Source organism: Narcine bancroftii, chromosome 6, assembly GCF_036971445.1.
Source record: "Narcine bancroftii isolate sNarBan1 chromosome 6, sNarBan1.hap1, whole genome shotgun sequence".
Classification (NCBI taxonomy): Eukaryota; Metazoa; Chordata; class Chondrichthyes; order Torpediniformes; family Narcinidae; genus Narcine; species Narcine bancroftii.
In genome coordinates this window covers 192,940,418-193,012,506 of record NC_091474.1, presented here as the reverse complement: position 1 = coordinate 193,012,506, position 72,089 = coordinate 192,940,418, and the positions used below count along the sequence as shown (strand labels likewise).

At 40.4% G+C, this 72,089-nt stretch overlaps 1 long non-coding RNA gene across 1 annotated transcript; it reads right to left on the bottom strand.

The window, feature by feature from the left end:
- Positions 1 to 49,525: 49,525 nt before the first annotated feature.
- LOC138737701 (uncharacterized) lies at positions 49,526 to 63,972 on the bottom strand. The gene is made up of 3 exons (XR_011341161.1): positions 63,642 to 63,972; positions 52,392 to 52,460; positions 49,526 to 50,031 (listed from the first exon to the last, which is right to left on the bottom strand). It is a non-coding gene; the product is annotated as an uncharacterized lncRNA (long non-coding RNA).
- Positions 63,973 to 72,089: the final 8,117 nt, after the last annotated feature.

Below are 72,089 nucleotides of genomic sequence, written 5' to 3'. Positions count from 1 at the left end.
GGCGCCAAGATGCACGGTTGGAGGTGATATCAGCCCAGTGGCGGTGGTCAATGTGGCAGGCACCAAGAGATTTCTTTAGGCAGTCTTTGTACCTCTTCTTTGGTGCACCTCTGTCTCGGTGGCCAGTGGAGAGCTCGCCATAGAACACGATCTTGGGAAGGTGATGGTCCTCCATTCTGCAGATGTGACCCACCCAGCGCAGTTGGGTCTTCAGCAGCATGGATTCGATGCTTGCGGACTCTGCCAGCTTGAGTTCTTCGATGTCGGTGATGAAGTCATTCCAATGAATGTTGAGGATGGAGCGGAAACAGCACTGATGGAAGTGTTCTAGGAGCCGTAGGTGATGCCAGTAGAGGACCCATGATTCAGAGCCGAACAGGAGCATGGGTATGACAATGGCACTGTAAACGCTGATCTTTGTGTGTTTCTTCAGGTGGTTGTTTTTCCAGACTCCTTTGTGTAGTCTTCCAAAGGCGCTATTTGCCTTGGCGAGTCTGTTGTTTACCTCTTTGTCGATGCTTGCATCAGATGAAATGGTGCAGCCGAGGTAGGTAAACTGGTTGACCGTTTTCAGTTCAGTGTGCCCGATGGAGATGTGGGGGGCCTGGTGGTCATGGTGGGGAGCTGGCTGATGGAGGACCTCAGTTTTCTTAAGGCTGACTTCCAGGCCAAACATTTTGTCAGTTTCTGCAAAGCAGGACATCATGCACTGGAGAGCTGGCTCTGAATGGGCAACTAAAGAGGCATCGTCTGCAAAGAGTAGTTCACGGACAAGTTCCTCTTGTGTCTTGGTGTGAGCTTGCAGGCGCCTCAAATTGAAGAGACTGTCATCCGTGCGGTACCAGATGTAAACACCGTCTTCATTGTTGAGGACTTTATTGGCTTGCTTCAGCATCATGCTGAAGAAGATAGTAAAGAGGGTTGGTGCGAGGACGCAGCCTTGCTTCACGCTGTTGTCAATGGAGAAGTGTTCGGAGAGCTCATTGCTGTATCTGACCCGACCTTGTTGGTTTTCGTGCAGTTGGATAACCATGTTGATGTTGAATTGTATTTCCAGTCCAAAGGAATGCCTAACACTGATTAATTTGGAGAATCAACACTATTTGCCTTTGTTTCAGTTTTCTCATGCGTCTGGAGATTAATAGCAGAAATGAAAGTCAGAATTATTCTTACCAGTACATCAGACAAAAGGTTTTGAAGTTCTTTATGGTCAGAAATATAAAGAGGGAGGGTTAAATCAGGCTCATGAGTATGGTTGGGAATGAAGAAAGGGCCACGTCCATTGGAGTGTTCAGTATGTTTTCCTATCGGACCCTGCAGTACTTCTAATCAACCTAGCGTGATTCATCAGGTCAAATGGAGCAAGATGTCATGATCTTTTCTGCTGTGGGATGAGAAACATCCCAGTTAAAGCAGTGAAGGATTCCCTGCGACTCTTACTTCTTTGTCCAGAAAGATGAACACTGAGAAATCCTGGTAGTCATGGCATGTTCAGATCAGAAGGAAATTTCACATTGTGCTTTCAAGTCATGACCATCAAAAAAAAGTCATACAACACCATTTTTTGAGACAGACCATTTTATAAGCAATGCCACCATTGCATTACATTGGATGATATCTAGAAGTCATCTCCCTGGATCAACCAATGGAGTTGTCAATGCGATATGGGTTAGTGACCAACTTTTTTTCAACTAAGTGATGGAAGGCATCATTAACAGTGAAATCAAGTGACACTTCTGCAACAGCCTGCCTCATGATTGTCAGTGTGGGTTTTGCAAGTATGACTCAGCTCCAAAGTTGGGCCAAGTATAGAACTGAATTCCAGAGATGAGCTTAGAATGATTCCTCTCAAGATCGGTAGAACCTTTGACTCCGAGATGTTGACCATCACAACATTCAGCCTCTCACAGGCAATTATATCCCAGATATACAACATGGTTAGTGTAGTACAGTGCAATCACAGCGCCAGAGACAAGGCTTAGAATCCGACACTATCTGTGAAGAGTTTTTAATGTTCTCCCGGAGTCTATGTGGGTTTTTCTGTGTCCTCTGCATTCCCTCCAATCTTCCAAAATATAGGAGGTTGTAGGTTAATTGGTTGTAATTTGGTAGTATGGGTCTCAATGCCCAGAATCAGCTTCTACTGTGGTGGAAATAAAATTTTAAAGTCTAAAATTCAGATCTCCTTACATTGGAGAGTTCATTTTAAGTCCTTCATAGAGTGCCCTCCATAATGTTTGGGATGAAGACACTTTTTTTTTTCCTTTATTTGCCTCTGTGCTCCACAGTTTTAAAATTGCAATCAAACAATTCATGTGTGATTAAATTCCAGATTTTATTCAAGGTAATTTGTAAACATTTCAGTGTGATAATATAGAAATTACAGCACTTTTTATACATAATTCCCCTACTTTGGGATGTTTGGATTCACAGGTGTTTGTGAGTACTCAGGAATGTTTAAATGCTTCCTTGGTGCAGGCATAAGAGAGCTAGGCTTGCTTCTAATCTATTGATCATCTTTGGAGTCTATAGTTGCCATTTTTGAACACGAGGACCAGAGTTGTGCCGATGAAAGTCAAAGAATAAAACAGTAAGAGACATTGCCAAAACCTTAGGATTACCAAAATAAACAGTTTGGAACATAATTAAGAAAGCAAACTGCTGAGCTCAGTAATCAAAAAGAGGCTTGTCGACCAAGGAAGACCTCCACTCCTTATGACAGAAGAATTCTCATCGCAATGAAGAAAAATCCCTAAATGCCTGTTGATAACTGCCCACAGTAGACTTCATGAAATATAGAGGCTTCACTGCAAGATGCAAACCACTAGTTAGCCACAGAAACAGGATGGCCAGTTTAGTGTTTGCCAGGAAGTATTTAAAAGAGCCTGCAGAATTCTGCAGAAAGTTCTTAGATGAGACCGATATTAACCCATATCAGAATGATGGCAAGAGAAAATGTGAAGGTGTAAAGGAACTGACCAAGATCCAAAGCATACCACCTCATCTGTGGTGGTATGGTGGTGGAGGTGCTATGGCCTGAGCATTTATGGCTGCCACAAGTACTGGTGCATTGATAATGGAATGACTGATGGCAGTAGCAAAATGAATCCTGACTTGTATAGAAACATCTTAACTGCTCAAGTTTAAGCAAATGCCTCCAAGCTCATTGGACAGTGCTTTATCCTACAGCAAGACAACTATCCCAAACACTCTGCTAAAGCAATAAAGGATGTTTTGAAAGGTAAACTCTGGAAAGTTCTTGAGTGGCCAAGTCAATCACCCAATCTAAATCCAAATCAGCATGCCTTCCATATGCTGAAAAGAAAATTTAAAGGAAGTAGCCCCTGAAACAAGCAGAAGAGGCTTGGCGGAGCATCACCAGAGAATATGCTCAGTATGTCTATGAAACACAAACTTCAAGCAGTCATTGGATGTAAGGGATATGCAACACACACACACACACAGACACACACACACAGACACACACAAACACACACACACACACAAACACACACACACACAAACACACACACACACAAACACACACACACACACACAAACACACACACACACACACACACACACACACACACACACACACACACACACACACACACACACACACACACACACACACACACACACACACAGATAGACAGAGAGAGAGAGAGAGAATTGCTCTGTCCCAAGCTCTGAAATGAGGTGTATAAAAAGTGCTGTGATTTCTATATGCTGAAACCAAAATGTACACAATAAAATTTTCCTTGAATAAAATCTGGAATGTGCACCCTAATCACATGTAAATTGATTGATTACAAATTTAAAACTGGAACATAGGGCAAATAGTGTTTTTGTCCCAGACATTATGGAGAGCACTGTATGTGATGTCATTGTCCTGGAAAATGCACCTGATTTTCTTCTAAACTGATAAGATCTGGCATGGTGTTGGGAATTCACAGCCTGGAGATTGGAAGAATAAATTAATGAAGTTACTTAATTTGTACTTCAAATTAATTATTTATTTGCAGAACTTTTAATAGTTGTGAATGTCCTTAAGTATCAGAGCTATTTAACATCTTAAATAAATCTAGATTTGAAAGGAGGCCAGACTCCACCCAAAGGTTTGCTCCCATCATAAGGAGTGTGCTCTTGGACAGACACTTGGTAGCATTTTCTCCACTGAAGCTCACTGCATCCACCAGCCAATGCCTAACATGGAGAGTTGCTTGGTAATAATATTGTGGCTATCACCATTGGGGCCTTGGGCAGAGTCCACACAGGTGGATGAAGCTCATTTGAGTTACTCTATGATCAAGCCATTCAATTTTATCATAGACCTTAATACAGTGCTGCTCAGTTCATTATGTTTGCCGACCTATGTAAGCCTATTCCATCATCAATTTCACATTTCCCAGCCTCACAGTCCAAAACCCTCCATGTTTATCACATCCACATTCCTCTCTAAGAGACACATATATTTATATCATACTAACCTCTACCACTACTCCAGTAGTGCATTCCAGACACCCCATCACTTTCTGTGTAAAAGACACAGATGTCTCCCCTAAACATTCCTTCACTCACCTTAAATAGCTGTATTGGCCATTGCCGTCCAAGGAGAAATCATATGGTGATGCAACTTTCCCCTTTGTGTTACAGTAAACATGGCATTTTGGACACCGGTTGTAGCATGAAAAAAAGCTCTCATAACAGGAAGGAGAACATATGCTTTTATTAGCTTATAACGGAGGGTAGGGTCCTACAGTGATCCTCAGCAGGGCTCAGGGTTTAGGTAGGAAACAAGAGATATATATGGGTAGATGGGGGAAGAGCCAGCCAACCGTATAGCACATCACCAGTGAATCTTAGTTCACTGCATTCATCCCTTCCTGCAGAATTTAGGGTCTGTGGATGAAGACAGAAAACATTGATTCAAAAAATAAATTCAAAAAATATACGGTTATTTACAAATTTAAGCGATCTGGGGGTCTGGAGATCCTGGTGGAGCGCCTAAGCATGGGAGGCCTGGTCCCTTTGTGAGGGAGAAGTGGAGGATGGGGTCTCCGGCTCTACAGTAGAGGGGGATGCACTTTCCTCCTGAACCCTATCTCCTGAGGCTCAGTCTGGGGGTGGTGGGAATGAGCTTTGCAGCTTTTAGGGCACTTGAGGCAATGGACCCTCTATTCCGGTGGGTGCCAGGTCCATGATGGAGACAATGTCCTCCCTGCCATCCTGGTAATCCACATAGGTGTATGTGGGATTGGCGTGGCGTAGTTTCACCCTTTCCACCAGGGGGTTGGTCTTGCTTCTCCTCACGTGCTTCCTGAGAAGGACTTGACCAGGAGTGGTGAGCCAGACTGGGAGTGTAGTTCAACATGGCTAGTCAGGTCCTTCTTACCCAACTCAAGCAGTCACTGCCTCATGTACCTCGAGCAGAGCCCCACGACTAGTGTCCCAGATCTGTTCTTTCTCATGAACATGACCCATAGCAATTTCATACCTGCACTTCTTGGCAAGCATCCACAGATCCAGCAGGTAATCATCGATGGACTCTCCTGGCTGTTGGCAACGTAGAGCGAGTTGGTGCCTCGCTAGAACCTTGTTTGCGACTTCGGATTCGGAGCCTTCAAAGCCTCAATGGCAGCATCATATGTAGTACAGCCACTGATGACTGCATACCCTTTCGTTCCTACCCTGGAAACTAGTGTGGACCATCTGAGTTCATTGGTGTGTAAGGTGTCTCTGATCGTGTTCCGGTAGGCCTGGAAGCAGTCTAGCCAGTATGAGAACTCTTCAGCTGTGTTGGGGGACAGAGGATTTACCAGCAGCAAACCTGGCTTGAGCAGCACCTCCATCTTCTAGGAAACAAGCTAATAAAATTGTAGCATGAATAAAAGCTCTCACAAGTGGAAGGAGAACATGACCTTTCATTAGCTTATAACGGAGGGTAGGGTCTTATAGTGGTCTTCAGAGGGGCTCAGGGTTTAGGCAGGAAACGAGGGTTATATATGGGTAGATGGGGGCAGAGCTGGGAGGTGGAGCCAGCCATCAGTATAACACACCACCAGAGTATCCCAGTTCACTGCAGCAGTACATTATCATTAAATATAAATAAGGGCATGAGGCAATGTGTGCAATCACTGAGGTTACACAACGTATGAAGTCTGTATCTACATATTAGCATAATTGATTGGATTGTCAAAAGCAAAAGAAAAATTTAAAGGGACAAGCTCCTGAAACAAGTAGGAGCTGAAGTCGAGGCCTGGCAGAGCATGACCAGAGATGCTCAGCACCTGGTGATGTTTTTTTAAATATGTATGGATCCCATAGGCCAACAAAGAAGTATGCAGAAAGAAATCCTGCTTTGCCTTCTCAAACAGATCGGTAATGACATTAAAATAAAAAGAGCTTGTGGTTCACCACAGCTTAAATAGACCTGAGATTTTGAGACCTAGTTATGGGGTGACAGGAGTTGTACCTTATACTTTATCTCTGATCAATGCATCTTTGGATCATTTAGTTTAACCAGCTCAGAGCAGGTTAATCATCTGCTTTTAAAATTCATGAAAAGGGAATTGGATTGTGTAATGCCATAGTGTTGTGTGCTAAGCAATTTAATTTCAATAAAAAATAAAATTTCACAATTCCTGTTCTGAGTCCTTTGGGCATCAGAATGTGAAAAGATGAAGATCCTGGACATGCTCTGTGATGTCACACAAATGGATAAAGTTTCTGTGATCTTCATCCACACATGTGGGTCATGGACCATGTGGGCCACTCGTACCAGAAATCTTATGAATACTATCACCTCACCTCAAAACAAATACTTGTCCCTCACTTAACTGTTCTACCAACCTGATGGCACAACCTCCATATCTTTTCAATTCTTCCAGTCACTGGATATTATGCCACTATTAATTTTAGAATGTTCCCAATCCCCATGTATTACCTCAGAGAAACACGATGGGCTGCAGATTGTAGTAAAAACACAAATACTGGAGGAACTTAGCTGGTTTATTCAGCATCTAGGATATTTTTTGACAAAAATATACTGCAGACAATTCTGGCCTGAGCCCTCCTCCTAGGTAAAAATCAGAAAAGACAAAAGTAGGATATAACAAAGTCTCAGAATTCAAATAATGGGGGAGGAATCCAAAGCAACAAAAGGTGGTAATTGGATGTGATAAGGGTCTAGGTGGAATTTCTCATGTCTGTGTGAAATGAGACAGGCAATAGAGAGACAATAGGGGGGGGGTGGGGGTGGTGAAGAGGAGGTGGAGGAGGGAATTTAAAAAATTTAAAGCCAGAGAAGTCCATATTAATGCCATCCAGTGGGAGTGTGGCTAGTCGGAAGATGAGGTGTTGTTCCTTCAATTTATGGGTGATCTCGGTCCAGAAATACATGACATCATGGATCAAAAAGACGGCAAGAAAGTGGGATGGAGAATTGATACGGGTGACCACTGGGAGATCCAATTTATTGTGGCAGAGCAGAGGTGCTCAAAGCGATCTCCCATTTGGTGTCTAGTTTCTCCGATGTAGAGGAGACCACAGCGGGAACACTGGATACAGCAGATGATTCTGCAGATTCACAAGTGAAATGTTGTTTCACTTGGAAGGACTGTTTTTGGCCCTGAATGGTGCTGTGGGAGGAGGTGAGAGTGCAAATGGAGCATCTCCTGTGGGCACAGGGAAGGTCACTAGGGGACGATTGGTGGAGAGGGAGGAGTGGACAAGGGGGTCACGGAGGGAGTGGTCCCTGCGGAAGGTGGAGAGGGGAAGAGAGGGAAATGTGTCTAGTAGTGGGGTCACATAGTAGGTGGCGGAAATAGCTGAGGAGGATGTGGCGGCTGGTGGGGTGGTTGGTGAGGACAAGAAGAATCCTGTTGATGCTGCATGTGAGTAGAGGGGGCCAGGGGAGATGTGTGGGTAATGGAGGATATGTGGGTGAGCACAGAGTTGATGGTAGTAGAGGGAAAATTATACTGTTTGAAGAAGGAAGACATCTTTGATGATCTGGCGTGGAAGTCCTTGTTCTGGGTGCAGATGGGATGATGGAGACAGAGGAATTGAGATAATGGAATTCTTACAGGGTATAGTGTGAAAAGAGGTGTAGTTGAGGTAGCTGTACGAGTTGATGGGTTTAATAGAAGATATCTAATGAGTGATTCTCTCCTGAGATGGACCTAGAGATTGAGGGAAGGGAGAATGCTGGTAGAGATGGACCAAGTGAATTTGAGGTCAGGGTGCAAGTTGGCGGCAAAGTGAATGAAGTCATCAAGCTTATCATGGATACATGAGGCAACACCAAAGTAGTCATCGATGTAGTGGAGGAAGAGTTGAAGGACCTTGCCTGTGTGGATTTGTAGCATTGATTGCTCCATGTAGCCAACAAAAAGGCAGGCATATTGGAGAAAGTGCTATGAGTCGAAGGAGAAATTATTGAGAATGAGTACAAGTTCTACCAGCCAAAGAAGTATGGTGGTGGAGGAGGGGGACTGATTAGTCCTATTGTCCAGAAAGGAACAAATGGCTTTGAGTCCTTCAGTATGGGGAATGGAGATGTATAGAGATTAGGTATCCATGGTAAATATGAGGCAACCTTGTGCCCAACTCTAAAACTTATTCAGAGTGTACTATTTTAGATGTGGAGTTTGCTAAATTTTTGCAGTGAAACATTTTCATCGTCCTTAAGTTGTTAAGTAAAGTAAATTATGGAGTCAGTTATTTGCAAAAATTCCTTTGAGCTTTCAGTCACTTGTGCAATAATTAAACAAGTGACAATCCAGAACAAAAATTTTCTTCCTGGTTCCATTGTGCACAATGTTTGTCTGCAATGATGTACTTGGAGAAATGTAGCTAATATTTTTGAAATTGCACATCTGCTTTTCCATCAGAGATTCTCGGAGCAAAGAATAACAATGTATTGGCATCTGAATATTGCAGGGAATACCTCGAGTAACAAGCAGAGAGAAGGATAAGCATTAGAGAACTATTAGAACCATCAATACATGAATTAGCTCATTGGTAAAAACTGAAATCCATACATTGATCTTTATAATTTAATTTTTCTCTTTAAAAACTTTACCTAGTCAGTCATACTAATTGCACTGCATAGTACAGTATAGCAGTTATACACTTCACTAGCAATCAAAAATTTAGATCCATTGAAGATAACAGAACTCAGTTTCAAAGACTGAGCAGATCATGTGGAAGCTACGCCATAAAGGTCCACCAGTCCACTTTGAAAGTTGTTGGAAATTGAGGCGGTTCAGCATTACATTCATAGCTGATGTTTTCAAGTCAAGTTTATTATCATCTGATTTCACAAGTACAACCCGATGGAACAGCATTCTCCAGTCTTTGGTGCAAAACATGCAGGCACACAAGCAGACATAACACACATACAGACAAACATTTTGTATGTAGGACAAGTATTCATACTACAAATAAAATAAATAAATATTGTTTCATAAGAGTTTCAAATGGTTAGTGTGAGCAAATCCTTTCATCGTTCAGCTTTCTCACTGCCTGTGGGAAGAAGCCGTTTTCTCAGCCTGGAGGTGCTGGCTCTGATACTCCTGTATCTCTTCCCCTATGGAAGCAGCTGAAAGATGCTCTGGGCAGGGTGGAAAGGTTGCTCAGCCGCTTTATGCACCTTCTTCAGACAACAATCCTCTGAGATCACATCAATAGGGTGAAATGAGACTCCAGCAATAATCTCTACCACTCTTGTGGTCCTGTGGATTGACCGATCCATTACCCTGCAGCAACAGTGTTATTACTCTGTGCTCCCCTGAAACTCAACTGCACCCCAGTTGCAACACTCCCCTGAAACACAATGTGGTCATGATAGGATTCATTATAACATTCTGTAACATCTAAAAAAGACGAAATAAATGTATATTCAGCTATTATTAGGGATAACATCCAATGATTTTGTCCATCCATCACTATCAGGTCACAAATGTGCCAGATTATCAGAGTTTTATTCCACACAGTCTGTTATGCACAACAGACCTGAAGGGTGAACTTCTAAGCAAGGCACCTTCAAAGAACATTTCATAAAATGGTGTAAGGATTATTTTTAGTAAAGTAAAACCCTTGGGATTAAAGTGACGGTGACTGTATGAAAAAAAAAAATGAGGATGGAAAGATCAATCTAGTTGTAATTATTTCTCACACTGCAGAATTTTCTCCCCAATGGGTGAATGTAAATACACCCAAAATTATTTTAATATTTCTCTGAATTTCCACAAAATTGAATGAATCACCATTTTCAAATTTTGCAATGAACCAGTGCATCTGGGAAAGTTTAAAAATAACTATTTTCTTTATTTTTTTTTCCACAGATATTAAAGTATTAGATTAATGGCTAGATAAACAGCTGAAAGATTTATGGGATAAGCATTTTAATCAACCCAATTTTAAATTTCTGAATGTGAGATGTAAGTAAATGCATGAAACAACATTTTAGTTATTGTAGGATGTATTAATAAGCTCCTGAACAAATAAGAAAAAAAAATCACATTTAGTGTCAGTGAGAATGTGCCTTTGTCAAGAGGACAAGTTTCATGTTTAAAGCTCTTCACGGGCCTGCAAACAAGTATAATTAGCTCCAATCCCTGATGGTGATTAATTCATCCTGAGTGAGTGGTAAATTTTGTCTGCTGTTTCCAACATGATTTTGAAACAGAAGTTGATGGTGCATTGAGTAGAGGCTTCACACACAATGCATCTGTTTATTGCAATTTAAAAATAATTCTAACAGAAGGAACAATGAAAGTGTGTGTTTTATCAGTCCTGAGCATCCAAGTTAATATTAATAGCCTCATATTAATATCAAACATCTTATGCATATTTAAATGTCTTTGTTAAAGACTTGTACTTCAAATCTTTGTCTTTCTCAGGTACTATGCCTCCCTCCGGGATTTTACTGACCTGGTAAGTGAGTGCAACAAGCTCTAATAGTTTATTTTCTACAAATGTTTTCTTTATAAATTTTTCTGTATCCTATTTATGCATCAGTAGGAAATATTCATAAATTTATAGAACATCAATGAGACAAATGCTATATTATTTGCAGAATGAATCCTTGCACATTAACAGTAATATATAGTAAAAAGAATGGAATCCAATTTCAGAGGGCCGAGGCATATGTCATTCCTTATGACATAAACAAGACCATTTCGGTCAATCTTGTTTATGCTTGTTTCGGTATATGCTTGTTTACAGAGTAATCCTATTTCCCCACTAATTTTCCCTGTAACCTATACTCCCAACAATCCCTTCCACTTTATCCAGATTCTACCACCCACTTGTACACTAGGGACAATTTACAGTGGCTAATTAACCTAGCAACTAATCAAGTAGATTGTTTAGTTCTAAAATGCAACACTGCTACTGATCAGAGTTCAGCTTCTCAGAAAATGACTTATTTGATAAAGATATTTATTATAGCACATTGAAACCCAAAGGATGAAATTAATGTCTGCCTGAATACAAAATTTACTAAGGAAACAAAAACAAATGTATTGGTTTTTTTTCCCCAATTGCATCAAGGGTATGGTTCTCTCCCCAAAGGCTGTTGATGAGACTACTGTTTTGTGTACCTTTAAATATAAAGAAAGCAAAATTTCAAAGTTTACAGAAGACACTCAACTTGGGAAAGTAGGAAAGAGTGAGAATAATAACAGATACTGGGAGGACTCATGCTGAGAAGAGTATCAGGTTCAGTGGGTTCACAGAGGGAGGAGTCTGGACTCAAATGTTACAATTACACGTAACATTTATTAACACAGGAAACAAACAGAGTAGAACACTAATGGTACACAATCACTATTTGTCATAAGTTATGATGTAAACATTCACCTTGGACTTTGGTTGAACAATGGTAAACCTATACTCAATCCACTCACACACTACAAACAGAGACATTTACACAGATACCCAGTTCCCTGTACCAACAGTTGCAACTTTCTGCGAATACTGACCTATTGCAGTACTAACGGCTCAGCTTTAATGTAGTGCACACCTTACCCGTGACACTTCCAGTGATGTCCACAGTGGTGACCAGGCATGATGTCCAGGATTTGGACCACGAGCAGAGAAAAAGGAAGTGCTGCAAGTTGGTTTTATATACAGTGCTAATCTGTGCTTCTAGCCAAAAATGAGTAGGTGATTTAAGTTAGCCAATGGCAAACTGTGCATTAATGGATGGCCGGAGCCCAACCTTGATTGACAATGTGACTTCTGAATAATTTTCAGTTGGGTGAGGATACGTGACTAGCTACAATACACACATTCCTGACAGGCAAAAAATCCATGTTATCTCCAAACAAAACAGGGACATGGATATCCTGATGAACTGGATAATCAAGTAGCAGAGAGAATATAGCAAATAATTGGTAATTGCATATTTTGTTAGTACATGAAATTAGCCAGCATAACACAATCCAGATTTAAAATTTCATCAATAAAGCAAAACATCAAGGTGCTTCATATAGACATCCTGAAACAAATTTGACCAAACTACATTCACAGATGTTAGGTGAGATAACCAAGGCTTTCTTTGTCATTGGAAAATAAAAGCGGGGGAGACTAATATGCAAGGAAGAATTTTACTCCTGCCATCCTCAAATGAGGTATGGTATCCATTTCTTGATTCTTAAATTAGAGAGGATGTCAAAATTTTGGAGGGGTCCCAGAAGAGATCTACAAAGAATTTAGTTTTGTGGACCAACTTGGAAAATAAGAGAAGCTCTCCTCATTGCAGGAAAGGTTAAGAGGAAAATAAATAGTGTTTACGATTACAATGATGTTTGCTGGAGTACATGAAGAAAAAGTGTTTGGTTGGGCTGAGACAATACATAATTATTGAATAAAGCTTCAAGATTCTTTCACATGGAATCAAACAAATGTAATATTGTAATGTTACATGAAATCGCATTTAGTCTGCCATAAGCAGAAATTGCCTGACGTCCCTTACAATCAGAAAAGACAAAACACTCCTGTGACCTCTACAGCCACACAGGCTTCAGTCCAAACCATCGGAAACCCAAGTTCCAGATCCTAACTTCTGACACAATCAGGAAGACTTCACCGCTCAAGCCCCTCCCGCTCTCGGCATCCTGGTTCCGATACTTGGTATCCCTTCAGCCAGTCTCGAACCATTCTCTGGGAGTCCGCAGTCTGTTTCGAGTCCTTTGACCAAAAGTCTCTAGCAGCCTGCATATGCTCCCCGCCTCCTCACCAACAGCCTGCTGCCTGTGTGTCCCTTTGCCACAGGGCCCCTCATCAGTCCACTGCCATGGTCCCCAGTATCTCCTTTATCTAGCCTGCTTGTCAATTCTTCAAAAATTCAATTGGTCTGTCAAGCAACATTTTCCCTCGCCTCCTCACCAACAGCCTGCTGCCTGTGTGTCCCTTTGCCACAGGGCCCCTCATTAGTCCCACTGCCATGGTCCCCAGTATCTCCTTTATCTAGCCTGCTTGTCAATTCTTCAAAGAATTCAATTGGTCTGTCAAGCAAGATTTTCCCTTCAGGAAACCATGCAGGCTTTGTCAAAAGCATATTCAAAATAACATTAAAAAAAAAAGATTTGGATACACATTTGAAATTTATACATTATGGAGCTTTACCAAGAGAACAAAGCAGAGCACCAGGAAAATAGTCGTAATCACAAAGAAAACTTACAAATTCTGCCCAAAGGGGAAATTGACATTTCACATAAATTAGAAAACAGTAGAGTTATTTGGCAGGCCGATCAACATCTATGATGAGAGCAACAGAGGTAGTTGATGTATTTTATCCCCAGATTTTCTCAACTCTGGTATTAGGACCTCAACTTAAAATGGTCACCATTTCTTTTCCTATCAATCCTATTTGATCTGCTAGCATTTTCTGTTTTCATTCCAGATTTCCAATACTATATTTTTAATTACATACCTGTCTATGGATTAATTAAACTGCAATTCTTAGGAATTACCCCAAATTAATTGTGATCAGTAAAACACAGTATAAACGTGTCTTTGTTTAATATATTTTTATTAAAAATATTTATTAAGTATACATTTCTCTTGTTACAGAGTCCAGAGGACCCCAAAACCAGCAGCTATAGATATGCACCACAACTCAGGGTTACTTAAACAAAAGTAGTTTTTAAATTATATTTGAACAAGAAAACAGAATTGAACTTTAACTTATTACTTAACCTATCTTGTTGACAAAACTTGCCCACTTCAGGGTTCTCCGGATGATCCTCTTTCTTTCAGGTCACCTTTCAGCCCGCCAGTCTTCTCCTTTGACCAGGCAGCCTTTGAACGTTTGCCAGCTTGTCCTTCTTGAACTGATTTCTGTCTCCTCTCTCTCTGTTTCACACCCTCCCTCTCTGAGGGCAAAGCAGTTCTCCTCTGCCTGCAAAGATCACATGCTCTCCCAGGCAAGCTGTATGTCGATACTTTGTTGCTTCCTGCCAAAAGCATTCTGTTTTAAAATGTGTGCGCGCAAGCTGCTCTAACAATTCCTCCCAAACCACCTCTAAATACTCTGTCACACTCTATTAATCATCATTATTTTATGGGTTTTAAAACTGTCATAATATAATTGTTTTTGAAGCCATTTCATTGATTTTAAACTGCAGCAGTTTCTATAAACAGCTGTTGCATGGAAACACAGTGGAGGGGCGGTGGCTTATGATTGTAACTTTGTACATTGTTGATTCTATTCCTCAATAGACTGATCAAGTACGCTCCTCTTCAGTAATAACAATCATCCCAGTTGTCCCAATCGACTTTATCTTGCTTGGTCTGAACAAGAGTGCTAATATGGCCATTTGTAATAGTCCTCTCCTGACGTTCAATTTCACAATATCTGAAGTAGCTGGACATTACAAAAGAGTGGAGCATTAAGGATAACTTGAACATGGTAGGACTGAAGAGTTAGAACTTTGGGCTCAGAGAAAAAGTTCAGAACTGGAGATGGTCAGTGGCATATTGAATCACATCAGGAATTTACAACTTTCTCAGCCCAGCTCCATTACATCTATCCCAAGATATTCCTTGGAAACATTGCACAGGGAAATCACTGTGTTCAGGAAAGAAAGGATGAACCACCCAATAAAATAATTTAGTTTCAAGAATGTCATGGTGGTATTCGTACTTCATGCTGGGAAGACTCCGTTTAAAACCACATACCAGCAAAAACTGTGTGATTAGATTTCTAAGCCAAGACCTCCCAGCAGCAGACTCCAGCCTGCAATAAATGTCATAGGCAGGGCTTTCCTCAGCCACCTCCTTCCAGTTGCTGAAAACTGCATCCCGCATCACACTGTGGATTCTGTCCATCTCAAGGTACCATGGACATGACTATCACCGTGCACCCACCCCGATGCAGGGGACTGCACCAGCAATGAAGCATGACCCCATTTGACCTCATGAATATCATTGATTCCTTCAATCCGAAGAATATTCTTGATAAAGTAGAAGGATAAATGGTTACTGTAGGTAAATGGCAATTTAGAATTAAAGTTGCAATGTGATTTGATCGTATTAAATAGGAGATGTAGGCTCAAGGAGTCTAGCATTGCTTCTAATTTGTAGATTTGGAAGATAAATCATTACTTCAATGATTTTCTCGCTCAATGCGGAAAAACACAGATGAAATGCTGAGGTTGTTCAAGGTGGATGCCAAACACTCCTGAGCAGACTGAAGTACAGGAAGAAAATGTAATCTAACTATAGTATCACATTGGATAGATTCATCATCATCCAAATACTCAGAACAATGACAAATTATGCATCAGGTCATAACTTTTAAAAGTTGCTCCAGCATAAATATTTTTGTAATCATGATAAATCGTTAAAAGGACTGCGAGCCACATTTGTCTTTCTTCCTGCCAATACTACCTTAGCCTAGGTATTGATTGTTTTTCAGGGACCATGCAATCCCATTTCAACTTTACCCAGAGTAAATGACAGCAGAGACCATTACTGGGTGAAAATGCACAAGATGCAAATCTGAACTAGACTCCGTTTCAGTGCTAATCCTGTTCTTGAACCTGGTATTTTCTTGGCATTAGAAGCGAGCCAAACTATATGCTGTTCTCTCAACATACTGCTCTTCCCACACTGACATTTATTGAGCAGAAAATGCAACACTGCAATTGTCATAGAACAGTTATCAGAGAATTGGGAAACCATGGTCATGCTTGTGTTTTTTTTGCCATTGAAAAGACAGACCTGACTTTCTACTTTTAGTAGTGATGCAAAGTAATGAAAATCTCGAGAACGTGCCAAAGTAATATGGAATATTCACTCCAGTATTTATTTGTCAAGTGATCATGAGGTGGAAGCCATTCTGGTGATACTGTTACCAGTGCTCCATAACTAGAGGATACATTATGATGATGGCAGTCCCCTCACTGTGAGATGGAAGCCAGAGTGCACGAGAAAAAAAAAACACAGGCTATCCAAGAACATCATCCTTCCAGAGAGTTTTTTTTAAAAATCAGTCTAAATGAAGCTCTCTGATAAGCAATGCATTCACAGTCTCAGATTTCAAGCTGGTCAGCACGAGCATAAACGACTTTCTGCAGAAAGGCCTTCAGCTATTATATCAGGACTTAAATGCTCTTCCCATTGACATCCAATGAGCCCCAATTTTTTGCCACAGTTTTTTCTCCAAGTTTTATTCTGTGGTCAAGTTCGTCAAACTATTAACTGGCAATACAATTATATGTCCTGATTGACAGATAAAATTAAATAATTATCAGTAAAATTACAAATTCAGCCAAAAGCAAATATATATATATATTCCCATAGATTATTATATCATAAACAATATTATTTACTTTGAAAGTTTTAATTCCTGTAATCTTGATTTATTATAAATATATATTTATAAAATTATTTTGCATGATTTCTTTAATGATCTACCTATAAAGAGATCATGGGAAAATCAGGCCAATGTTAGAATAATGTATAGGTGCATAGTTTATTTTAAGTGCAGAAAATCTTATAGTAATCAAGTGTAGTTTTTAGATCTTTGTTTTATTGAGTTTGTAAAGTAATAAGTGGATCTTTATATTCTTAAAGGTTTTTATTTAACTATTAATGATATTATTTTGAATGCTCACTGTCTTGATGAATTTAACATGTCAGCGTATATTTTTTTTTTCTGATGATAGTGTGAAGGGAACACAAATTCATTATACCTGCACTTGTATTGTGTTTCTGTGCAGCAAACCAATTTTCACTTTGGTTATATTCTTTTATATAAATTTTCATTGTCTGGGAAAATTATTAATTTTTTTTATAATATGGAGGTTTCATGATATTCAGCAGAAGCATATGGAGTTGAAATGCATTTTTTGAGCTTGTAGCTGTGTTGAATAGGAACTTCAGTGCTGGGAGGTTTATGGGGTGGTGGGTGTTTGGGTTTAAGAGCAGAGTTTGTCAGGTTGTTTTGGCTTCATGGTTTATAGAAGCTGTGTACTGTTTGGATTCAAGATGACTACTTGCAGAATGGTGACAAACTGTGCTGGTTTGTTTTCATAACATTAATTCAGGATTAATCTAACCAGATTTATCTCTTGGAACATTAAAGGGTTAAATTGTCCATTAAACACAGAAGAGTGTTTGCTCATGTCAGGTATCTAAAGGTGGATTTTTTTTTTCTTCAAGAGAATCATATCAGAAATTGTGATAATGCCAGACTTTTTTTTTCTAAAATGGAAAGATAATGTTTTCATTCTTGTTATGATACCAAAGTCAGGGGAGTTTCTATTTTAATTAACCAGATGATCCTTTTGTAAATCATAACACTCAATCAGATAAATATGGTGAATCTATTATATAGTTTACATGAAAGAATAAACTGGTAGTTTTTGCTAATGTATATGCCCAAGATCGTGTTCTATGGCGAGCTCTCCACTGGCCACCGAGGCAGAGGTGCACCAAAGAAGAGGTACAAGGACTGGTTAAAGAAATCTCTTGGTGCCTGCCACATTGACCACTGCCAGTGGGCTGATATTGCCTCCAACCGTGCATCTTGGCGCCTCACAGTTCGGTGGGCAGCAACTTCCTTTGAAGAAGACCGCAGAGCCCACCTCACTGACAAAAGACAAAAGGAGGAAAAACCTAACACCCAACCCCCCAATTTTCCCTTGCAACCGCTGCAACCGTGCCTGCCTGTCCCACATCAGACTTGCCAGTCACCAACGAGCCTGCAGCAGACGTGGACTTTTACCCCCTCCATAAATCTTCGTCCGCGAAGCCAAGCCAAAGAAGAAATATGCCCCTAACACAGATCATCTGGAATTTTTTTCAAAGATTTTTTCAGCCCGACCAGATTTAAGACTTTACTCACTGGTATTTGGGGGAAATTTTAACTGTTGGCAAAATATTGTTCTGGATCCATTCATCCCTGAAACCTGCCACTTTGAGTAAACCTGCTGCTGTAATTCATTCATTTTTAACAAATGTTGGTATTTCAGATGCTTGGCTTTTTTTCATCCTAACAGTAGAGTACTCATTTTTCTCTAGTGCACACGGTTCTTACCCTCAGATTGATTATTTTCTTAAAAAAATAGGTAATTAATTGATTGCATCCACCAAATCTTGTGAATATCAAGGAATAGTGATATTTGACCATGCTCCGATTATTTTGTCTTTGAATTTTCCTGACTCTCTTTTCTATAAAGAGGTAACTGGCAGTTTAATTCTATTGTACTTTCAAATAATAACTTTTTGAAATTTATTGATGACCAAATTTCATTTTTCTTTAATACAAATTCTTCTTTAACACTTTCCAACTTGATTGTCTGGGACACTATGAAAGACCATCTTAGAGGACAAATGATCTCTTATATAGCTAATATAAAGATTAATAAGGAAATATTAGATTTAATCTGATTAAACAGATTTACTTACAGTATGCACAAGTTTAAAAACTGAATTATATAAAGAGAGTTGAACTTGAGAGTAAATTTGATCTTTCTACTTATCCCATTGAACTGCAACTTCTGAGTAATTTTATATTCATGGTAAAAAAATAATCCTTTTGGCCAACCAATTGAAAGAAATGGCTGCTAAGAGGTAAATTACTAAAATTCAGATCGATGAAGATATGAACATTACAGATCATTCTGAAACTAATGATACCTTATGAGAATTTTACTCAAGACTGTATACTTCTGAATCTAATAATAATAATTAATCATAGTCTGAGAATATGAGCACGATTTAGAAGGTTTTTTTTTTAAATTTGAGTTTCTTTTTCTTCCCAACCCTATTATATCCAATCACTTTCTTTACAAAACACTGCCTTCACAGATCGGGTATTAAATGTTTTAAGATATTTAATTGGCAACAATTTTGCATTTTTCAAGCAATTGATGGTAAAATTTAATTTACCCAAAAAATTTTTGAAGATATTTACAAATTAGACACTTTGTTCAATCTTAGATTCTTGTTTTTCAGATGACTGTTCTTGGTACCCTTTTGACCTATAATCTACCCATAAAGGCTTAATATCTCTTAAGATAATTTGGCTGATCTAAGAGTACCCCCCCCCCCCCTTCCCCAGTTTAAAATCAAGAATGCTTTGTAGCAGGATTTGAAACTTTAATTTTCCATTGAGGTTTTGGACTCCATTTTTAATTTGATTAAAATTACTTCCTCTTGTGCACAGCATTGTTTGCTGCAATTCAAAGTGGCATACAGAGCACATATGTCTAATGTTAAATGGTCTCATTTCTATTCAGACATAAATTCTCTATGTGAGAGATGTAAAACAGGTGATGCTTCTTTAGTTCATGTGTTCTGGACCTGCTCGGTCTTAGAAGAATTTGAGAAAGATATTATTTTTTCCCACCCCCCAAAGGCTATGGGTAATTCTGAAGTTAAAATTGGAACCTTGTCCTGAATTCCTCTTTTTGGATTACCTCAAGATGTTGATGTATTGCTGACTTCAGTTCAAGGTCAAATTTTATCTTTTATGTCATTGTTAGCCAGATGTGCAATTTTGATTACATGGAAAGATAATACTCCACCTACGCATGCACAATGGCTAAGAGATATTGTTTAAGTCTAGAAAGAAAAAATATGCTATCAAGGATTCAAATGTTAAGTTCAAAAAAAATTAGACTATTATCATTATCTTAATATTTGAGATTGTTCTGTAATGTTGATCCTGTGTTGTCCCTCTCCAAGTTGGTGTCAATTGATTCATACATGTCAACTTTTAACCTTGCTTAGAGGATGGGGTTTTGACATTTTTGTTTTTGGGTTTTCATTTTGTTGTTAAATCATATTTATTGTTATGAATGTGCTCTGGATTTCCTTATTAGGTTGTAAAATGTTTTATTTTTAACATTTTTTTCCTGAATCTTGTAGCACATTGTCGAATTGTACCGTTCAATTGTTTATTATAAAACATCAACAAAAATATTTTTAAAGGAAAAAATAAAGTACATGCAAATATTGGCATGAAATTATGTTTTAATTTCATTGTGAAGAAAAATGAAACTGATAATGTACGTGAACTGAGAAAATAGGTGCAATCTAAACTAAGTTGCTGAATGCTGAAATAAACAAAAGCACAAATTGCTGGAAACCCTTAGCAGGTCAACGAATGAGAATTAGAGTTAATGTTTAAGTTCAAAAACACTTCATGAGAACAAGTAAAAACAAGTGTTCTTTTGGCAAATGGTGGAGATATTTGTTGCATGTATTCTCTTAACATATGTAGTTGATGGAATTTACAGATGGGATGAAAGCAAAACTTTGAAGCTTTCAAATGAATGTAAGTATTAGAAGTTAAATACTTGCACCTGGAATTTCATGGCTTGTCTGTCATCCTAAACATTTGGTACAGCAGTGGTCATATGCTTTAATGTCAGTCTCATGAATGTCAAGAAGAACTTGCTATCTCTCTCTCATACAGTTTAGCACTGCCCACCAGAGATGAATTCCAGGCAGCATACTTTTGATTCAAACTTTAATTTTGATAGATACTTATAACCTGTTTCTTCCCCTAACATGCTGGATGGCCTGCTGAGTATTTGCAGAATTTTTAAATTCTATTTTAATTTCTATAATCTGCTATATTTTTGATTTTGCAGGTTTTTAAATTTGCATTTTCAGAACATTGTTCATATTACTGAATTGCCCCACAGTGCTTCACTAAATACTAGGCAGGGATTGTTTTGTAATTTAAAAGATCAGCCACATGACACATAGCTAAATCCCACAAAGTATAAAAAGATATAAAATGAAGAAAAATTGATTGCAAAACCAGTTGTACAAAGAAGAATGTTGATCAAGATACCAAAATTCCCTATTCTGCTTCAGTCCAGGAGATTTGAAATTTGAAATGTTTTGAAATGTTTTGCTTCCAACCAGATAGAAAATGGTAGCCTCACTTTACTACTTCAAAAGCATAACCCTTCCATCAACAAAGCCTTTGCATAGTACTGCAATGATATGCTAAGTACCTGAACTAAGGCTTGAATCTGCAGCTTTTTAATTCTGAGCCAAAGGCACTACCACTGAGAGATAATAAGGAATGCAAGGGAGATATTTAATGAACAAGTACAGCAGCGTGCATTATGGTACCAATTTGCATTTTCACTATTCCCAGTACAAGTTGACATTTAACACTAAATAAAGGCTTCTCATGTACAATGACAACTTGTTTTTGTTTAAAAAACAGAATTAGGTGATGCTTGTTTATTTAACAAGTTGAATGTAAAATTGCACTATACTTTCCCAACTTTCTGAAGCCTACCTCCTACACAATGTCAGGCAAACAAACATTTGCCTCAAAGCCAAAGTTAACTTAAAGATGTATGATATTTATTTAACACTGCCATGAAATATTGTCTTAACTGATTTTTGTTATTTCTCCCCACTTTCCTCAACACCGATATTTTCCAGACGAGACTTCCCTGCTGTTTCCAATTACTCTGTAGAGTCTAATGCACTTCCTTACCTTCGAGCAATAAAGGTTTCTGAGGGTTTGATTACCTGTGAATTACTTTCATTATGCAGAGGCAAATGCTTTAAGACATGAAATTCCTTATTGCTATAACTCCTATCAATTCCTCATTTTTGTAGTTGATGACGTTTCTAAACCATCACTACAGCAATTTCAAAACAATGAAAATCCATACTGATTTCTATTTGTTCAGGAAAGATCAGAAACATAATGGTTTTGTTCCGTTTGGCAAAGAATAGTCATTAAAATATTAACCATATGACCATAAGAGCAGAAATAGTCTATTCAGTTCATTGAATTGACCTGTGGTCAGGGACGAGGGGTGACTGCAAGTGAGGCAGGTAGAGGGATCCAAGAGACAGTGCTGGAGGAGCCTCAGCCCTTGAACTTGAGACGTCTGAGATTCTTACTCCTAGTGTGAATAACAGTGGGGGAATGATGAGCAACCTAACTGTGGCATTGTTGTTCAGGGGGCCATTCAAGAGGGAGAAGAGAAGAAAAATGTTAGTAGCATTCGGGATAGAAAAGTTAGGGAAATAAACAAAGTTCTTTGTTGCAGGGATGGAGCATTCCACAGGCCATTTTGCCTGCCTGGTGCGTGGGCTCGGGACATCTTATCTGACCTGCAGAGGAATTTGCAGTGCGAGGGGAAAGATCCAGTTGCCATTGTCCATGTGGGTACCAATGATGTAGGTAGAAACATGAAAGAGGTTCTCCTAAGGGAATTTGAGGAGCTAGGTGCCAAATTACAAAGCAGAACTAAAAGGTAGTACTCTCTGGATTGCTAGCTGAGCCATGTGCAAATTGGCACAGTCCAGGAGATTTGAAATTTAAATGTGTGGCTTAAGGATTGGTGTGGGAGATGTGGGTTCCAATTCATAGGAAATTGGCACCAGCATTGGAAGTGCTTGTGCAGGATTCATAAAATGGTTGTTTTGCAGGTGCAACAGGCTATGGAGAAGAAAAATGGAATGTTGGTCTTCAGGGCTAGAGAGATTGAATTTAGGAGCAGGGAGGTTATGCTGCAACTGTACAAAATACTGGTGAGTCCACATCTGGAGTTCTGCATGCAGTTCTGGTCTCCCTAACTTGAGGAAGAATGTACTGGCTTTGGAGGCAGTCCAGGGGAGGTTCACCAGATTGATTTCAAAGATGAGGGGCTTAGCCTCTGAATAGAGATAGAATCATCTGGGGCTATACTCACTTGATTTTAGAAGAATGAAAGGGGATCTCATAGAAACAAAAATAATGAAAGGCATAGATAAGAGAGGTAGGCAAGTTGTTCCCATTGGTGGAGGAGACTAGAAATAGGGGACATAACTTCAAGGGTAATAGATTTAGGATAGAGATGGGCAAGAACTGCTTTTCCCAGAGGGTGGTGAATGTATGAAATTTGCTGCCCATGGAACCAGTGGAGGCGACCTCAATGAATATATTTAAGATAACAAATTAGAGGAATTAAGGGATATGGGGGGGGGGGGGAGGAGGGGGGAAATAAAACAGGTACAGGGTAGGTGGAGATGTAACCATCATCAGATCAACCATGAACACATAAATAGCAGAACAGGTTAAATGAGCCAGATGGCCTTCTCTTGCTTCTATTTCTCATTTTTTTATATACTTATTTAATCATATGATATATTTTCCAACACAGCCTGGCTTTCTCCCATAACCTTTGATGTCCTGGTTAATTAAAAACATCAATCACTGTCTTAAATACACCCAATGACCTGGTCTCCACAACCATCTATAGTAATAAATTCCACAGATTTAACATGCTCTAGCTAAAGAAATTCCTATATGCATCTCTGCTCTAAGCAGAGTCCTTCAGTTATGAAGTTGTCCTGGTCTCTCCCACCATAGGGAGCAATCTTTCTACATCTACTCTGTCCATGCCTTTCAACATGTGAAATGTTTCAATGAGATTCCCCCCTCATTCTCCTAAATTCCAATCAATACAGGCCAAGTGTTGCCAAAGCCCTCATACAATAATCCTTTCATTCCTGGAATTATCCTTGTGAACCTCCTCTGAACCTTCTTCAGTGTCAGCACACTGATTCTAAATGAGGAGTCAAAACTGCTCACAGTACTCCAAGTGAGGTCTCAGTAGTGCCTTAGAAAGTGTCAACAGCACATCCCTGCTCTTGTATTCTTTTCCTCTTGACAGGAATGCCAGGGTTGCATTTGCCTTCTTTCATCAACATGCAAGTTTACCTTCAGGATATCCTGCATGAGGACTCCCAGGCCTCTGGGTATTTTCCATGTTTTCCCCATTTTGAAAATAGTCTGCCCATTTATTTTTTCTTCCAAAGTCAATGTCTGTACACTTTCCAACATTATACTTAATTTGCCACTTCTCTGCTAATTCTCCCAATTTGTCTAAGACATTCTGCAGCCTGTTAACCTAAACATTTCCTGCTCCTCCACTTACCTTTGTATCATCTGCAAACATGGCCACAAAGCCATTCATTATACAATCCAAATCATTAATATACAACATAAAAAGAAACAGCCCCTACACTGACTCTTGTGGAACACCACTAGCACTGGAAGCCAACCAGAAGATGCCTGTATTCCAACTCTCTACTTGCTGCCAATCACATTGCTTTACCCACACAAGAAAAAGCTGCAGATCCAGTAAATCTGAATTAAAAACAATAAATACACAAAAAACTCAGCAGGTCATGGGGCATCTATGGAGAGAGAAATGGAGTTTACTTCTAGATTAATGATATTTCATCAAGTCAAGTTTATTATCATCTGATTGCACAGGTACAACCTGACGAACAAGGGTTTTCTGGTCCTCTGTGAATCTTGCAGATACATACCAGACATAACACATGCAGACAAACCATACAAATGCAGGACAAGAATTCATGAATATGAGAGTGTGAGCAGTTCCTTTGTTCATCCAGCATTCTCACTGCCTGTGGGAAGAAACGGTTTCTCAGCCTGGTGGTACTGGCTGTGATACTCCTGTATCTCTTTTCCAAAAGGAACAGCTAAAAGTTGCCGTGTGTGGGGTGGAAGGAGTCCTCAATGATTTTGCATGTCCTCTTGAGACAATGATCCCAGGAGATCATGATGATGGGGCTGAGGGAGACTCAAGTGATCCTCTCTGACTCACTTATGCTCCTGTGGATTCTTCAGAATTGACCATCAACCTGTAAATGTCAACTTTTTTTTCCTCTGCATGGATATGGAAATATATGCAGCAAGTTGAACAATAATTTACTGCTTTTATTTCTGAAAATAATATTGGCTTGACCAATAAATTATTGGAGTTTGACCTCAAAACAAACATTTGTTACCTTTGCAAAACTCTGATTGCCTGGAATTCTACATTGTATTGAATGATTAAAAACATTCTACTAGGATATGCTGAGAGTATTAATGTATTATGGAAACTAACCCTGGCACTTACAGAGGGAAACATGTGAGCGTGAAGATACATAATATATTGATGCAACAGAGGTAAAACTCTAAAATAACAATGCATTGTATTACCAGTGGTGCAGCGCTAATTTTTTAGGTGCCAAAGCTCACCAAAAATGGTGAAAAAGAGGTGCTGGAGTGACCCCATGAGGTGCCTGGAGTGGTACTCTGACAGTACTCCACCCCTGTGTGTTACAAGCATATAACATAGTATTATATTACCCAATACTTGGATAACAGCTGTGGACAACACTTGCATAAAGATGCAGTTAGCATCCAATTTGTTTTGATGCTCATTTAATAACTTTGATGTAATTTGGCATGTCCTTAATGGAATGACATTTACTGTTGAAAATGTTATTTGTCTTTTTTGTCTAATCCTGATTACTCTGCAAGACCAACAATGATAGCCTTTCAAGAATTAATTTATCCCAAAAAATTGACAAATTATATGGAGGAAGGTTTTAAGATGTGTGGAATGATTGACTATTTCACTACTGGATTGCTGGGATCGCCCTGATGATGGTAGAAGCAGTGATTGGATTATTTTTTTTCTTTTTTCTTTGGCTTGGCTTCGCGGACGAAGATTTATGGAGGGGGTAAAAAAGTCCACGTCAGCTGCAGGCTCGTTTGTGGCTGACAAGTCCGATGCGGGACAGGCCCCTATCTATGCTTTCAAACCACAAACTATCTATTATTTTATATCTTTACCTTGTTTAGAACTATGAGCAATCTTTCAACTCTGGAAGCTAGTACAAAGTTTTTCTCACAGCTGTAACTATTAGCAAAAATTGGGAACATCTAATTTGGAAAGCTAGCTTGATGCGATGTGCTTTCCTTTGATTAAGATGTAATGATTTAAGGACATTGTTTTTTGTATCAATCTCACCCACACGTCACAAAGCATTTTGACAAATATTGTACATTATGCTGTGTACACATTTCTCTTCAACCAAAACTAATTGCCTCATGATTTGCTTCTACCAATGCTTTTGTCATTGTTCTGTGAGCTTAATTATAATAAAGATTGCATTTTGGAAAATGAACTGTAACACATGCAACCTGTGAAGGGCCAGATTCTGCCATTGCAAGGCATCTGACAAGAATTTTAAATTTGTTGCACTTGCGTCTGCATATTTAGGTTCTTAAGTGTTTAGCTAGATAGATTGTTGAGCATGTGAGCCAATAGCATCTCAATGAGAGAAATTATTCATTCCAGGACTCAAGAGAACAATTCAAGCCACAGTGGTAAAATTAAATGCAGGCCTCTTTGAAAAATGTTATCATAAGGGAAGACATTTTGCAAAATTCTGCAGTGCTCATTCTGAGTGCTAATCCCTCACTTTAATTCATCTTCTCACTTCTAACTCTGTCTTTGGCTTCCTGCACTGTTACATTAAAAAAATTAGCAAGCTCAAGGAGCAGCATTTTGTTGTCACTAAATCTAGCCTCCATCCTAATGTAGACATTTATCTTATTCCTTCCACATCTCCTACTCCTTCTGCAACTTAAGACATGGTTGCATTCTCACTTTTCCACTTCTGATGAAGGATTATTGATTTGAAAGATTCACTTGGTTTCTTTCACCACAGACACTGCTTGATCTCTGAGTGCTTCCAGCATTTTTTTTTAAGGAACATGGTTTACCAATTAGACTGAAATAGTGTGCTGTTATTGCAGGAACTGAGAAGGAAGTGTAAATTCAACATCAATTCAAGTTCAAAGTAAAGTAGAATAAAGATGGAACCTAGAAGAAAATAAGAGGAAATTAAAACCTTAATTTTGCTTTTGCAGTTACAATTTTTTTTTATAAAAAAAGCATGTTTTTTTAAAAATTTGGAGCATAAAATTCTTGTCTGGAATAATTATTTTGATGCCAGAAATTGTAGATGATGGACCCAGATCTGAAACATTGGTTACCCTTTAATTCCTATGAATGCTACATGGCCTGCTTGGTTTCTCAGCAAATTTGTGTATTGCACTTCACCCTAGAAATGTTGTCTACCAGCAATTAACCGCAAACTAGACATATTATTAGATGGATTAGTTCAAAAAGTTGGTTCATCACTACATTCTTATTAGATGTTTAGAGATGAGCAATAAATATTTAGTTTGCCAAATACAAATATATCTCAGTTGCACTTTTGGTTTCAGCCAGGTTTTCAAGCCCGGCAAAGTATCAAAACAATAACAGATCAAAAGACAACCTTGCAAATCAACAACAATGATAATTCCTTTCCAGACAGATTGAACATCTACGTATAGTTCGACATAAAAAACAGGCCGATGTCAAAGAAAGCTCTATTTCTCTGTGAAGAACAGGTCTATTGGATTGCTGTGGTCAAGGTGATGAGAATCCTATCCAGGGTAAACCCACACAAGGTAGCAGGACCAGACAACATACCCAGCCAGCTACAGGTACACAATCCTTTATTCGGACATCTAAAATCCAGAAAGCTCCAAAATCCAGCAAGTGGGGACTGGCGGTCAGGGAAGGTGGCCAAACAATTCGGGTGGGCTTTCCGAAATCCAGAAAAATCCAAAATTCGGAACACACTGTCCCCCCAAGGGTTCCAGACAAAGGATCGTGTACCTGTACTGAAAGGCTGTGTAGACCACTGATGGAAGTATTTACAGAGATCTTGGACACATTCTTGCAGCAATTCATTGTCCTCAAGGGTTTCAAGGAAGCAGCCATCATCCCAGTACCCAAGAGGGTGACAGTAATGTACCTCAACAACTACCACCCAGTGGCACTGACCTCCATCATTATAAAATGCTTTGAGCATCTGATGATTGAACTCTGCCAGAGATACTGAACCCATTTCAACTCACCTACAGATGGAACCATTCCACTAACAATGCTATAGCCTTGTCGCTCCACTCTGATCAACCTAGAGAATGAAGTCTCATCCATCATTGACTTCAGCTCAGTGTTTAATACAATAGGACCCCAAGAGACTGTCCTCAATAGGACTCAACATTCCTCTCTGTAATTAGAATGTGGGCTTCACAACAGAAAGATCACAGTCTGTCTTGGTTGTCAGCAGCAGGATGTGCACCATCCTGCTCATTACTGGCACACCCCATGCTATAGTCTCAGCCCGCTCTTTTCACATTATGGACTCACAACTGCATCGCCATTTTCAGCTCCAACAGAGTCAAGTTTGCAGATGACACAACAGTGGTTGGCCTCATCAGCACCAACAATGATGAGCCATACGACGGAGAAGAGGTGGAAAACTTCATGAAATGCTAGAAGAATAACAACCTGATTTTCAACATGGAAAAGTAAAAGATGATGACTATGGGCTTCAGGAGGACCAAGGATGACCATCCTCCTCTACACATTAATAGCTCATGTAGCATTCTACAGGAACTCTATCAAGAGTGTGCTGGCTGGATGCAATCATAGTGTGGTATGGTTGTTCCAGAGCATTGGAGCTCCACAGGACCATAATAGTGGCAGGGAGGAGCACTGGGGTTTCCCTACCTCACCCATGAGATGATTTACCAGATTATTGTTTAAAGAAGGCTTGCAAAATCTGTGTGGATACCTACCATCCTGCACACAGCACCTTCCAGCTACTGTTGTTGAGAAAGAGATACAGCAGTATTAGAGCCAGAACCACAAGCCTGAGGAACAACTTCTTCCCTTTGGCAGTGAAGCTGTTGAATGAATTGCTAACAACTCCCCATGACTCTGCTATTTATTAATAATATTTATTTTAATGTTTGTATATATGTTCAGTGTACATGCATCATTTGTCTGTATGTGTATTTGCAATGCTGTGCATCATGAACCAGAGAATGCTGTTTCGTCTGGTTGTATTGGTACAATCGGATGATAAATAAACAAATTTCAACTTGAACTTGAAGGCCTTCATTTTCTTTATCAAGATTGTTATATCAAAGATATCACCATAAAACAAAATGGTTGCCTCCCCTTCTCAAAAAGTGGTCTTATTGGAACATTATATCTATTTCAAGTTCAATTTTCACAGAAGACCAACCCAGTCATTTATAAAATGAAGATCTTCCAAAATGCCCCAATATCATGGTAGTTCTTTATTAATGAATGGCTTGTTAAGATAACATATTCTAGCTAACTGCATCAGTATAGTATGGCTGCTGCAAAGAAATGGATTGGTCAATCCACAGGATGTGATAGTACAGATCTATCACCAATGTACATAGTGTATATAGTTACTGTATCTAGACTGTGCTTACAGCGATTGGCTGAGAGCTAAGCCACACCTATTGTTTGGGCCTTAAAGGGTTGTGTCCCTAGCCAGGTCGGATCATTCCGGACTGGTCGGCCACCTGTGAAGAGCTCCGGTCTTTTGCTAATAAAAGCCTTGGTTTGGATCAACAAGTCTTTGGTTCTTTCGACGAGCTCTACACAGGACCACAAGTGTGACAGAGTGGATCACTGGACCCTCTCCCGCTCCCTCTCCCGCTCCCTCTCCCGCTCCCTCTCCCGCTCCCTCTCCCGCTCCCTCTCCCGCTCCCTCTCCCGCTCCCGCTCCCGCTCCCGCTCCCGCTCCCGCTCCCGCTCCCGCTCCCGCTCCCGCTCCCGCTCCCGCTCCCGCTCCCGCTCCCGCTCCCTCTCCCGCTCCCTCTCCCGCTCCCTCTCCCGCTCCCTCTCCCGCTCCCTCTCCCGCTCCCTCTCCCGCTCCCTCTCCCGCTCCCTCTCCCGCTCCCTCTCCCGCTCCCTCTCCCGCTCCCTCTCCCGCTCCCTCTCCCGCTCCCTCTCCCGCTCCCTCTCCCGCTCCCTCTCCCGCTCCCTCTCCCGCTCCCTCTCCCGCTCCCTCTCCCGCTCCCTCTCCCGCTCCCTCTCCCGCTCCCTCTCCCGCTCCCTCTCCCGCTCCCTCTCCCGCTCCCTCTCCCGCTCCCTCTCCCGCTCCCTCTCCCGCTCCCTCTCCCGCTCCCTCTCCCGCTCCCTCTCCCGCTCCCTCTCCCGCTCCCTCTCCCGCTCCCTCTCCCGCTCCCTCTCCCGCTCCCTCTCCCGCTCCCTCTCCCGCTCCCTCTCCCGCTCCCTCTCCCGCTCCCTCTCCCGCTCCCTCTCCCGCTCCCTCTCCCGCTCCCTCTCCCGCTCCCTCTCCCGCTCCCTCTCCCGCTCCCTCTCCCGCTCCCTCTCCCGCTCCCTCTCCCGCTCCCTCTCCCGCTCCCTCTCCCGCTCCCTCTCCCGCTCCCTCTCCCGCTCCCTCTCCCGCTCCCTCTCCCGCTCCCTCTCCTTCTCCCCCCCACCGCCCCCAACTGACTGCCACCCCTCAAAAAAAAAAATCAATGTGATCTATATGGGTCATTGTCTGAAGAGGGCACAAAATCCTGGTGGACCCCTTCCACCCTACATATAGCAGATTTCAGCTGCTCCCATCAGGGAAGAGACAAGGGATATCCAAGCCAAAACCACCAGTCGGAGGAACAACTTATTCCCAAGGGAAGTATGCTGAACAACCAAAGGAACTGCTCACACCAATCCTCAGAATCTCACATTTATGAAACAATATTTATTTATATACGTCCTGCATGTGTATCGTTTGTCTGTATGTGCATTATGTCAGGTTGTATACCTTCACAGTTTGCACTGAGAACTGGACAACACTGTTTCATTGTCATCTGATTGTACAAACATAATCCAATGAATTTGAACTGACTTTTTAGGACATCTGCCTTCAGATAAAGTGAAATTATCTTCTGATGTTGCTGAATATGTAGGTTCATAATTGCCAAGGAAAAGGCCTGATTCAACAAAGAAATTAACAGGTGTCTCCTAATAAACCAGAAAATAAATAATGAACTTAAAGTGAGACATGTAGAAGGAAGTCAGAAACATTTCAAAATGCCTGCTAAAAATTTAAAATCTGAAAGAATAAATCTCATTACCTTTAATTTTCAAACAAGTAATTATCAACAAAAATTGTTAAAAGTGCACCAAGTTCACATCCACTGCCAAGTATAGCTATCTCATGAAGTGCAATATTTTTTCCATAGCAGAAATATTAGCAATTTCTTTTTAAACTAAGCTACAATTTGCTTTTCTGTGCTCCCATTTAATTGTGCACCTGCCCCTTAGCTGAAGATGCCACGCCACGTGCATGTAAAGAATAGAGAAGGTCACTTTAATTTTACATTCTAAGCCAGGGGTGTCAAACTCAAATTCACGGAGGGCCAAAATTAAAAACTTGGACTAAGTTGAGGGCCGAACTAAATATTTATTGAAAATTTTCAACAACATCTGCATGTTTTCTCTTCTTTCAACATATGTAATGTTAAACTTTTTCTTATTAAAATAAATGTTTAATAATAGTTTTGGATAAACTCTTTCCAGAAGCATTAACAAATGAGAAATAAAATATTCAATAAATAATATTTCTCTATAGAGGATTTGTCAAATGTTGCTAGTGTGCTGTCGAATAGTAAAATCTGAGGGCTATTGAGAATGTGGGAGAATAACATGATTCCTGAAACAATCAAATAGGTGACTGATTGTGGGCATGAACTCTAGCAGGGTTATTTGTCATGCCCCTTTTCCATTGGTACAGATATCCTTTGATTTACACACTTTTCAAGTTTTCTGCCTAATGAGCTTGTATCCAGGTGCAGGACCATTTTTAACCAGGAATATATTTATCACTGTGACATGAAACTATTGGAAGATCGTTTTATCCTGAGATTAAAGTTCATAATACTTACTCAGGCCTGTGTGCGGGAGGGCGGGGGTTTGCGGGCGATCGGGTTGGACAACGACAGTGCGGGGGCATCGGCTCTCGTTGCAGGGCGGCATCTTGGCGGATCATCGGCCCTGTCACCGTGAGTCGCGGATCGGCCTGCAGCAGGGAGGGGGTGTGGGCAATGGCCCTGGCGAGGTCAGGCCCGAGGACTCCAGTTCCAGGCACTGGGAAGCGGCCTTGGCTTCCCCTGACACCGGCCAGGCCCCAAAACCAGAGTCCATGGTGAGACCCTGCAACGTAAACAGAGGAGGTGGGGGCGATTAGCAGGCTGACGCCAATGCATTCTGGGATTTGTTGTATTACTGTGCATGCGCTATACTGGCACGGCGGCCAGCGGGCCACCTCTAATACATTTTTGAAATGATCTTGCGGGCCAAATATAATTATATCGGGGGCCAAATTTGGCCCGTGGACCAGAGTTTTACATGTGTGCCCTATGCCATCGGAACTCTGTAATTAGTAAGGGATTGCTTAAGGTGGGATGTGAGTGGGAAGGAAAGGGTGAGAATCACTGCTCTAGACCCAATTGTTACTGAAATATTTTGCTTGAGAAAAATTGTCATTGGCCCATTTCCTTTAGCGTTCTGAAACCGTGCACATGACGAGTCAATGAGGGATGATTAAAGCAGTGGTCTTCAAACTTTTTCTTCCCACCCACAGACCACCTTAAGCAATCCCTTACTAATCACAGAGCACAGGGACGCGAGTGGAAAGAAAAAGGCTGAGAACTGTTGTATTGTGGTAACTCCACATCGGATTAGGTTAATTGTTAGGCAATTGGACAGAAAAGGACCCCCACCCCAAGAAAGGCTTAAATCACAGGAACAAAATAAGCTTCCGTCTCACTGCTCCCAATCTTACACACGGTCCTGATGTGGAATGTGGGGTCACAGCTCCACGTTCACCCGAGTTCAGGTGCTGTCTGTGTGGAGTTTGTACACTCTCCCCTTGTCTTGGACCAACAGGTCGGTCGCCTGACGAAGGCACCCGAACCCCCCGTTGAAACGCCGGCGTCCGGGACAGTGGAGGAATTGGCTGAGAAGAGCGCGTTGCTCCCACCCCCCTCCTATGGTTGGAGAGGGATTAAACTGCAATCTCACGGCGCCGGGCTCATCTCCAACAAAAGGAGCGGGAGGCAGGGTCCGCCACGCACGGAGCGAGGGGGAAGGGATCGCCAACGAGACATTCGGTCCAGCGTTGCCGCTGAAGCGCAGACCCAGCGAGGATGGTCCCCACTCCAGCCGCGTCTGTGTGTCCGGGAGTCGGGCGGGCTGAGTGCGGCACTCCAATCCCCGGGATTCGGGACTCTGAGATCCCTCCACACCTCCGGCGTCTTCATTTTCACCTTCAGTGTGCATGCGCTATACTGGCGCGGCGGCCAGTCGGCCAACTCTAATATATATTTAATATGATCTTGCGGGCCAAATATAATTATATCACGGGTCAAATTTGGCCCGCGGGCCAGAGTTTGACATGTGTGTTCTAAGCCATTTAAGATTATTTGTCAAAGACTATAGTAAAAAAGGTTCTCTTCAAGCAGATGAACTGGTTATCTCTAACATTCATACACCAGTGTGAACAGCACAATTATGATACATGGGAGCAAAATAAAAATGAGGATTAATTAACACCAAGCAGTGCAGCATTATGGAGTTCATTCAGGAGCCAGATAGCTGCAGAAACAAGACTTTTTAAAGATGATTGGTACATAAATTCCACACTCTTTAGTCATTTCCCCAATGGGAGGAGGGGGAAATGAGTGTATCTGAAGTGTGATGGATCTTTTGATGTCTTCCTTTTCTAGGCAGCAGATGTAAATGGAGTTCATAGAAGGGAAGGAAGTTTACATTATGTTCTGAGGTGCATTCATTACCTTCTGTAGATTCTGATCTTGAGTCAATGAGCACCTGTACAATACTGTGATGCAGACAGCAAGTACACGTTCAATGGTACATCTGTAGAAGTTGTTGGGGGGGTGGAAACAAGGGATACATACCATACTTTTTTCATCTTCCAAGAAAGAAGAGATGTGCTTTCTTAACTGTTGTATCAATGCATTTATCCCAAGTTAGGCCTTTGGAGGTATTTGTTCCCAAAAACCTGGGGCCAGGTATTATTTTAAATTCATTACCATATTGTGCACAGGGGTGCTATCACTGCCCACTCTTCTGAAGAGAGGTTGTTGGTATCATGCTACTAGTTTCAAACCCTTTCCTATATTCCATCTTTGTTATTTGATACTAAGCCCACTACTGTGGTGTCATCAGCAAACTTGAAGGTGGCACTAGAACAATATTTAGCTGTACACTCATGGGTATATAGCAAATATATTGAGGGAATTGAGTACACATCATTGAGGAGTGTGTGATAATGAAGTTGTTACTGATCTTCAATAATTGCAGTCTGTTAGACAGAAAGGCAAGGACTCAGTTGGAAAGGAGGGCACAGAGGCCTAGATCCTGAAGTTTGGGAATGAGTTTGCTAAGAAAAATTGGTCTGAAGGCAGGACTATAAATCTATGAACAGTAGTCTCACCTAGGTACACAAAGTGTTGGAGGAACTCAGCAGGCCAGGCAGCATCTATAGAAAAAAAAGAACCATTATTTCAGGCTAGAGCACTTCATTGGGAAATCTAATCCAATGTATTCCTTCAGCACTTGTGGATTGTTCCAGTTGTCCAGCATCTGCAGATTTTTTGTTCATCTCTGTCTAACATTGGTGACCTTTGCGCCCCAGTATTCCAGGGCTGAGTGAAGAGCTGGCATTTTTGGTCAGTAGACAAATTGCCCGATGGAGATGTGGGGGGGGGGGCTGGTAGTCATGGTGCAAAGCTGGCTGATGAAGGACTTCAGTTTTCTTCAGGCTGACTTCCAGGCCAAACATTTTGGCAGTTTTCGCAAAACAGGACGTCAAGCACTGAAGAGCTGGCTCTGAATGGGCAACTAAAGCGGCAGCATCTGCAAAGAGTAGTTCATGGACAAGTTGCTCTTGTGTCTTGGTGTGAGCTTGCAGGCGCCTCAGATTGAAGAGACTGCCATCCGTGCGGTACCGGTACCGGATGTAAACAGCGTCTTCATTGTTGAGGTCTTTCATGGCTTGGTTCAGCATCATGCTGAAGAAGATTGAAAAGAGGTTTGGTGCGAGAACGCAGCCTTGCTTCAGGCCATTGTTAATGGAGAAGGGTTCAGAAACCTCATTGCTGTATCTGACCCGACCTTGTTGGTTTTTGTGCAGTTGGATAACCATGTTTAGGAACTTTGGGGGGCATCCGAGGCGCTCTAGTATTTGCACTGCACCATTTCATCAGATGCAAGGATCTACAACAAGATAGACAACAGACTCGCCAAGGCAAATAGCGCCTTTGGAAGACTACACAAAAGAGTCTGGAAAAACAACCAACTGAAAAACCTCACAAAGATGAGCGTATACAGAGCCGTTGTCATACCCACACTCCTGTTCAGCTCCAAATCATGGGTCCTCTACAGGCATCACCTACGGCTCCTAGAACGCATCCACCAGCGTTGTCTCCGCTCCATCCTCAACATTCATTGGAGCGACTTCATCCCTAACATCGAAGTACTCGAGATGGCAGAGGCCGACAGCATTGAATCCACGCTGTTAAAGATCCAACTGCGCTGGGTAGGTCACGTCTCCAGAATGGAGGACTATCGCCTTCCCAAGATCGTGTTATATGGCAAGCTCTCTACTGGCCATCGTGTCAGAAGTGCACCAAAGAAGAGGTACAAGGACTGCCTAAAGAAATCTCTTGGTGCCTGCCACATTGACCACTGCCAGTGGGCTGATATCGCCTCAAACCGTGCATCTTGGCACCTCACAGTTCAGCGGGAAGCAACCTCCTTTGAAGAAGACCGCAGAGCCCACCTCACTGACAAAAGACAAAGGAGGAAAAACCCAACACCCAACCCCAACCAACCAATTTTCCCCTGCAACCGTGTCTGCCTGTCCCGCATCGGACTTGTCAGCCACAAACGAGCCTGCAGCTGACGTGGACTTTTACCCCTCCATAAATCTTCATCCGTGAAGCCAAGCCAAAGAGAGAAGAGACAAATTGCAGTGGATCAAATTGCTTTCACCAAATTTTTTTTTGTACAAGTTACTTGCATTCATTTTCTAACTGCCATTTTAAGAGTTAATTAGAGCAACTGTGGTCTGTTCGCAATATGCGAAGTAATTTTCTAAATCCCCACTGAGAATACTTCACTATATCATCCCTGACCAGGGAGCGCGTAAGGCTGATTAAACTAATTGGTTTTAAGTTGTAGTGAAAGTGATTGTGTAAAAAGGAACAAATGGGGGATATTGAAAATTAGTAGGTTTTAGACAAAATGCAGGCAATTTAGCAAAGGTGATCACCATAGAAATGAATAGGGATCTAACTTGAATAAAGGAATCAAGAAACATTTAATGGAAACAAGTTGGGAAAGAATGAAAATGACAAATAAAATCCACAGAAAAACAAATTCTGGTCCTTACCTGGAGATCAGCCTTGCCCTAGAGCTCAGCAAATGTCAGATCAAACTAATAAATGCTGCATAGGTCTCAAAGCCAGATTGATTGAATGTACTTAATTTGCAAGTCACAGATGTATACAAACAATTACATGAGGAATATGTTTGTTAGTGATCCAATTAATCATTAGTAATTACTTTTTAATAGGTCTTCAATTAAAAGATAAATACTAATTGAAGTCCAAAATATATTCTTTTCCAAAGATTAATCATTCATCCCAGTTGAAGAGAACTTAGCAGTCGATCAGGTATCAACCAGAGAATCCAATCTGTTGCAAAAATGTTTAGGACCTGCAGTAAAATATTGATTTTTGTACCTCCACAATGAATGCAGTCACTGGAACACTTTCCTTATATTTGTGGTAATACGACCACCAGCCTCCTGCAGGGGGGAGACCTGCAGGAAGACCACCTTAGTGGCTGACTCCATCTGGCCGGCTGTCAATCAACTGGCCTGAATGAAGGCTTGAGCCCTCCTAATCCAGTCACATGGGGAACCATCAAGGCACAAACTGGTGTTCAGAATAAAGCCTGTTGTGCAGTCTTTTCGGAGTTTGTCCTTGCTGCTATCTCAGCACACCACAATATTCTCATTCACAAACCCAAGTGTTATCAGACTGGGAATGCAAGATAAATTAACATTGAAAATATTCTGGAGAATGTGTTTGGGAAACTTTAACTGAAGAAAAATTAAACAGTGATTGGTGTCTCTTATCATTGCAATGTCCATAGATTTTATATCAGTGACCATTTATGTTGCCTAGCTTCAAGTTCTTAGGAATAAATATCTCCAATGACCTGACCTGTGACAATCAGAAGGAAAGAATTGCAGTGCTGCCAGAGATGCTATAATATCAGGGCTGCTACTAATGCTGACCTGTGGAGAGCAGAGACAGTGCTCTGGCAGGATCCAATTGCCCAGTCTGACTGCCATCAGCTCTGTACAGGCTTTAAACTGCCTGTAAGTGGACATTTATTTACAAATTCTAAGATCATGGTGTCTGCGCCCAAGATGGCGGCGCCCATGATCAGCAGTAGCCTCAAGCTGAGGCAGATTCCAGGGAAGCAGTGAAGTGGTGCAGGGCACCAGAAAATTGAGAAAACATCTCTCTCTCCTTTTCCCCAACCCCTCTCAGTTTGAGATAGAGAAGCAGAGGAGATGACCTATGGGACGGTGACCACTGTGGCGGACCAGTGAGAGGTTCTGCAGCTGAAGAACACAGGCAGCAGGCTGTTGGTGATATGCCGCTAGTGACTGTGGTGGAGGGATTCACACCAGGCAGTGGACAGCTGGTAACTGGATCAAGACTGGCTAAAGGGGTACCAGGTATCAGAAATGGGCTGTGAGATGGTGCCAATGGTGCTAAAGGGTTCTTGATCGTCTCAGTCATTTAGATCTGGTTTGGACTGGACTCGATGCCTGTGAGAACTGCAGCAGGGCTGGTTGTGAATCCACGGACACTCAATGAGAGAAAGGCAATTCTTTTGCTTCTCTTTCTCCATTTGTAAGAGGCTCTTCAGGTAGTTTCTGCCAATAGCAAATTCCATGCAATTTTCCATAGTTTTTAATTACATAACTAAAGGAATCTTGAATCTTTTAGCTAAATCACTGGAAATGATGAATCAGAACACAGAAAGGATATGAAGAAATTGGTTGGGTGGTGTCAAAACAGCAATTTCAATGTCACCAATAACAAGGAGTTCATTGTTTTTCTTCAAAATATTTTATTGATTTTAATAAAAAACTTGTACAAAGTACAATTCAATAGGATATGGAGAGTTACACAAACTAAATAAAACATTGTTTAACACTTACATCATATCCATACTTCATATTCTAAATATGATATCCTTTTTTATAAAGACCAATAATCCAAAAAGAAAGAAAATAATAAAGGAGAAAAACCCCTTCCTGACCACATTGCCAGATGCTATACATGATTGGTACAAATATAATGATGATACCAATACCACAAAATCATATTGGATGGTGGTGTAGGCTTGAAGGGCTAAATGACCTACTCTTGCACCCATTTTCGATGAAAGATACATTTCAGACAATATAATTATATTGGAGTAAAATTATGAAGTAAGATAGCAGGTCATAAATGACCCTTATCACATCTGGAAACTTGTATCTGAGTAATGTTTCTTTTTCATATTCAAACAGGACATGTCACACGACCACTGATCACAAGCAGGTGAAGTAGCATCCTTCCATTTAAATAAAATCATACACCTCACCAAAAGAAAGTGTGACTGAACCAGAGGTAAATAAGAATCATTCCCTTCCATTGTACCAAAAAAGGTTTGGTGTTAAATCTATATTGAAATTTTTAAATAGAATATGGAAGACCTCTGCGCAATATTTTTCTTGACGAGGACAAGTCCAGAACATACGAATTAATGATGCTTCTCTGCTTTTACACCTGTGGCACCAGGGAGTCATATCAGAATAAAAGCGAAACAATTTAACCTTGGACAAATGTGCTCTATGCACCACTTTGAATTGTAATAGAGCTTTTAATCAACTTAAGAATTGGGTCCCAATCCACATCTGATATAGCAAAATTTAAATCCTGTTCCCAAGCATTTTTTTTTTAAATTTTAACTAACAAAGTCTAATTCAAACAACAATTTCTCATAAATAATAGATATTAAACCATTGCAAGAAGACATTAAGCTAAAATACTATCTAAAAAATTTGATTAAGACTCTAGGAAAATTTGATACAAGAAAATGTTAGATTTACAAATATCTAAAGAATTGAGATTTGGGCAAGTTAAATTTAGCAGTAAATGATGCAAAATATCTATCAATGAACAAATCCTTAAAGCTTTGAATACCATCTCTATACAGTCTCTGAAAATTAACATCATGTAAAGAGGGTTAAAAAAGTGATTAGTTATGATAGGACTTGAGAGAGAAAAATTTGAAATGCTAAATGTTTTCTAAATTGTGCCCAAATTCTTGCAAAATGTTTAATTAGATTATCTATCAACATAGTTAAGAATGGAATTGAAGAGTCAGGAAGCAATGAATTAGAAAAATTGAGCTTATAGTTGATGTTAGGGACAAGAAGCCAAGGAACCACACATCTGTTTGCATTTATGGGACAAATTCCTGGGAGCCCAGATTTCAAAAGATCTGTCCTGGAGTGAGCACATTGTTTGAAGTTTGAATAGCTTTGGCAAATTGTCAAATAGTCTATCAAACTTTTACAGGTGCAATGTGGAAAGTATACTGACTGGTTGCATCACAGCCTAGATTGGGAATTCAAATACCCAGGGACACAGAAGGCTCCAAAAGATTATAAACTTTACCAGGTCCATTACAGGCTCTGATCTCCCACCCATTGAATGCATTTATAAGAGCCCCTACCTGAAGGCAGCAACTGACATCATAAAGGAACCCCAGACACCCTTTGAGCAGAAGGTACAGAAGTTTGAAGATCAGTACCTCTAGGTTCAAGAACAGTTTCTTTCCACAGCTACGGCTCTTGAACCTAGTGAAACATGATAGGCTATAGACACTAATTTTGGTAAACACACCAAAATGCTGTAGGAATTCAGCTAGTTTTTTCAGCATCTATAGGAGACAGAGATATATTGATGATGTTTCAGGCCTGAGGAATTATATAAAAAAAAACATCAGAAAAGGCAGAAGTCATATATAATCGGAAAGTCTCAGAATTCAAACAATGCGATGTGGGAAATCCAGACCAACAAAAAAAGGTGTTAATTGGATACGATACTGGAGAAATAACAGGGGAAGAGGGATTTTTAAAAAAAATATAAAGTGAAAGTCAGATAAGTCAATATTAATGCCATTCAGTTGGAGGGTACCCTGTTAGAAGATGCGGTGTTGTCCCACTGATTTATGGGTGGCCTCAGTCAGGTAGTACATGAGACTATGGACAGACATATTGGCAAGAGAATGGGATGGAGAATTTAAATGGTGGTCATTGGAATATCCACGCTATTGTGTCAGAGCCGAGGTGCTCAACAAAGCATCTCCCAGTCTGCGTCTAGTCTCTCTGATGTAGAGAAGACCACAGTGGGAGTACCAGATGGAATAGATGACCCCTGCATTTCACAATTGAAATGTTGCTTCACTTGGAAGGTCTGTTTGGGGCCCATAATGTTTGTGAGGGGGGAGGTGTGGGCACAAGGGAGCATCTCCTGCAGTCACAGGGGTAGGTCTCAAGGGGATGATTAGGAAGAGTGGTCCATAGAATGGAACAGATAAACAGGCCATTTGACTCTTCTGGTCTATGCTGATCATAAAATTAACTAGTCCCACTGACCTGCTCTCATTATATAACCATCCAGACCACTCCTATCCATGTATTGATTCAATTTACTTTTAAAACTCAAGATTGAATCTGCATTCACTACATCAGATAGCAGCTCATTCCACACTCCTACAACTGAGTGAAAAACTTTCTCCCAATGTTCCTTTATACCTCTCATTTTAGAGAGGTATAAACCTCTCATGTTTACCTCCCCCTATCTAAGTGGAAACATCTACTGTCTATACCCCTCAATCTTCTATACCCTTTCAACTTTTATCAAGCCTCCCCACATTCTTCATTCCAAGGAATATAGTCCTAACCTGTTTAATCTTTCTCAATAACTCAAATCCAGAAGACCCAGAAACATCTTAGTAAATCTTCTCTGCACTCTTTCAATATTATTGATATCTTTCCTGCTGCTGGGCGACCAGAACTGCACAATATTCCAAGTCTCGTCTCAATGACTTGAATAACTTCAACATTACATCCCAACTTCTGTACCCAATTCTTTGATTTATAAAGGCTAAGGTGCCAAGAGCTTTCTTTACAACCTTGTCCACATGTGACGCCATCTTCAGGAAACAATTTATATGCATTCCCAGATCTTTGCTCAACCGCACTCAATGTTCTACCATTTACTCTGTACATCCTACCCCAATTTGCTTTTATAAAGTGCAACTCCTCACACTTATCTGCATTAAATTCCATCAGCCATTTACTGGCCTAATTTCCCAGCTAGTCCAGATCCCTCTGAAAGCTTTGAAAATATTCCTCAGTCCACAATGTAAAGGTTAAAACCTGGTTATTGATTCATAGTTAATTTTGTGCCTAACACTTTAGGAAAAAAAAAGTATTGTTTGTAGTGTTACAGTAGGGACTATGATGTCATAATATCTGAGCAGACCAAGAGCTTGCATCTCATTTGAAGAATTTTGAAGGGACGCAAGCTCGAGATACTTTCCTTTGAATTCATCTTAATTCATCTTATCTTGTCTATTACTTCGTATATCTGTTTGGTTAAACATAGTTATATCATTATACAATATGCTTTGTTTATTCATTGTTATAAAAATCTCAATGCAAAGTTATGCAAAATGTTTATCATTTTATCAATGAATTAGAGCCATTTAATGTTGCATCTACAAAGTTTGTTTTTCGTATTAATAAGATAGTAATTCTGAATATTGTCGCTCATGTTTCTCGGTAGGTGACATGTTTTGAAAATGGGAAATACTAGAACTTGGAAAATGCCGTCTATACACAACACCTCCTATCTTTGTCTCATCAGCAAACTTGCTGATTCAATTCACTACATTATCATCTAGGTAATTTATATAGCTAAACAATAATGGTCCCAAAACAGATACCTGAGGCACACCACTCAACACAGACCTCTAGAGTGAGAGGTAACCATCCATCACCCCTGTTTTCTTCCACCAAGCTAATTTCAAATCCAGTTTGCAACCTCTATGTATACCAAGCATCGTAACCTTCTCAACCAACCTCATGTGGAACCTTTTCAAAGGCCTTAAAGTCCATATAGACAACATCCACAGCCATTCCCTCATCAACCTTCCTGTCAACTTCCTCAAATACTCTACAAGATTTGTTAAACATGACTTATCACACACGCTGATTGTCCTTAATCTGCTGATGACTGTCTAAATAACTGTACATCCTATCTCTAAAATCCTTCAAATAATTTACATACTGATGTCAGGCTCACTGAGCTATAATTGCCTGGTTTACTCTTGGAGCCCTTCAACATGAGCCACTCTCCAATCCTCCGGCACTTCCTCTGTGACCAAGGACATTTTAAATACATCTGCCAGAGGCCCTACAATTTTAGGTGCTGGGCTATATCATATCAGAATTTTTCTATGTTTCTTTATTGCAAGGCAGCAAGCATCTCCTTCTCCTTAAATTCTACATGTTCCATAACACTTCTATTGGTTTCTCTTCCATCCTTATTCACTATGCCAGTTTCCAGCACAAATACCAAGGCAAAAAAATTGTTTATGATCTCCCCCATTTGGCGAGGTTCTACACAGTTGGCCACTGATTTTCTAGAAGCCCAATTTTATCTCTTACTAGCCTTTTAATATGTGTAGAAACCCTTTGGATTTTTCCTTCACATCTTCCAAAGCACTGTCATGTCTTAATTTGCCTTCCTAATTTCCTTAAGCATTTGTAAATTTTCTATACTCTGCAAGTAGCTAATTTCCTCCTTGTTGTCTATACCACATATATAGCCCCCTCCTTTTCTTAACCAATATCCCTTGAAAACTAAGGTTCCCTATGTAATGTTTGTTAACTTTGCCCTTATTCCTGGTAGGAATATGCAATCTCAGTACTCAACATTTCAGGCCTTCCACCTGCTAGATGCATCCTTGCCAGAAATTAACATTCCAATGGACTCTTCCAAGATCCTAATTTCCTCAAAATTGGCCTTTCTCCAAACTTGAGGACCATACCTATCCTTCTCCACAATTAACTTGAAACTAATGAAATTATAGTCACTGGACCTAAAAAATGCTCACCTACACATTCTTCTGCCCATTACCTGCCTGGTTCCCTAAAAGATCAAGTATTGCATCTTCTCTTGTTGGTACATTTACATATTGATGTAGAAAGCTTTTCTGTACACATTTGACAAACTCCAACCTATCTAGTCCTTTTACCATAGGAAAGCACCAGTCTATGTGCAGAAAGTTAAAATCTCCTATCACAACATTTTGTTTCTTACACCCATCTGCTATCTCCCTATAGATTTGCTACTCCATTTCTCTCATACTACTGGGTGATCTGTAATACAGCAATATTAGCATGCTCATGTCCTTCTTCATCTCCATCCATATGGCCTCTGTAGACAAGTCCTCAATGCTGTCCTGTCTATTAACAGTTGTGATATTTTCCCCAACTAGCAATGGCACACCTCCTCCTTTTCTCCCTTGCCCTCTATCCTCTCTGCAACGACTGAACCCTGGAACATTGAGCTGTTAACTCTGCAACCAAGTCTCATTAATGGCAATAATATCATAATCCACAAGGTAATCCTCACTCTAATCTCATCTGCCTTACCAACAATACTCTTCACATTGACGTAGATAGATGTGAGATCATTTATTTTCTGAACATACCTGTCTATACATGCAGTCCTTTCATGACGAATCATCCTCCACCTCACTATCTGGTCTAACACTGGTTCTCATACCCCCAGCAAATCAAGTTTAAACATCCCCAAAGCAGCACTAGCAAAGCTACCAGCAAGGATTTAGTCCCCCTCCAGTCAGGTGCAAACCATCCTGCCAGAAAGGGTCCCACCTTCCCTGGAAGAGGGCCCAATTAACTAGAAATCTGAAGCCCTCCCTCCTGCACCATCTATTTAATCATATGTTAAGATGGATTATCTAAGTGTTTCTCAGTAGTATGTGGCACAGGCAACAATCCTGAGATTACAACCCTGAGTCATCTCCTTCAACTTTGCTCCTAAATCCCTGAACTCTCCTATCAGGACCTCTTCACCCTTCCTGCCCACATCATTAGTCCCTACATGGACTATGACATGTAATTGCTCACCCTCCCTTCTGAGAATCAGGAGAACACAATCCAACATATTATAGACCCTGTCACTAGGGACACAATAAACCAGTCAGAATAGTCAACCTCTCCAATAGAGCCTCTTGTCTGTCCCCCTTACTATCAAATCTCTATCACAACTGTATTCCTTACTTCCCTCCTTACCCTCTGAGCAGAGGGCTCAGTCCAAAAGACCTGGCCACTAGAACTTGTCCCTGGTAGGTCATCCACACCAAAATATCAAAAACAGTATACCTATTGTTAACAGAATGGCCACAGGGCTACCCTACTCTTTCTCTGCCTCTTCCCCCTGCTTCTCCTGAGAGTCACCCAGTTACCTTCCTCCGTACACTTAGGGGTGACTACTTCCCTGAAGCTCCTGTCTATCACAACCTCTACTTTTCAAATGATCCTGAGTTCATCCAGCTTCTGCTTCCATTCTCTAACTCAGTCTCCCAGGAGTTGCAGCTGCATGCACCTCTTGCAGGTGTGGTCATCAGGGACAATTGTGCTGACCTAGATTTCCCACATCCTGCATTCAGGACATTGGAGTTCCCTGACTTCTGGCTCCATAACTTAACTCTTTTAATAATCACAATTAATTAAAGTAATACCACCCTTACCTTATGAGGAGAAAGATCTTTCTCAGCTGCTGCTCAACAAAGCCACCAAGAGACAAAATCAATACCCCAAATCCATCACTGGCTGCTCTCATAGCTGTGCCTCCTTTTATTACTCTCTACCTGTTAACTCAATTGGTTTCTAGCCCTAATCAATTGTCTCAATTAAACACATCCCTAGTCAACTAATTTCTCACTGCTTCCTCACACAGCAAATTAAAGTAAATGGAAAGGAGCTTACCTTGGACAAGGGAGTCATGGAAGGGAATGTGTGTCAATTGGTGGGATCATGTTGTAGGTTGCAGAAATGGTGGAGCAGGATGCGTTGGATGCAGAGGCTGGTAGGGTCATAGGTGAGAAACTGAAGAATCCTGTTCTTGTTGATCATGGCGGCAGAGTGGGTCAGGGCAGATGAGCAGGTAAAGAAGGATATGTGGGTGAGTGGTGAATTGATGGTGGTAGAGGGAAAGCCATGATGTTTGAAGAAGGACAACTCTGATGATCTGGCATGGAAGTCCTCATCCTGGGTGTAGATGTGATGGAGACGGAGGAATTGAGAGAAAGGAATGGAATCCTTACAGGGGGCAGGGTGGAAAGAGGTGTAGTTGAGGTAGCTGTGGGAGTTGGTGGGTTTATAGAAGGTGTCTATTGAAAGTTTGTCTCCTGAGATGGGGAACGGAGAGATTGAGGAAAGGGAGAGTGTTGCTAGAGAAGGACCAAATGAATTTGGGGTCATGGTGTGAGCTGGCAGCAAAGTGGTTTTCAAACTCATCATGGGTACATGAGGCAGCACCAAAGAAGTCATTGGCATAACAGAGAAAGATTTGAGGGGCCTTCCTCGTGTAGGCTTGTAGCATGGATTGCTCCACATAGCCAACAAAAAGGCAGGCATAGCTGGGGGCTATGACTAACCCTTTAACTTGGAGAAAGTACGATGAGTCAATGGAGAAATTATTGAGGGTGAGGACAAGTTCTCCCAGCCAGAGGAGGGTGGTGGTGGAGGGGAACTGGTTGGTTCTATTGTCCAGAAAGAAACAAAGGTCTTTGAGGCCTTCATTATGTAGAATGGAAGTGTATAGGGATTGGCTATCCATGGTAAATATGAGGCAATCGGTTCAGAGAACTGGAAGTTGTTGAAATGATGGAGGGCATGTGAATTGTCCCAGATGTAGGTGGGGAGGGACTGGACTGGGGGAACAAAACAGAGTCAAGGTAAGTGGAGATCAATTTGGTGGGGCAGGAACATGCAGACATGATAGGTCTGCCAGGACAATTGGGTTTTTGGATCTTGAGAAGGAGGTAGAAACAGGTGGTATGGGGTTGGGAAACAATAGGTTGGAGGCCATGCCAGGGAGGTGACTGGAACTGATGAGATCAGATATAGTGCACAATACAATGGCTTTGATGAACCTCATCTTTTTATGCTCATCAGGGGTTGCTCTGACACCACAAAAGGAATATCTGCTTGTTGCTACATTTTTGCACTAGGATCATTGTGAATATTTACTGTGTTATTTTTAGTTCTTAAAATTCTCTTTTTGATTCAATTAAGTATACTATTGTTGTTTTGTAGTTTTTTTTAACAAAGTATGTGTTCAGCTGCAGCAAGTAAGAATTTCAGGGCATATGGACATGTACAATATATATGACAATAAAATTATCACTATTATCATTAGTGAGCATTTATTTCCTGCAGCTATCAGCTCCTGAACGAACCCCATAACAATGCTCTCATGCTTTTCTTTGCTTGGTGCTTGTTCCTGTTCATTTTCAGTTTAATCCCATGCACTGTAAATTGTTTACTTTGTACACCTATACGTAATGATGGAGATAATCTGTTGGTCTTTTTGCAGAAGAATCCTTCTCTCTGTACTAGATGTTTTGTGACAATTAAATTTAAATGAACACACAAAAGGCTGCAGATGCCGTGATTGTGGTAAAAACACACTGAAACGCTGGAGGAACTCAGCCAGTAAATGTAAACTTACACAGCCCTGTTCAGTTAACATTTACGACCAAATCTTCCAAATTTATTTCCTGTTATCAATTCAGCAATGCGAAAACTTGTTTTCTAACTTCAATGTTCCTCAGATATGAGTGTTGTTGGAAGCAAGCCCATTGTGTGCCTCATCCTACTGTTACCTAATGAAGATAAATAAATTCAGCAGGGGTTGTGAATGGACAGAAAAGAGCGGCAACCCTCCTGTTCATTGTCATGATTTGAATCAAGAAACAAAAAGTAGGGTTGATGTTTTTGACTTACTTTTTCACAGACAGCCACATTTTTCTTGGATTTTTACAAAGGATACTATACATTTTTTAAAAATATATCGGTGCCATGTTGATTACTTCTGGAACTAGATGATTTGACTGGTTGGCATACTTACAGTACAGCATTTCTTAAAGCAGCCGTTTGTGTTGCAGGGTGGACTCTGAAAGACCAGACGACCAGTAAAACCACTGCACACAACACTGCTAAGTGCATAATTATCTCAGAGTTCTAAATTGCAAATGCATTTATGTCCTCAATGGGTGGGAAAGAAAGATCAAGCACTACTTCCTAATGATTGTGGTCAGATGCTTGGCTTCCAGTTCAATCTGGTGAATAGTTGAAATTTTTAGACTTTGTAACAAAAACCAATTACCCAGAATATTGCGGTTGTGACTCCAATATAAATGACACTTGATCCGGGCAACATTTTAACTCATTGAATTTACATGCAGCAAACCTGTTCTTTTCCTTCAGGGAAAAATCCTGATTAAAGGGATTTTTTTAATGATTTGGCTTTAGTAGTCACTGTCAACATCTTCAAACAAAAACTAGAGTTAAACAGTTTTTATCCGATCCAAGAGAGCATTTATGAACTTCAAAGCCAAGATTTATCACCCATCTCCAGATTCCCTGAGAAGATGCTTGTAAATTTCTGTCTTGGATCACCAGAGTATAATTTAATAGAATTGATTGACTCACTAAAAACAGAACATTCAAAAAATGTAATACATACAGGGAACATTTATAGAAGAACATTTTACAAGCAGAGAAAAGTTAGAAGTAAAGTGGTTTTTAACACTTCAAGTCAAAACACAGAAATGCTGGAGGTTCTCAGCCAGTTTCCAAGTGCCCATTGGAGGTCCTGTGACTGAGTTCCTCCAGCATTTCTGTGTTTTGACTACAATTGCAGTGTCTGCAGACATTTGTGTTTCACTTCAACATTCAAAAAAAAGAGTTGAGGAGAAACTAGAAGGGAGGAACTGTAACAGAATGGAAAGCAGAAGAGTTAAATGACACGTGAGAGGATAGTGCAGAGGAATAGTGTACAAGAGTAAAGAGGTGTTGATGAGGCTCAGTCGGGCACACGTGAGACCTCTTTGGGAGTATTGTGTGCAGTTTTGGGCCCCCTCTCTTAGAAAGGATGTGATGTTGTTGGAGGGTGCAGAGGAGATTTACTGGGATGATTCCCGGAATTCAAGTGCTATTGTACGAGGAGCGTTTGGCAGCTCTTGGGTTGTATTAATTGGAGTATAGGAGAATGAGAGGAGATCTCATAGAGGCATTTTGTATTTTGAAAGATTTAGATAGGGTGGATGTGGGTAAAATGTTTCCCTTGGTGGGTGAATCAAGGACAAGGGGTCATAATCTGAAAATTAGAGGTTGTCCATATAAAACAGAGATCACAAAGAACTTCTTTAACCAGAGGGTCGTGGATCTGTGGAACTCACTGCCGCATACAGTAATGGAAGCCAGATCACTGGGAATATTTAAACCAGAAGTAGACAAGTATCTCATTAGTGAGGGCAACAAGGGATGTGGGGAAAAGGCCAGAAGTTGGAACGAGTGTAGAGTAGCTTAGATTTATGGAACAGACTCGATGGGCCTAATGGCCTGGTTCTGTTCCTTTGTCTTGTGATCTTGTGAAGGCAGTCATAGGGTCTCAGAGAACAAGAGGCCACTGGAGAGGGTAAAAGGGAAGAAGCAAATAATTCAATTAAAACCTAGAAGAAGATAAAATGTCAAAGATAAAACATCTGAAACAAAAATGATTATCTAGAAATATATTGTCCAGATGCTGTAATATATTTAAATTCCTACATTTTGAAGGTTATAGAGTTCTTTGAACTTACATTGATCTTTGTTAGAACAGAAAAGGAGTCCCAGGGCAGAGAAGCCCGAGTGGGTGTTTACAGGGAATTAAGTGACAGGTGATGGAAGTTCAAGGGTAAGCATTCTATTTGAACAGATTTGCTCTGTAAAGGGTCCAGCTGTTCTGTGCTTCACCTTTCCATTTCCAGAGGAGGTCATGTTAAAAGCAGTGAACACAAAATGCTGAATTCAAACCAGTACAAGTGAATTGCTGCTTCAACTATAAGGTGCATTTGGTAACAAAGAGAGGGTCAGGCTATAAAAGGGAGATAAATTCTTGTATTTGTATGTGCTGTGGAAAAAGGACTGGGTGTTGATGGAGGCAGAAGGACGATCGAATCTTCTTGTCGGGATTGATCACTTTGAAGTAACAAATTGGGTTGGTTTGTTTTGTACTTAACCCATTGGCAGATTAGATATTTCTACTATCTGCATTTATTTAACTTTACTTGAACATTTTCACACTATTATGATGGGCCTTGAATCCACATTGATTGAAATTAATCAGCCTCTAGGTCACTCACTGAGTAACATGATGTAACTCAAAATTATTGCCTGGTTGTCTCTATCCTTCTCTCAGCTATTAAAGCTGTGGCTGTGTTCATATCTCCCAACCTCACTCCTTTCTCTTCTTATTTGATCCAAAGGTTCAGATTTCCCATGTATTTTTAGAGTACATACATCACATTCTTCTTCCTGCTGGTGAGATGGAATGACCAATTATTGGTAGTGCAAAAAAACAAATGTACATGATGTACACATGTAAACAAATAAAGAAATGTAAACAATCAACTGTACAATACAGAGGAAAAAGCAAACAATAAAGTGAAAAGTAAGAGTCCTTAAATGAGTCTCTGATTGAGTTTGTTGTTGAGGAATCTGATAGTGGAGGGGTAGCAGCCATTCCTTAACCTGGTGGTGTGAGTCTTGTGTCCCTGTACCTCTTTCTTGATGGTAGCTGCGAGAATAGAACATGTGCTGGATGGTGTGGATCCTTGATGATTCCTGCTGCTCTCTGATGGCAGCGTTCCATATAGATGCTCTCGATGGTGGGGAATGTCCTGGGATGTGTCCACTAGCTTTTGCAGGGCTTTATGCTTATGGATATTAGTGGACTATGATGCAGCCCATCAGCACACTTTCCACCACACATCTATAGAAATTTGTTAGGGTTTTCCATGTCATACCAAACCTTCACAAACTCCCAGGGAAGTAGAGACATTGATGTACTTTCTTCATGATGCCATTAGTGTTGGGTCCTGTAAAAATTCTCAAAATAGTGAATACCAAGAACTTAAATTTTCTCACCCTCTCCATCTCTCATCCCCCAATGATCACTGGATTGTAAACATCACAGTTTCCCTTCCTAAAGTCAACAATCAGCTCCTTGGTTTTGTTACACTGAATGCAAGTTTGTTGTTGCTGCACCATTCGGTCGAATTTTCAATCTCCTTTTTTTTATGCTGATTTATCACCCCTTTTTATACAACCCACTACCGTGGTATCATCAGTGAATTTGTAGATCTTGTTGTTGTCGTACCGAGCCACACAGTCATAGGTGTAAAGTGAATAGAACAGGAGGCTAAAAACGCAGCATATGTTGCTCTGGTACTGATGGAGATTGTGGAGAAGATGCTCTTACCAATCCTCACTGTGGCTTATAATAAGGAAATCAAGGATCCAATGGGGTGTTGAGTCCTAGGAATTGAAGTCTTCTGATCAATTTTGTGGGAATTATGGTGTTAAATGTTGAACTGTAGTTGATAAGGAGCATCACGATGTATTCACCTTTGCTGTCCAGGTGTTCCAGGAATTTATGTAGAGCCAGTGAGATTGCATCCACCATAGATCTGCAATAGGCGAATTGGAACAGATCCAAGATGCTGCTCCGACAGGAACTGATATGCTTCAACACTAGTCTTTCAAAACAGTTCATCACTGTTGATTTGAGTGCAGCTGGTCAATAGTCATTTAGACAGGTTACCACACTCCTTTTGGCCACCGGTACGATTGATGCCATGAAGATAACTGTCAGCACAGAGTTTTAATACTCAGCTGGGTACTCTGTCCAGACCAAATGCTTTCCTCAGATTGAATCTCTTGAAGGCAGTGCACACGTCATCCTCAGATATGGACTGGAGAGGATAATTAGGGGATATGGTGGTTTGCAGTGATGGTTCTTTTTGTTCTTATGTTTGAATGGGACATAGAAAGCATTGTGCTCATCTGGGAGTGAGGATTTGCTGTCTCCTTCTGCACTGGATTTTGATTTGTAGCAGATTATGTCATTTGGGGCCTGCCACAGCTGTCGGGTATCTCTTGTGGTTTCTATATTCGTCCAGATGCTCCTGGGGAGATGGCTTTCTGCAGGTCATACCTCTCCTTCTATAGTGATCTGGATCTCTGTTATCCAGATCTCAGCAGGTTCCAGATTTCATTGTTCAACCAGAGCTTCTGGTTGGGGAAACCCTGAATAATTTGATGGGACACACTTGTTCACAGCTGTTTTGATAAAGTCTGTGACACTCCTGGTGTAATCATTCATATCCACCTCTAACACACTAATGATAAAAGAAACAACGGAAGTGTTTAGAAACATTAATGTATTTAATAAAAAGATAAACATTAAAAATGTAAATACTTAAAAACTGGAGTAAAACTCTACGTGCTGGAAGAGCTCAATGGGTTGAGCAACATCATTGGGAGGGAAAATAATTGTCACTGTGTCAGGCAAGAACTCATCATCCTGTCTGTATGAAGGAAACCAACCCAAAATATTGAACATTCTCTTTCTCCCATTGATTCATCCAGGAGATAGATTTTTGCTCCATATTCCAGCATCTACAATCTCCTGTATGTGTCCATTTTAAAAAAGTCGAAATCAATTTCTCCCTAAATGCCTTTCTATAGTCGTACTATATCTTTTGAGATCATAATATTATAAACCAGGGATAAATCCATGTTGGCCATCAAGAACCTATTTATACCAAGCCCACTTTTCAGCATTTAAGCCATTGCCTTCTGTGCAGGGTGTTTCAAATACTCCTTAACATACTTACGCAAGTAACTGGCACCATCCTTATGTTCCTCTCCCTCCTCAGGCAACGCATTATAGGTTTCAACCACCTCTGGGTAAAAAAAAATATTTCTCACATCCTCTCTCAATCTTCTATCCTACCCTTATATTTATCTTGTCTAGTTATTGTCCATGTTGTCCATGTAAAGTGGTTTCACACTGTCAAACCCTTTTTATTTCTTCATACAATTCCCCCCCCCCTCATCAGCCTTCTCTCCTCCAAAGAAACAAATGAAGTGTATCCAATTTCTCCATAGTTGAAACACTTCATCCCAGGCAAAATTCCCGTGAATCTATTCTGCATTCTTCCTGCATAATCAAATGATTTCTATTGTGCGTTCAATTGCTAAGACAAACAATGCAGGAATAAGGGACAACCTTGCCTTGCCAACTTTGTTAAGGGAAAAGGCAAGAAAAGTTGTCTATTGGTAATCACTCTTGCTATTGGATTACTATATAAAGCCTTAATCCAGTTAATAAACGTTGATCCAAACTGAAACTTTTCTAAAATTTTAAACAAATAATCCCATTTGAATCTATCAAAATCCTTTTCTGCATCTAAAGATAAAACCAAAGCTGATTGTTTTTGAGCACTATGTATTAAACTAATCAATTTTGCAACATTATCAGCCAAATATCTATTCTTAATAAATCTAGATTGATCTGAATGAACCAATTTAGGTAGATATTCAGTTATTCTATTTGCTAAAACTTTACCTACAATTTTATAATCAACATTTAACAACAATATAGGTCCATAAGATTCTGGGTTCAATAAGTCTTTACCTTTCTTAGGTATCTCTATTATCACTGCATTGGAAAAGGATTCCAGTAAACAACATGTTAGAGTAGCTTGGCTCAATACTTCTATTAATAAAGAGATTAACAAATCTTTAATTTTTAAATAAAATTCGGATGTAAATCCATCTTCCCCAGGAGATTTCCCATTTTCCATAGAATTCAAAGCATTATTAATTTCTTTCAACATAAATGAAGAATCTAACTTATTACTGGCTTGACAGTTTAAAGTTGGCAATTGAAGCTTATGTAAAAGATCTTCAATCTCAGCTGCATTATTTGTTGTCTCTAATGAATACAATTTAATATAATATTTTTAAATGAATAATTTATATCCTGTTACTATAAATAATCCTAGAATTCTTTTTAATAGCATTAATAATCCTCAATGTTTGCTCTGCTTTTAACTTCCAGGCCACTACTTTAGCTGCTTTCAGGTGCTCAAACGCAGATAATACGCCGGCAGACGAGGTTGGAGGAGTGCAGCTGGGATGTTCAGGTGGCTGTGGAGAAGATGCCTTTCTGTCACCTGAATGTGCTGGCTGAAAGAGAGCCACGTCCGAATGAATGTCAGCTTCTGTGGACTTCCCACGCTGGCCACTCTTGCCCCATAGCCTCGAGCCAGCCAGTAGTTCCGTGCTGTCCACCCCAGCCCCATAGTCCCACATCAGCTACCCCACCCCCATAGTCCCACATCGGCCACTCCAGCCCTGTAGTCCTGCGCCGACTGCCCCAGCCTCATAGTCCTGCACCGGAGGGCTGTCAGGCAGCGGGAAGAGTAGATGTCAGCAGCAGGGAGGGTAGGTGTCAGCAGCAGGGAGTGTAGCTGTTGGCAGCATGGTGGGTAGGTGTCAGCAGCGGGGAGGGTAGTTATCGGCAGTGGGGAGGGTACATGTCGGCAGCGGGGAGGATAGCTGTCAGCGGGACACCAGTTGACTGTCAACAGCCCGCCCGCTGCTAGGCACCTGAAAGTAGCTAGCCATTTGTCCTTGCTGCTTTCAGGTGCCTAGGGGGAGCGCTCCAAACCAGAGAATATATCTCCCTGAGGGGGGTTAGGTAAATGCTCCTCAGGGCTGGGTTCTTCACTTTAAGGTGGCCTCCTGACAGCTGCATTCGGGTATTTTAGGCAGCTTTACATTTGGGTATTCCGGCCACCTGAAAGCACCTTTTATGAGCTCATAATATTTTTGTTTAGTCCTATCAATCAATCTTTCCATCCTATAAGTCTGAATTGAATTATGATGCATCTTCTTATTTTCCAATTTTAACCTATCTTTCTCTGAAGGTTTATTCTGTAAATTTGTTTCCAAATGTGCAATTTCCTTCTCTAACTCCTCTATTTCCTGTAGGTACTTCTTAATTTTAGCTGAAAAACAATCTGTCCCCTTAAATAGGCTTATAACACATCCCATATAACAAATTTATTGTCAACTGAATTAAGATTAGTTTGCAAATATATCTGTATTTGATTCTGTATAAAATTGCAAAATTCTACATTTCTTAACAACGATGTATTAAATCTCCATCTATAAATGGATTCAATTTTATTTCCACATTTGAACATGACATCAATAATGGAGAATGATTAGATATAATTTTAGGTTTGTATTGTATATTTTCAATCCTTCCTTGCAAATGGGCTGAGATTAAGAAAAAAAATCAATTCTAGAATATGAATCAAATCGATAAGAATAAAATGAATAGTCTCTTTCTCTAGGATTCATTTGTCTCCAGTTATCAATCAAATTCAAATCTTCCATCAAAATCAATAATTTTTTGCCATTTTGTTTTAGCCATGGATTTTGTGGATTTATCTAAGATCAGATCTAAACAACAGTTAAAATCTCCACCAATTAATACATCCCAATCTGTTTGTGCTACATAAAGAAAGACATCTGAAATAAATTTTTCATCGTCAATATTTGGGGCATAAATATTCATAAAAATACAAGATTCTCTATAAATTTGACAGTTCATTAATACAAATCTAGCAAAAAGGTCAGTAGTTACCTGGTAGCTTAACTGGTCAGTAGCTTAACTGGTAAATTTTTATTAATTAAAATAGCTATGCCTCGAGCTTTATAATTAAATGATGAAGCAAAAACCTGGCCCATCCATTCCCTTTTCAATTTTTTATGCTCTTTCTCTGTTCAGTGAGTTTCTTGTAAAAAAAGCAATATCTGTCTTTAATTTTTTTAAGATGAGTCAAAATTCTCTTCCTTTTAATTTGATTGTTGAGTCCATTCACATTAAGAGTTACATAATTCAAACTTTGTTTTAACATATTAACATTCCTTTAAAAAATATAGAACTCTCTTCTCCACTCCAATACACCTCCACTCCACAACCAAGCCTTAAAACTTAACATCTCCAAGAAAGAAAGTAAGAAACCCCAAATGATAATAATAAAAAAGAAAAAGAAAAGAGAAAAAAAACCCAAAAGTACTGATTAGGTCAACACTAACTCCCTTATTTATCTAGAAGTGGCCCTTGCCACTAGTGACACAAAGCCTCAGAGGAGGAAAATGGAAACAAACAAAAAAATCCGCCCACCCCCAAAGAGAATATCATAATCAAATTTAAGGCAATCAAGTAAGGTATGCTTCTTCAAGGTCCCGATTGGCTTGATCTTCACCAATTTCAACTTGAACTTCAGTCAGTAGCCCCCAGATGAACTCTCCTCTCTCATCCTTTCTTGATCTCCTTCTTTTTGAAATACAGACGTAGATCCACCATTTTGTTTGAAGTTAGGTAATGAATTATCAAATACCAATGCTTCAAATTCATTGGGGGCATGGCGTGGTGCCGTAGGAGGAAGATGTGAAAAATGCCTCTTCTGACAGAATTAATTAATGTCCGAATTTTAAAAATATTATTAAATCTAACTATTTAAAAATCAGCTTCTAAGAGGTCCAAGAAGATGGCTGTGAAAAATGCTAAATCCGAAACTTAAAAAAAAATGACTACAACTAGAGAAACTTTGTTAGAAGATCCAGGTCCTACCTTGAAGACTCAACATCCGATTTTAGTTCCTCTTCAGCCTACGATGTTGAAGGCTGCATCGGTAAGGATTCAGGCTCTGGTGCTGCCCTCTCGGGGAACTGGGGAGGGCAGCGCTGGAGCACTCAAAAAAATTTGTTGAACAGGCTCTGGAGACAGCACGCATGCGTGAGTTGTTGAAACAGCCATCAAGGAAGTGGAGCCATTGATACCAATGGCTGGATATACGCAGGGTAAACAAAAGGCCCGATCAGATTTCCAGCCATTGACAACATCTACAGAGGAAGAACAGGAGGAATTGGAAGGAGAGGAAGAAAGCTTTGTGCAACAATCTCAAGGAGAAGAAACAGAAGATGATGCAGTTGACCAGGATGTTCAAGGTAAGGTGGGGGGCATATTATGTTACCCCTACTCCCCTTGACCCACAGATTTTGGAAAAAAAAGTTAATTAGTCAAAAAATTGATGCAAAATTTGATGAGGACAAAGCTGATTTTACAAATCAATTGGATGTGATTAAAGAAGAAATAACTGCAATAAAAACATGTGACACAATGTAATAACTCAGAGGAAAAATTAAAAGTTCAAATAATTGAAGATGAATTTCATGATTGCTGTATGGATGTGGAATAAGATAAAGATAAAACTGAAGATAATTTCACAGCTTGGGAAGTTGTGAAAAAGAATTTAACGCAGAAAATTGATATGTTGGAGAATCAAAGTAGAAGGGAGAATGTGAAAATTGTTGGTCTGCCAGAAGATATTGAAGGTAATGATCCTGCGAAATTCTTTCAAAAATGGATACCTGAAATCTTGGGAATAGAAAACTTCCCAAATGGTTTGGAGATTGACAGAGCACATAGAGCTCAAAGGAAAAAAACTATATCCAGGACTACCGCCACACTCTGTCTTGATTAAATGTCTACGTTACCAAGACAGAGAGATGATTTTAAGAATTGCAGTCCAGAGACCAAGGGAACAACGAGGTCCTTTGATAATTCAAAATAATAGTGTTCTTCTATGCTGATTTGAGACATAAAATTGTTAAAAGGAAAGAATTCAACCCAGCCAAATCTGTTTTGTGGAATAAAGGCTATAAATTTGCATTTCGCTATCCAGCCGTCCTTAAAGTATTTTATTGAGTAGGTTTTGAACCCAAAATGTTATGACCCAGAATTCTACTGATTGAAGGATGAATGTAGTTTTAAACTTGAGAATGGTATACTGTATGTTTCAATTTGTCCAGTTCCATGTATGCAAGGTAGGGGTACACTTGCAATGCATTTTCATTTCTGAAACTTCATCTCATGCTGAGGAACAATTATATTGCAATTGATTAGATGCACTCCTTATTTGTTACTTACTTTCAAAAGGGCTGTTATAATTTTAATTGCAAAGAAAAAAAAAATCACCTTAAAAACTGTTATTTGAGAGGAACATCAGTTGTTGCAAATCATTCGACAAATTTTTGAAAATCATTATTTCTTTATTAAAAATATCTTTTAAGAAGTGGTTCTTACTCAAGGTTGATCACAGGTTATGTTTCTGGACTACCAGATCTAAAGTGTTGAAACTCATAGCAAGAGATTAGGGAGTGATGGGGGTGTATTGAGGGGAAAGTGTGCAAGCTGACCGAAATAAATCAGAAAGTAACTTTTGGCAGATCTCTCCAAATATAATGACAGATGGTAGAAATACAACTGTGAAATTTTACTCTTGGTCTCTATCACATTAGCTACAAATAGTCAGAAAAAAAATGTTTCCAACCTTCCATATCATAAAAAAAATGAATGTGCACTTCACTGCCCATCATTAAGGTTACATATCTTCACTATTCATATAAAGAACCAAGGCCACTTTTTCTTACTTTCATCTTTCTTTCTTTAAACACTGGCAACTTGGAATTCAGCAGATAGGATCAAGTTCAGTACTTGAGAGAAATGAGATTTGGACCAAGAACCATTCTGGTATGGTTCACCTTATGTGATGCTCACTGGCTGTAAGCTTGTGCAGCCACCTGAAGAGGAAAAGGAAGAGGGGGAAGCAGCTTCCACCACCTCTAACAGAGAGACTCAGGATCTGAGTAGCCTGCCAATGCTGCCAGTCCATAGCAATGGCCCATATTCACCTTGCCTGTCAGAGTACAGCAAATAGTCCCACATCTCAATGGTAAGCAGCTACACTGTTGACCCCTGCCCACCTAAAAACATCTTTTGGTGACAGCCCCTCCACTCCCTAAGGGTACTAGTGGAGAACGCTGCTTCACTGCGGCTTGCTGGCACAGCAGCATTGTTTTGAGCAGATCTTCTATAAACTCCTGAGCGAGCGTGGGCAGGAAGATATAGAATTATATAACAAATCACCACTCATGGCAGGGGGGAGTGGGGGGGGGGGGGTTAATGGTAAGTAGATAATGGTGTAGTTTTTTCATCAGTATGAAAACTAGCCAAGATGGGGCAGCATGGTTAGTGTCGCGGTTATTACAGTGCCGGAGAACCCGTTTGAATGTAGTACTGTCTGTCAGGAGTTTGTTTATTCTTCCTGTCGTTGCATGGGTTTATTCTGGTTTCCTCCCACCCTGTAAAATGCACAGCGATTATAGGTTAATTGAGTATTTTGGTGGCATGGGCGCGAAGGCCTGAAAGGCCTGTTACTATGCTGCATGTCTAATTTAAAAAATATATATCTCCAATAAATAAATAGATGTAAGGTTGGCACCTCTGCTCTCATTTCTCACTGCCCTGACAACAGGCTATTTTTGCCCTGTGTTTCATGTGTAGAACCTGCCACAACCCCTCCAAATAAAATTCAGGACAGTGTTAGAGCCTGCAGCTGAGAGTGAAGCAAGCTGTGCATGCTAGGTATGAGGACAACAGCATTTCCAGAGTGAGGTCTGAATCCTGATTGCTGACAGGTGAAATGAGCTAAGCCTGAGCCTTTTTATTCAGGTGCCTACCTGTCTTTTCCTCATACCGTGATGACGGCCTTGAGCCAAAATGTTGGCTACCATATGCCTAAATCGTTGGACTCGGGGTCGGAGGAGGCAGTGAGTCAGTGCCTGGTGTCGGGTGAGAGGAGGAGGAGCCAGGAGTTAATTGGGGTTAACTGGTAAGGGCTAATAAAAGGAGTAGAAAGGGAGGGAGCGGCCAGCGAGGAGTGGCACAGTGAGTGAGTGGCCCAGTGAAGGAGTGGGGACTTGGAACTTTGGCTGGAAGGACTTCGGCGAGAAAGAGCTCCTTGTGTGGAAATGTATCTTTGAAACATCATATTTATAGTAAGAAAGAAGGAAATGGAGTCAGTTGGGGTAGTTAAGTGCTCCAGTTGTTGGATGTGGCAAGTCAGAGACACCACAGCTGTTTCTGATGACTACACCTGCAAAAGGTGCATCCAATTGCATATAATGAGTGACCATGTTAGGGAGCTTGAGCTGCAGTTGGATGAACTGAGGATCATAAGGGAAGCAGAGGCGGTGATAGAGAAGAGTTACAGGGAGACAGTCACCCCTAGAAGGCAGGAGTCAGGGAATTGGGTGAGGAAAGGAGGGAGAGTGCCTGTGCAGAGTACCCCTGTGGAAGTGCCACTCAGTAACATGTATTTGGCATTGCATACTGCTGGGGGGAACAGCCTAACGGGGACGAGTCATGGGGGTCAGGTCTCTGGCACAGGGGCTGCCCCTGAGGTTCAGAAGGGAAGGAGGGATAAGAACAGGAAACTTGTAGTTGGGGACTCATTAGTCAGAGGGACAGATAGAAGGTTTGTGGGATGAGATTGGGGATCCAGGTTGGTCTGTTGCCTCCCTGGTGCCAGGGTCAGGGATATCTCTGATCGAGTTCATAGCATTCTGCAAAGGGAAGGAGAACAGCCAGATGTCGTGGTCCATGTGGGGACCAATGACTTAGTTAGAAGTGGGGATGAGGTCCTGAAACAGGATTATGTGGAATTAGGTAGGAAGTTAAAAAACAGGACCTCCAAGGTAGTAATATCTAGATTGCTGCCGGTGCCATGCGCTAGAGAAGGTAGAAATAGGAGGATGTGGAGTATGAATGCGTGGCTAAAGAGATGGTGCAGGGGGCAAGGGGTAAGATTTCTGGATCTTCTGGGGAAGGGCGGACCTATACAAAAGGGACGGACTCCACTTGAACTGGAGGGGGATCAATGTGTTGGCAAGCAGATTTGCTAGAGCTGTAAGAGAAGGTTTAAACTAGTTTGGCAGGGGGGTGGGGAACAGAGTGTGAGAGTAGTGTCAAGGGAGCATGGCCACCTAGATTGGAATAATAACGATAACAAAGGTAGGATGGAGATTAGGGTAAAAGGTAGAAAAGAGAATATATGTGGGGGTCATTCTCTGAAATGCATATATTTTAATGCAAAAAGCATAGTGAACAAGGTAGATGAGCTTAGAGCATGGACAGATACTTGGGGTCATGATATTGTGGCAATTAGTGAGACCTGGCTACAGGAGGGGCAGGACTGGCAACTTAATATTCCAGGATACATTTGTTTTAGATGTGATAGATCAGGAGGTAAAAAAGGGGGAGCAGTTGCTCTGCTTGTTAAGAGGACATTACTGCCGTGAGGTGGCAGAATGGTCTGGAGGGATGGTCCAGTGAGGCTGTTTGGGTGAAATTGAGGGGTGAAGGAGGCATGAGGGTGCTAATAGGGGTGTATTACAGACCACCAAATGGGCCAAGAAAATTAGAGGAACAAATTTGTAGGGAGATAACATATATGTGTGAGATTCATAAGGTAGTGATCATGGGAGTTTTTAACTTCCCTCACATTGATTGGGATACTCATACAGTTAGAGGGCTGGATGGGCTAGAGTTCGATAAATGTGTTCAAGATGTTTTCTAAATCAATTATTAGAAGAACCGACTCGGGATGGTGTAATACTCTCCTGTTAGGGAACGAGCTAGGTCAGGTATCGGACATTATTGTTGGAGAACAAATTGGGTCTAGTGATCATAACTCTGTTAGTTTTAGGGTAGTTTTAGGGAAGAGCAAGGAGGAGCCTAAAGTTGAGGTTCTGGATTGGAGAAGAGCAAATTTCAAAGGAATAAGATGGGATTTGGGGAGTATTGAGTGGGACAGGATATTTTCAGGTAAGGATGTAAATGAAAAATGGAGGATATTTAAAAAAGAAATTTTGAGGGTACAGAGTAGATATGTCCCAGTGAGGATCAAAGGAATGGCTGGAAGTTATAGGGAGGCTTGGTTTTCGAGGAATATTGGAAATTTGGTTAGGAGAAAAAGGGAGGTGTACAAGAGGTATAAAGAGCAGGGAGCTGAGAAGTTGAAGGAGGACTACAAGGAGTGTAGAAGGAATCTTAAGAAAGAAATTAGAAAAGCCAAAAAAAAAGGAACGAAGAGGCTTTGGCAGACAGAGTAAAAATAAATCCAAAGGGTTTCTATAGGTACATTAAAAGTAAAAGATTAGTGAGGGATAAAATTGGACCCCTTGTAGATAGCGAGGGTAGGCTGGGTGAGAAGTCAGAGGAAATGGGGGAAATTTTGAATGATTTCTTTGCATCGGTATCCACTAGGGAAAAAAATATTAAACCAGTTGAAGTAAAGAAAAATAGTGGGGAGGTCATGAAGCATATAAGGATAACCGAAGAGGTAGTGATGGCTGTGTTGAAAAAGATAAAGGTGGATAAATCTCCGGGACCGGACAAAATATTCCCAAGGACACTCGGGGAGGCTTGTGGACAGATAGTGGGGACATTAACAGATATATTTAGGATGTCACTGGCCACCGGGGTAGTGCCAAAGGATTGAAGGATTGTGCATGTGGTTCCGCTGTTTAAGAAAAGGTCCAAATGTAAACCTGGGAATTATAGACCCGTGAGTCTGACGTCTGTGATGGGCAAGTTGATGGAAAGTGTTCTGAGGGATGTTATTTACAAATATTTGGAGGTACAGGGATTGATAGGGAGTAATCAGTATGATTTTGTCAGGGGTAGATCATGCTTGACAAACCTGATTGTGTTTTTCGAGGGGGTTACAAAAAAGGTTGATGAAGGGAAAGCTGTGGATGTTGTCTTTTTAGACTTTAGTAAAGCTTTTGACAAAGTTCCCCACAGGAGGTTAGGAAAAAAGGTGGAGACATTAGGTATAAATAAGGAGGTAGTGAAATGGATTCAGCAATGGTTGGATGGGAGGTGTCAGAGAGTAGTGATAGAAAATTGTTTGTCTAATTGGAGGTCAGTAACTAGTGGAGTTCCTCAGGGATCGGACCTGGGTCCACTATTGTTTGTTATATATATTAACGATCTGGAAGTAGGGGTGGAGGATTGGATAAGCAAGTTTGTGGATGATACAAAGATATGTAGATTAAAAGGTGATTTCGGAAGGCTGGAAGTGTGGGCTGAGAAATGGCTGATGGAATTTAATACAGATAAGTGTGAGGTGTTACATTTTGGAAAGGCAAATCTAAATAGGTCATATGCATTAAATGGTAGGCTATTGAGATGTGCAGAGCAACAAAGGGATTTAGGAGTGATGGTAAATAGTACCCTCAAGGCTGATACTCAGGTAGATGGTGTGGTGAGGAAGGCATTTGGAATGTTGGCCTTCATAAATCAGAGTATTGAATTCAAGAGTAGGGAGGTTATGATGAAATTGTACAAGGCATTGGTGAGACCAAATTTGGAGTACTGTGTACAGTTTTGGTCACCAAATTATAGGAAAGATATAAACAAAATAGAGAGAGTGCAGAGAAGGTTCATGAGAATGTTGACAAGATTTCAAGGTTTGAGTTACAGGGAAAGATTGTGCAGACTAGGGCTTTTTTCTCTGGATTGTAGAAGATTGTGGAGGGACTTGATAGCGGTGTTTAAGATTTTAAAAGGGACAGACAGAGTAAATGTGGATAGGCTTTTTCAATTAAGAGTGGGGTAGATTCAAACTAGAGGGCATGGTTTAAGATTGAAGGGGGAAAATTATAAGGGGAACATGAGGGGAAATTTATTACGCAAAGGGTGGTAGGGATGTGGAATGAGCTTCCGGCAGACGTGGTCGAGGCGGGATCATTGGTTACATTTAAGGATAGACGTGGTCGAGGCGGGATCATTGGTTACATTTAAGGATAGACTGGATAGTTACATGGAGAGGAGAGGACTGGAGGGGTATGGACCGGGTGCTGGTCAGTGGGACTAGGAGGGTGGGGATTTGTTACGGCATGGACTAGTAGGGCCGAACTGGCCTGTTCTGTGCTGTAAGTGGTTATATGGTTATATGCTTCCTATAGATGCAGCGTGACCTGTTGAGTGTCTCCAGCATTTTTATGTATTGGTCTATAATCACAGCGTCCACAGTCTTTCCTGTTAAGTGCTTAAAACTTGTGTAGTTTGTGGAATATGACCTTTGAGAATGGATCCAGTAAATTCAACTGCTTGCCTGAGGTCATGGCACTTCATTTAATATCACCTCACTGACCATGGGCTTGGAGCCTTGATAATGTTATCTGAAATGCTTTCCGTGTATTCCACTTCTCTTTCTCTTCTTCCATCAAGGCTTTCATTGCAGCATTTAGTTCCTGAAACTCAATCTCTTCATGGTAATCTAGAATTCACTCTTTATCAGCTCACTTTCAATTATGAGGTGCTTCCTATCTCATGATCTCATTATGACATCCTTCTTTTTAAATGTAAGCTGTCATCAAGTTAGCCAGTCATGACCTTTTGTGCTGAAGAGATCGACGAATACATAGCATTGACTGTGTTGGCTGAGATAAATGAATTTAATAATTAGCTGTCATGAAGTTAAAAAGCTGCCTGTACTGTGCTGAAGGAGCATGGGTTATTCATCCATTGTGATCTCCCTGTCGTTTTGTCAGGGGTTAATGAATTTAATCTCTGAGATTCTTCACTTCTAGTTTCTTGTACACCTTCAATATATTTTTTTCTTACCATTGGTTAGTGAGGCTTAAGCTTTTAAAACCCTACATTTGGAATCTCCTCCCTATAATCCTGTTCTCATTGCACCTCTGAATCCTCCTTTCAGACGCATCTTAAAACTCCAACTAGATCCTGCTCTTTTGTTTACCTAATCCTGATATCCTGTGAAGCACCTTAGGACATTTTACAATGTTAAAGGTGCTATGCAAGTTCAGAATGAGCCTTGCTGTTCGTAATTTGATAACATTTTAACGGTCAATTCAGACTTTTTAAAATGAAGAACTGTACAACCCTGTCACATACCACATTAACAATATTTTGAGACATTAGACTGAAAGACTTGGTTACAATGCTTTTCAGGCTGATGGTGAAAACTGTTGAAATGAGTAAAAGAACAGGGTGAAAAATTGAAATTGTTTTCCAAAAAGCACTCAATACTCCGAAAGCCCTTTTCCTTGACAAAAATATAGCAATGGATAAATGGAGCAATTAACTTTTTCGTTGGAAAGGATATAAATAAAAAATTATTTTCTACTCCTGCTAGTCTCAATAATGCAAAGAATGTTGAAGAAAGCCTATTCCTCTTGGGGAAAATAAAATACAATAGGAATCTTGACATTCTCCTGAATAAATTGGGGCTTCACATTAAGATCTTATCTGAAAGCCAGCATCTTCAGCAATGGAGTTGTTCTTTGTCACAGAAGACAAAAAGGCAGTGTGATAGTATACTCGAACTGGCATGTGAAGAGATTGATTCATCTCGCCCTTTATTTACTAAAATTTACAAGAATGACAGGGGATCTCATTGAATACATATTCAAACCCCATGACGGGGTTTTAAATGCTGGCTGGGGGATTTTAAAACAGAGGTTTTAGTCTCAGGATCTAGGACAAGACATTCAGGACTGAGTAGAGGACACATTTCTTCACCAAGAAGGAGAAATCCTGAGGAATTTCTGACGCAGAAGGCTGTAAACGTCAACTTGGGGAATATATTGAAGAAACAGATAGTGAGACACAAAATGCATCAATGGATATGGTGAGGTTATGTGAATTGCAACATTTAAATAGAGGATCAACTTTGAATGCTTCAGCAGGCTTGAAAAGCTGAATGTCCTCCGATTTTTCAATGTTTCCAAAAATGTCTTCTTTTACCATCATGTTAAGCAGGAAAGATTTCAGATGCTGGGTTTGTAGTGCAATACACAAAAGTACTGGGGAAACTCAGCAGATCACAGTAAGTGAAGGGTAACCTACATTTTGCATCTAAGGTCATCAAAAGCAGGCAGGCATCTGAGTAAAAAGATGGAGAAAGTGGGGGAGGAGAGGAGCGAGGAGGATTTTAAGTGGTAGTGAGATGGAGGAAAGATGCAGCTTTGGAAGCAAAGTTAAAATCTCACTGCTGCTTCAACATGAAATGACAACAGCATTGGGGGAACAAACATCATGGACAGCAAGCTCCATAGAAAAAGTCCAGTGAGCCTGCCAAACAATAACGCAAAGAAATAACGACATACATAGACAGAATCATGTGAATTTGGAACTTGAACTTGAAGAATGTTTATTTTGGAGAGGTGTAGACTGTGTTGTAATGTAAATCCCAGGATCTGGCTGTGGTTGAAAAAAAAGCGCCAAGATCACACCGAGAGGTCAAGGTAAAATATTTGTTCTATTTTTCTCTCCTGCTATAAAAAAAACAGAAAATACAGGAAATACTTAATACTTGGGGAAAGAGATACAGAGTGAATGTTATGGTTTGAAGATCTTTCATCATTACTGGGAGAGGTGGATTTCTTTTTAACTGCCATCAACTCAGCCCATACCCACATCTTCTCTACTTCCTATACCCCTGCCTTGTCCTTCTCTGCCCCAAGATGCAACAAGGACAGGATTCCATTTGTCCTCACCTATCACCCTACCCAGCTTTACATCAAATATATCATCCTCCGCAATTTTCACCATCCATGTGATCTCACCACCAAACACATCTTCCCCTCTCAGGGATCACTACCTCCAGGACTCCCTCAAGAACTCTTCCTTTCCCACCTATCACCCCCTCGGTACATACCTATGTGACCGCAGGAAATGTTGCATTTGTGCCCACACTTTCTCCCTCACCACCATTTGGGGCCCCAAACAGTCCTTCCAAATGAAGCAATACCTCACTTGTTAATCTGTGGGAGTCATTTACTGCACCTGGTGCTCCCTTTGTGACTTTCCCTACATCGGAGAGATGATATCACTTTGCTGAACATCTTCGCTCTGTCCGCATCAATAACAGGGATATCCCAGTGGCCAACCATTTCAATTCTGTGACACATTTCCATGCTGACATGTCTGTCTATGGCCTCATACTGTCAAACTAAGACCACCCATAAAATGAAGGAGCAACACCTAATTTTCTGTCTGGGTACTCTCCAAAAATAAAGTAAAACTGACCTCCAGTTTCTGTTAGGCCCCTCTCTGTGGCGTAGATAAAAGCTCACACTGGACTGGAGGGAGAACAAACGTTTTTTATTAGCTTACAGCACAGGTAGGTTCACGAACAGGCTTCAGAGAGATTCTGGGTTTAGGCAGGAAACCAGAGGGAGGAGCTGGGAGAAGGGACCAATCCAATACAGCACACTTCTAGTGAATCCCTGTTCACTACACTCTCCTCTCTCTCTCTCTCTCTCTCTCTCTCTCTCTCTCTCTCTCTCTCTCTCTTTCTCTCTCTCTCTCTCTCTCTCTCTCTCTCTCTCTTACCCATCCCTCTGTCTCTTTTCCTCCAGCTCCCCACCGCTTTCCTCTCCATTCAGAGAACTGTCCTCTCCTCTATTACTTCTAACTTATTTTCTCTTCTTCTTGCACATCCATATCTACCTATGGCATGTTGACCTGTTCCCCTCCACCTGTTCCTTCCTCCCACCTCACCTCCCCCCACCTTTTTATTCAGACACCTGCTTACTCTTTGCACACACCTGGATGAGGGCTCAGGTCTGAAATGTTGGTTAACCTTTTCTTCCTTTCGAAGCTGCATGACCTGCTGAATTTCTCCAGCATCCTTGTGCATTGCACTACAATCATAGCATCTGCGGAATTTCCTATTTAACAAGAAGAAAAAAAAATATTAGTTTTATATTTCAAGGAAGCTATTGGAGGGATGGATGGGACAAATGGAATATCTCTGCTAGATGTTGATAATGAAGATAGTAAGGTTGAGAGCAAAATGAAGGCAATTAGGGAGAGAATGGGCACAAATAAACATTAAAGCAGCAGAAGTCAGAACTGTAGAACACTCGGGGCCAATAGGTACCTTGATTATCAGAGGGGTGGTGTTGTGGGTATATATCGCGCAAATGCCTGACACTAAAGTTCAATAACAGGCTATCTACTCTGAACACTGTTATTGCAAGAGATTGCTGCAAGAACAAGAAAAATGCTTGAAGGATGCTCTCAAAGGCTCCACAATACGAACTTATTCTCATGAACAGGTCATGAAATTTGTGATTTTGTGGCATGCAAACATTCATATAAATCACTTTACAAAAATAAATAAAAATAGTAAATGAAAAGTCAAAGTCAGGCAGTGTCTTTGGTTCATTGATGATACAGGAATCTGATGGCAGTGGGGAAGAAGCTGTCCTTGTTCTGATGAGTGCTCATTTTAGGCTCCTGATGATAGCAGAGTGAGGCATGGTGAGGTTCCTAGATGATAGAGGCTGCTTTCTTAATACACCACATCTTGTGGATGTCCTTGATGGAGTGAAGTCTGGTGCCCGTGATGTCACATGCTGTGTTAACAAACCTTGGTGTTTTTCTTGTCCTGAATGTTGGCACTTCTGTACCAGACAGTGATGCAACCAGCCAGAATGCTCTCCACAGTACACCTGTAGAAGTTTTCAAGAGTTTTCGGTGAGGGGAGGAGTCACGTGATGGAGTAGTGGCCGGACGGTGAACTCCAGCCCTCTCCAGAAAAGTCGGGAAAAACAAGAGAAAATACAAAGGCACAGAAATACAAGTTAAAGAAAAGTGAGTATAAAGGTGGAAAGAAGATGGAGACAAAAGGAGAAAAATCAAAATCAACGGAAAGAAGAGAGGAAGAGAAGACAACGGAGGAAAAAGGTGAAGGCCTTACCTGTCCGAAGAGGCCCGCTGTGGAGAGAAGACCCCACTACCTCAGGTCGGTAGAAAGAGAACTACAACAATGGCTCACAGAGCCGAGTAAAAGTGCGCAACCGCGCATGCGCGACTCCTCGCGCATGCGCGATGCGCATGAAAAAAAACACACCGACGGGAGGGGGGACCAGCTGCGGAGTCGATCTCCACAGCCGGCAACGACAGCTGCAGAACACCTGCAGCAAGAAGAGACCACAGAAGACAATGGAAACAAGAAAGAAGAGGAGGAAAGGGCAGCAAAGAAACAACAGATGGTCAACCTAGAGGAAGAAGAAGAGGAAGAGGAAGAGTACAGGGAAATAGAAGAAGAAAAGAAAGGCAAGGTAAAGGAGGTACTTGCTCTTGTTAGAGGATACATGGAGTCATTTAAAGAATGGCAAACACAGGAATTCAATGATTTAAGAAGAAGAATAAACAACACAGAAAAGAAAATAAATAAAATGGATATGTCCTTAACAGAAATGGGGAAAAAAATGGACAAGATGGAAGAACGGGCAATAGCAGCAGAAATGGAGGTAGAAGACTTAAAAAAGAAATTGGAGGAATCTAATAAAAAAACTAAAGAGACACAAGAATTACTAGCCCAAAAAATAGATATAATGGAAAATTATAACAGAAGAAATAACATAAAGATAGTGGGCCTTAAGGAAGATGTAGAAGGCAAGAATATGAGGGAGTTTATAAAAGAATGGATCCCTAAGGCCCTAGGATGTCCAGAACTACAGCAAGAAATGGAAATAGAAAGGGCACATAGAGCATTGGCCCCTAAACCACAACCACAACAAAAACCAAGATCTATTGTAGTAAAATTCCTAAGATATACTACAAGAGAAAAGGTACTGGAGAAGACAATGGAAAAAGTAAGAGAGGGCAACAAACCACTGGAGTATAAAGGGCAAAAAATCTTCATTTATCCAGATATAAGCTTTGAACTCCTAAAGAAGAGAAAAGAGTTCAATGCAGCAAAAGCGATTTTATGGAAGAAAGGATATAAATTTACACTGAAGCATCCTGCGGTATTGAAAATATTTATTCCAGGACAACAAAACAGACTATTCTCGGATCCAGAAGAAGCACGAAAATTTGCAGAACAATTACAAAAATAGACTGAGGGATGAAGACGGGTAATGAGAGCAAAAATTATCACGATTGATATGTATGTGGGTAAAGACAAAAATAGACTGAGGGATGAAGACGGGTAAGGAGGGTAAAAATGACCACGATTGATATGTATGCGGGTAAAGAGGTATAAGAGTGAATAGAGACAATGGGCATATGTGAAAGTATTTGTAATTAGAGGAAAACATAGAGAGTATAGACAAGAATTAATAAGGGAAGGTAATGGAATAGAGAGAATAAGGAGGGAACTAAAAGAGTGACCTTTGTGACATATAAAAAACGAAATCTTTTCTGGGGGGGGCTGGGTGGGGGAAAAGAGCGGTCACTGCAAAATCAGTTGACGCTTGCGAGTGGATTCGCAAATCCAAATGGAGAGGGGAGATGTGGTTGTCCGACAAGGGATAAAGGGCAACTCAGGAGGGGAAGGGGAGATTGGGGATAAAGAAGATAGAAATAGGAGAATAAGGAAAATGTTGGATGTTGTAGGAATGTTGTCTGGTAAAGAGTTGAAAATAAGAAAACAGAAATGGAAAAGGAGGAAAGGTAATGATGGAAAAACGGAAAGAGAAGATAAACAAAATATAAAATGGCTACGCTGAACTATATGACTCTAAATATTAATGGAATACATAACCAAATTAAAAGGAAGAAACTACTAAATTTACTGAAAAAGGAAAAAATAGATATAGCATTTGTCCAAGAAACACACTTAACTGAATTGGAGCACAAGAAATTAAAGAGAGATTGGGTAGGACATGTAACAGCAGCATCGTATAATTCAAAAGCAAGAGGAGTGGCTATATTAATTAGCAAAAATGTGCCATTTAAAATAGAAGAGGAAATAATAGATCCAGCAGGGAGATATGTTATGATAAAATGTCAGATATATTCAGAGCTTTGGAATCTACTTAATATATATTCACCTAACGAAGAAGATCAAAAGTTTATGCAAGATATCTTTTTGAAGGTAGCTAATACGCAAGGGAACATACTAATAGGAGGGGATTTCAATCTGAATTTGGATCCAAATATGGATAAAACGGGGAAAAAAATTAACAGGAAGAACAAAGTAACCAAATTTATAATTAAATCAATGCAAGAAATGAAACTTGTGGACATATGGAGGAAACAAAACCCAAAAGAAAAGGAATACTCATACTACTCGACTAGACATAAAACATACTCAAGGATAGACCTATTCCTGTTATCAGCCCACATACAAGGGAGAGTTAGGAAAACGGAATATAAAGCTAGACTATTATCGGACCACTCACCCCTGTTATTGGCAATAGAGCTAGAAGACATCCCTCCAAGAATGTATAGATGGAGATTAAACCCCATGCTACTTAAAAGACAGGATTTTAGAGAATTTATTGAAAAACAATTAAAAATGTACTTTGAAGTAAATACGGAATCAGTGGAAGATAAGTTTATACTATGGGACGCAATGAAAGCATTCATTAGAGGGCAAATAATAAGTTATGCAACCAAGATGAAGAAGGACTATAATCAGGAAACAGAGCAGTTGGAAAGGGAAATAATAAACATAGAAAAAAAATTAGCAATAAAGGAAGATACAACCAAAAGAAGAGAATTGGCGGATAAAAAAATAAAATATGAAACATTACAAACATATAAGGTGGAGAAGAATATAATGAAGACAAAACAGAAATATTATGAACTAGGGGAAAAAACACACAAAATCCTAGCATGGCAGCTTAAGACAGAGCAAACTAAGAAAATGGTATTGGCAACAAGGAAAAAAGACAAACAAATTACATATAATCCAAAAGAAATTAAGGAAAACTTCAGAGAATTCTATGAACAATTATACCGAACCGAAAACGAAGGGAAAGAAGGGAAAATAGATGAATTTTTGACTAAAATTGAACTACCAAAACTACAAATAGAGGAACAAAATAAATTAACAGAACCATTTGGAACAGTAGAAATACAAGAGATAATAAAAAATTTACCAAATAATAAGACACCAGGAGAAGATGGACTCCCAATAGAATTCTACAAAACATTTAAAGACCTAATAATACCGCCCCTCCTGGATGTAATCAACCAGATTGATGAGACACAAAACTTACCAGATTCATGTAAAACAGCAATAATTACAGTGATACTAAAACAAGGGAAAGATCCACTCTCACCAGCGTCATATAGACCAATATCTCTGCTAAACACAGATTATAAGATAATAGCTAAACTATTAGCGAACAGATTAGCAGAACAGGTACCGAAAATGGTAAATTTAGACCAAACTGGATTTATCAAAAAAAGACGCACAACAGACAATATTTGTAAATTTATTAACTTAATTCATGCAGTAGAAGGAAATAAAGCACCGGCAGTAGCAGTTGCTTTAGACGCAGAGAAGGCCTTCGACAGAGTAGAATGGAATTACTTGTTCAAAGTATTGCAAAAATTCAGTTTACCGGAGAAGTATATTAATTGGATTAAAGCATTATATAAGGGACCGTTAGCGAAAGTGACAGTAAATGGACATGTATCAAAGCAATTTAACTTAAGCAGGTCAACGCGGCAGGGATGCCCACTATCACCATTATTGTTTGCGCTAGCTATAGAACCACTAGCAGAATCGATAAGAAGAGATAATAATATAAAAGGAATAAAAATAAAAGACAGGGAATATAAAATCAGTCTGTTTGCGGATGATGTGATAGTGTACTTAACAGAACCA